Consider the following 72089-nt stretch of genomic DNA (forward strand, 5'->3'; position numbering starts at 1 on the left):
CCTTAAGAATTACTCTAATATCTTATTTCTCTTCTGATTTTTGGCCTATGATAGAATTTCATAGAAGTTCCCTCTGGCAAAGTGTGAACAAATACAACAGGATAATCAGGTACAAGTTAGTAAATTCAGAAGGCCGGAGTGAAGCCTGTGTCCAGTCGATTCCCACAGAAATTATGATATAGCTTTGACTATGATAGACTAAAATGAGTGTGGATTTTGGGAGTCAAACTAACTAATTTGCTTTTGTAGAATAAGATTAATTACACCTCCCTCATAGGTTGATGTGTTCATGTAAATACTTAATATACCTAATGTAGAGGCTTGAAAATAATATTAAATATAATACTAAAATGTGATTCACCTCTTACTATCTTCTAAGGTTTGTGTTCTTCCTCCTAGATCAAGTAACTTTTCATAACTTTTCTATTCCTCTTTCTCACCTGAGCACTGCTAAGTAAAGATGAACATTAAAAAAAAAAAAAAAAAAAATTATCCCGAAGCAAGATGGCCAAGTAGGAACAGCTCCAGTCTCCAGCTCCCAGCACGAGTGACACAGAAGACGGGTGATTTCTGCATTTTCAACTGAAGTACCAGATTCGTCTCACGGGGGAGTGCCAGACAATCAGTGCTGGTCAGCTGGTGCAGCCCGACCAGGGAGAGCTGAAGCAGGGCGAGGCATTGTCTCACCTGGGAAGCCCAAGGGGAAAGGGAATCCCTTTTCCTAGCCAGGGGAACTGAGACACACAACACCTGGAAAATCAGGTAACTCCCACCCTAATACTGCGCTTTACCAAGGGTCTTAGCAAACGGCACACCAGGAGATTATATCCCACACCTGGCCCAGAAGGTCCCATGCCCACGGAGCCTCCCTCATTGCTAGCACAGCAGTCTGCGATCTAAGGGCAAGGCAACAGCGAGGCTGGGGGAGGGGCGCCCGCCATTGCTGAGTCTTAAGCAGGTAAACAAAGCCGCTGGGAAGCTCGAACTGGGTGGAGCCCACAGCAGCTCAAAGAGACCTGCCTGTCTCTGTAGACTCCACCTCTGGGGACAGGGCATAGCTAAACAAAAAGCAGCAGAAACCTCTTCAGATGCAAATGACCCTGTCTGACCGCTTTGAATAGAGCAGTGGATCTCCCAACATGGAGGTTGAGATCTGAGAATGGACAGACTGCCTGCTCAAGTGGGTCCCTGACCCCTGAGTAGCCTAACTGGGAGACATCCCCCACTAGGTGCAGATCGACATCTCACACCTCACACGGTGGGGTACACCCATGAGACAAAGCTTTCAGAGCAAGACTCAGACAGGAACACTCGCTGTTCAGTAATATTCTATCTTCTGCAGCCTCTGCCGCTGATACCCAGGCAAACAGGGTCTGGAGTGGACCTCAAGCAATCTCCAACAGACCTACAGCTGAGGGTCCTGACTGTAAGAAGGAAAACTAACAAACAGAAAGGACACCCACACCAAAACCCCATCAGTACATCACCATCATCAAAGACCAAAGGCAGATAAAACCACAAAGATGGGGAAAAAGCAAGGCAGAAAAGCTGGAAATTCAAAAAATAAGAGCGCATCTCCCCCTCCAAAGGAACGCAGCTCATCGCCAGCAATGGATCAAAGTTGGACGGAGAATGACTTTGACGAGTTGAGAGAAGACAGCTTCAGTCCATCAAACTTCTCAGAGCTAAAGGAGGAATTACATACCCAGCGCACAGAAACTAAAAATCTTGAAAAAAGAATGGAAGAATGGATAACTAGAATAATCAATGCAGAGAAGGCCATAAATGAACTGACAGAGATAAAAACCATGACACGAGAAATACGTGACAAAGGCACAAGCTTCAGTAACCGACTCGATCAACTGGAAGAAAGAGTATCAGCGACTGAGGATCAAATGAATGAAATGAAGCGAGAAGAGAAGTCTAAAGAAAAAAGAGGAAAATGAAATGAACAAAGCCTTCAAGAAGTATGGGATTATGTGGAAAGACCAAATCTACGTCTGATTGGGGTGCCTGAAAGTGAGGGGGGAAAAGGAACCAAGTTGGAAAACACTCTTCAGGATATCATCCAGGAGAACTTCCACAACCTAGTAAGGCAGGCCAACATTCAAATTCAGGAAATATAGAGAACGCCACAAAGATACTCCTCAAGAAGAGCAACTCCAAGACACATAATTGTCAGATTCACCAAAGTTGAAATGAAGGAAAAAATGTTAAGGGCAGCCAGAGAGAAAGGTCAGGTTACCCACAAAGGGAAGCCCATCAGACTAACAGTAGATCTCTCAGCAGAAACTCTCCAAGCCAGAAGAGAGTGGGGGCCAATATTCAACATTCTTAAAGAAAAGAATTTTAAACCCAGAATTTCATATCCAGCCAAACTAAGTTTCATAAGTGAAGGAGAAATAAAATCCTTTACAGACAAGCAAATGCTGAGAGATTCTGTCACCACCAGGCCTGCCCTACAAGAGACCCTGAAGGAAGCACTAAACATGGAAAGGAACAACCGGTACCAGCCATTACAAAAACATGCCAAAATATAAAGAGCATCGATGCTAGGAATAAGCTGCATCAACTAACGAGCAAAATAACCAGCTAATATCACAATGACAGGATCAAGTTCACACATAACAATATTAACCTTAAATGTAAATGGACTAAATGCTTCAATTAAAAGACACAGACTGGCAAATTGGATAAAGAGTCAAGACCCATCAGTTTGGGTGAGTCTTCAGGAGACCCATCTCACATGCAGACACACATAGGCTCATAATAAAGGGATGGAGGAAGATTTACCAAGCAAAGGAGAACAAAAAAAGCAAGGGTTGCAATCCTAGTATCTGATAAAACAGACTTTAAATCATCAAAGATCAAGAGACAAAGAAGGCCATTACATAATGGCAAAGGGATCAATTCAGCAGGAAGAGCTAACTATCCTAAATATATATGCACCCAATACAGGAGCACCCAGATTCATAAAGCAAGTCCTTAGAGACTTACAAAGAGACTTAGACTCTCATACAATAATAATAGGAGACTTCAACACCCCACTGTCAACATTAGACAGATCAACGAGACAGAAAGTTAACAAGGATATCCAGGAATTGAACTCAACTCTGCACTATGCGGACCTAATAGACATCTACAGAACTCTCCACCCCAAATCAACAGAATATACATTCTTCTCAGCACCACATCACACTTATTCCAAAATTGACCACATAATTGGAAGTAAAGCACTCCTCAGCAAATGTACAAGAACAGAAATTATAACAAACTGTCTCTCAGACCACAGTGCAATCAAACTAGAACTCAGGATTAAGAAACTCAATCAAAACCGCTCAACTACATGGAAACTGAACAACCTGATCCTGAATGACTACTGGGTACATAACGAAATGAAGGCAGAAATAAAGATGTTCTTTGAAACCAATGAGAACAAAGATACAACATACCAGAATCTCTGGGACACATTTAAAGCAGTGTGTAGAGGGAAATTTATAGCACTAAATGCCCACAAGAAAAAGCAGGAAAGATCTAAAATTGACACTCTAACATCACAATTAAAAGAACTAGAGAAGCAAGAGCAAACACATTCAAAAGCTAGCAGAAGGCAAGAAATAACTAAGATCAGAGCAGAACTGAAGGAGATAGAGACACGAAAAACCCTCCAAAAAATCAATGAATCCAGGAGTTGGTTTTTTGAAAAGATCAACAAAATTGACAGACTGCTAGCAAGACTAATAAAGAAGAAAAGAGAGAAGAATCAAATAGATGCAATAAAAAATGATAAAGGGGATATCACCACCGACCCCACAGAAATACAAACTACCATCAGAGAATACTATAAACACCTCTATGCAAATAAACTAGAAAATCTAGAAGAAATGGATAATTTCCTGGACACTTACACTCTTCCAAGACTAAACCAGGAAGAAGTTGAATCCCTGAATAGACCAATAGCAGGCTCTGAAATTGAGGCAATAATTAATAGCCTACCAACCAAAAAAAGTCCAGGACCAGATGGATTCACAGCTGAATTCTACCAGATGTACAAGGAGGAGCTGGTACCATTCCTTCTGAAACTATTCCAATCAATAGAAAAAGAGGGAATCCTCCCTAACTCATTTTATGAGGCCAACATCATCCTGATACCAAAGCCTGGCAGAGACACAACAAAAAAAGAGAATTTTAGACCAATATCCCTGATGAACATTGTTGCAAATATCCTCAACAAAATACTGGCAAACCAAATCCAGCAGCACATCAAAAAGCTTATCCACCATGATCAAGTAGGCTTCATCCCTGGGATGCAAGGTTGGTTCAACATATGCAAATCAATAAACGTAATCCAGCATATAAACAGAACCAAAGACAAAAACCACATCTCAATAGATGCAGAAAAGGCCTTTGACAAAATTCAACAGCCCTTCATGTTAAAAACTCTCAATAAATTCGGTATTGATGGAACGTATCTCAAAATAATAAGAGCTATTTATGACAAACCCACAGCCAATATCATACTGAATGGGCAAAAACTGGAAGCATTCCCTTTGAAAACTGGCACAAGACAGGGATGCCTTCTCTCACCACTCCTATTCAACATAGTGTTGGAAGTTCTGGCTAGGGCAATCAGGCAAGAGAAAGAAATAAAGGGTATTCAGTTAGGAAAGAAGAAGTCAAATTGTCCCTTTTTGCAGATGACATGATTGTATATTTAGAAAATCCCATCATCTCAGCTCAAAATCTCCTTAAGCTGATAAGCAACTTCAGCAAAGTCTCAGGATACAAAATTAATGTGCAAAAATCACAAGCATTCTTATACACCAGTAACAGACAAACAGAGAGCCAAATCAGGAATGAAATTATATTCACAAATGCTTCAAAGAGAATAAAATACTTAGGAATCCAACTTACAAGGGATGTAAAGGACCTCTTCAAGGAGAACTACAAACCACTGCTCAGTGAAATAAAAGAGGACACAAACAAATGGAAGAACATACCATGCTCATGGATAGGAAGAATCAATATCATGAAAATGGCCATATGGCCCAAGGTAATTTATAGATTCAGTGCCATCCCCATCAAGCTACCAATGACTTTCTTCACAGAATTGGAAAAAACTGCTTTAAAGTTCATATGGAACCAAAAAAGAGCCCGCATCTCCAAGACAATCCTAAGTCAAAAGAACAAAGCTGGAGGCATCACGCTACCTGACTTCAAACTATACTACAAGGCTACAGTAACCAAAACAGCATGGTACTGGTACCAAAACAGAGATATAGACCAATAGAACAGAACAGAGTCCTCAGAAATAATATCACATATCTACAGCCATCTGATCTTTGACAAACATGAGAAAAACAAGAAATGGGGAAAGGATTCCCTATTTAAAAAATGATGCTGGGAAAATTGGCTAGCCATAATTAGAAAGCTGAAACTGGATCCTTTCCTTACTCCTTATACTAAAATTAATTCAAGATGCACTAGAGACTTAAATTAGTTAGAACTAATACCATAAAAACCCTGGAAGAAAACCTAGGTAATACCATTCAGGACATAGGCATGGGCAAGGACTTCATGTCTAAAACACCAAAAGCAATGGCAACAAAAGCCATAATTGACAAATGGGATCTAATTAAACTAAAGAGCTTCTGCACAGCAAAAGAAACTACCATCAGAGTGAACAGGCAACCTACAGAATGGGAGAAAATTTTTGCAATCTACTCATCTGACAAAGGGCTAATATCCAGAACCTACAAAGAACTCAAACAAATTTACAAGAAAAAAACAAACAACCCCATCAAAAAGTGGGCAAGGGATATGAACAGACATTTCTCAAAAGAAGACATGCATACAGCCAACAGACACATGAAAAAATGCTCATCATCACCCCCCATCAGAGAAATGCAAATCAAAACCACAATGAGATACCATCTCAGATCAGTTAGAATGGCAATCATTAAAAAGTCATGAAACAACAGGTGCTGGAGAGGATGTGGAGAAATAGGAACACTTTTACACTGTAGGTGGGATTGTAAACTGGTTCAACCATTGTGGAAAACAGTATGGCGATTCCTCAAGGATCTAGAACTAGAAATACCATATGACCCAGCCATCCCATTACTGGGTATATACCCAAAGGATTATAAATCATGCTGCTATAAAGACACATGCACACGTATGTTTATTGCAGCACTATTCACAATAGCAAAGACTTGGAATCAACCCAAATGTCCATCAGTGACAGATTGGATTAAGAAAATGTGGCACATATACACCATGGAATACTATGTAGCCATAAAAAAGGATGAGTTTGTGTCCTTTGTAGGGACATGGATGCAGCTGGAAAACATCATTCTCAGCAAACTATCGCAAGAACAGAAAACCAAACACCGCATGTTCTCACTCATAGGTGGGAATTGAACAATGAGATCACTTGGACTCTGGAAGGGGAACATCACACACCAGGGCCTATTATAGGGAGGGGGGAGACGGGAGGGATGGCATTGGGAGTTATACCTGATGTAAATGACAAGTTGATGGGTGCTGACGAGTTGAAGGTTGTAGCACACAAACATGGCACAGGTATACATATGTAACAAACCTGCACGTTGTACACATGTACCCTAGAACTTAAAGTATAATAATTTAAAAAAAAAAATTCTAAATCACGGCAGGCTCACTTAAATGGTCTTTGAGTTCTTAATTGTTTTTCAGGTAGATTTTACATTTATTCACCGAAGCTTTTAAAGTCCAGAGCAGAAAACATTTAATTAATGAATAAAAGATGTAGAATAATTTTCTTCCCATGTGCTTTGAACTCTTACCCCGATTACAATACTAGGCCAAAAATTAATATCATGAATTGAAAAGAAGAAAGAGATATATAGAAAAGAGCCAAACCTAAAAAAGAAGAAAGAGCAGAAGAAAGAAAGAAGAAAGAGGAAAAGAAAGAAAGAAAGAAAGAAAGAAAGAAAGAAAGAAAGAAAGAAAGAAAGAAAGAAAGAAAGAAAGAAAGAAAGAAAGAGAAAGAAAGAGAGAGAAAGGAAGGAAGGAAGGAAGGAGAAAAAAAGAAAGAAAAGAAAGAGAAAGAAAGAAAGAAAAAAGAAGGAGGAGGAGGAAGATGAAGACAAAGATGAAGACCAAGAAGAAGGAAGGAAGGAAAGAAGGAAGGAAGGAAGGAAGGAAGGAAGGAAGGAAGGAAGGAAGGAAGGAGAAACAGAGAGAGATCGAGAAAGAAAGAAAGAAAGAAAGAAAGAAAGAAAGAAAGAAAGAAAGAAAGAGAAAGAAAAGGAAAGGAAGAGAAGGAAAGGAAGAAAGAAGGAAAAGAAAGGGAAAGAAGGAAGGAAGGAAAGAAGGAAGGAAGGAAGGGGAGGAGGAGAAGGAGAGAAGGAAGGAAGAGAGGAAGGAAGAGAAGAAGGAGAGAGAGAAAAAAATAGAAAGGAAGGAAAAAGAGAGAGAAGTATTTTGGCACCTACTCTCAGTTCTGGGCTGAGGTTTTAACTGAGACTAGGTGCCATGTATTCACTTATTCATTAAATGTTCTTTGAACACCAAATCAACATGAAGCCAGAATTATGTTAGACTGAGGGTGGGGTGAGGTGTCTGATGGATATTTTACAGGACATCATTTCAGCCTTTGGGAGTTCATTTTACTGTAACATAAAACTGCTTGGTAAAAATGTAAGGATATATATTTTTTATTTAATGAATGTTATAAATATTAAATGCTATAATTATTCATAAAAAGAGAAGAGAGACTTAGAACAACTGCGGAAGGCAGGCATTGAACTAAGACAGGAGTGACTTGACTATTTCAATCTAGAGGATATAAACTCTGGTGCAACTTGAGAAAGCAAGTATTGAACAGATACCTAAAGTACTAGAAGATGTAAATCTCTGAAGTCGAGATTCTAAGCAGGTGGGCTAAAATCCTAGGGTTGAGGCTTGTTCATGGGGCATTAAAGAAACTAATCTCTACCAGATGGTGTTTTGGAGTCCTAAGGGATAAGATAGTTAAAAGACTTGAATGTCATGACTATGAGATGTAGCCCTTGGACATTTTCTAAGCTTCATAAGCACATTCAGGACATAAGGAAGAAATAATTAAAAGTAGAAACAAAATTCTTCAGAAGTTCCTTAAGAATGTAAAGAAAAACAAAATAAAGAACAACCAAAATGACGGCCCATATTTAAGTTTTCTTCTACTTTTTCATATATGGCCATTTTCCAATAATTTGCAAAAAATGCTTCAGAACTTCAAATAAACCTTGGACTACAGACATTAGCCTATGTCTCAGTTTGGTGCTCCCAACCTTGGTATATCGGTACCGCTCAGAATTCAACTGATACCCAAGACACGTCATGTGGACATATTTGTGTCATCTTTTCATTTCTCTATCATTTTTAAAGTGGGAGACCTGGCTGGGTGCAGTGGCTCATGCCAGCACTTTGGGAGGTCAAGGTCGGCAGATCACAAGGTCAGGAGTTCGAGACCAGCCTGACCAACATGGTGAAACTCCGTCTCTACTAAAAGTACAAAAATTAGCCAGGTGTGGTGGCGCGCACTTGTAATCCCAGCTACTCAGGAGGCTGAGGCAGGAGAATGTCTTGAACCTGAGAGGCGGAGGTTGCAATGAGCTAGATCACGTCATTGCACTCCAGCCTGGGTGATAGAGCGAGACTCCATCTCAAAATAAAAATAAAATGAGAGACCTAAAATTGTTTGCCAAAACACACAACATTTTTTTTTCTAATTTTACATTGTTCCTCTTGCCAACAAAAGCAACTGTTTTTTCACTATACTCTCCATAGTTCTTAGGGAATGACCATACTTTCTTGGTGACTCTTATTCCTGAATTCTCTATATTAACAACTCTCTAGGCCACAGCCGTGACTCAGGCCGCAGAATACGGTTTTTTGCCTAGAATACTTTTAAGGGCTCGTTTACACTTTAACAGTAAGACTTAACATGAATGATTCCTAGGTTTGCAGAGGCAAAGGGACAAAACATCATTTTTCTCTCAGCCTCAAGCTTCGTGTTGGCTGCCAAGGGACACTGGCCCTACTCAGTTTCCCTTGGAACTCCATGTAAACAACTTGAAGCCAGGGGGAATCAACTAATTCTAGCTAGTAAGATCAAGGGTTATGTCCTTGCTCTGGGAATGCTAGCCTGCTCTGGTTATAATCTTACATAGATGAGCTGATAGATCCAATATTATTATATGAGTGCCTGCTTCTTCCTTATGGGTGGGGAAAAAATCAGGGAGGAGGAACAAAAAAATAAAAATAAAATAAAAAGCAGGAGTGAATAAGCAGAAACAAAGTTAAATATGAAGAAAAAAGAACAAATGAGAAGACAGGTAAATACAAAATTATAACTAAATTTTAAAAGAAATAAAAAGAAAGGTTGAAATGGAAATAATGTCGCTCCTAGCAGTGTTAAGCACTATTACTTTCTTCTCCTACTTAAACCACCATTGGCACCTTTGCAAAAGTTGCTATCCTTTCCAAAGTTAAATGTAATTTATCTTAAAGGCACCTTACTGGTTAATACATCTTTACAATAAACACTCTGCAAAGTGTAAAAAAACTGAAGAAATAAATTGAAGTGGCTTTTAGTAGTGGCTGGGGGTACCAGATTGACAGCTTTGGAAACTGATGACTTCTTTTTCTCCCAAGAATAGATACAGCCTGATAAACAGAGGTGTAAGATTCCCCCAACGCTTCTCCAATAAGCCTTCACCCTGACAAAGTAATGGCTGCAAGGAAGAAAGAACAAGTCACCTTTTCCAGCCAGTTCTCTGCAGATACTGCTCAGGAACTGCCATTTAGCACCAAGGTGACAGAAGTATTTTCCTGACTACCAGCAAAACAGAGACAACTCACTTATTTCACTTGGAACAGTGAACAGTCAAATCAGATAGTGATAACTTTTAACTACCCTGAACTCTGCTGGATTCAAAGCACTGAACTTAAAGTGAAAGTTAACTTGAGTTTCCCATTTCAGTTTCCCACATCCATCTAGTTCCCTAACAGTCCCCAGCACTAAATCAGGTAATGCAGTATAGTGTAGCTATTTTATCTGGTTCTCCCAAAGTTATTTGAAATGAGTACCCTGCCATCCATGAAATCAAATGAATCTCAGGGACATTTCCATTTATGTGGTGTGAGGGGGATCTTTCAAAAGAGAAAGGAAAAGCATAAAAAAGGATGGAATGTTTCCAAGAGAACAAGTAACATGTATTTTCCTTTCCAAAAGAAAAGCAGAAACTATGTATGAAAAATTGAGGTGCATAAGTTAAAGTGGAGTCTTAACATTATTTATTTACGTGCCTAACTTAAGAACCACTAAAGTCATCTTCATCACATAACCCTAAAATGAGCAGAGACCAGTATAACATGACTATCAGATTATCTTCAGTAGATGTTAGAAAACATATGCTTTGTTTATCTTGTACTTTTCCTAAACAATCACGCATAGCTTTCTTTTTTTTTTTTTTTTTTTTTTTTTTTTTGAGACGGAGTCTCGCTGTGTCTCCCAGGCTGGAGTGCAGTGGCGTGATCTCGGCTCACTGCAAGCTCCGCCTCCCGGGTTCACGCCATTCTCCCACCTCAGCCTCCCAAGTAGCTGAGACTACAGGCGCCCGCCACCACGCCCGGCTAGTTTTTTGTATTTTTTTTTTTTAGTAGAGACGGGGTTTCACCATGTTAGCCAGGATAGTCTCGATCTCCTGACCTGTGATCCACCCGCCTCGGCCTCCCAAAGTGCTGGGATTACAGGCTTGAGCCACCGCGCCCGGCCAATCACGCATAGCTTTCTTTTGTTCCAGGAGTCATTCAAGCATATAAGAGCTCCATTAAGTTGAAACCTCTTGTATCTGGTTATTTTCCTGGAGTTGTAAACCTGCTGCCACCAAGTTGGTAATTTTCTTATGTTAACAGCAAGAATGGAAAAAAAAAATGCCAGCTAGAAAAGAGCTATTCGATCTTCAGTCTTTCTTCCATTAACTCTTATTAACAGTTTGCATTTTTTTTAAGGTCTCACTCTGTTCCCCAGGCTGGAGTGCAATGTTGCAATTACAACTCACTGAAGGCTGGAACTCCTGGGCTCAAGTGATTCTCCCACATCAGCCTCCCTAGTAGCTAAGATTGCAGGCACGCACCATCATGCCTGGCTAATTTTTTTTGGTTTTTTGTAGAGATGAGGGTCTCCCTATGTTGCCCAGGCTAGTCTCAAACTCCTGGCCTCAAGCAATCCTCCCACCTCAGCTTCCCAAAGCACTGGGTTTATAGGCTGGAGCCACTACATCTGACTGAATTTATTTTTAAAACAATTTTAAACACTTACAATGTTTTCAAGGTAGAAAGCACTCACCCATCAGTCTGCAGTTCTCACTTATTGTTCCCTCAACTATTTTAATTCCTCTTCCTGGCACTCTTCGCTCCTTGCATCTCAGAGCAAATCTCCAAATTTCTGTGCCGCATGGGCCTTCAACTGGTTTTCCTACACATTTCAAACCTTGTCTTGTCTTTGCTCATCTGTTAATTCATTCATTCCTTTATTCATTCATTTACTTAACAGACATTTACCTAACATTTCCTGAGTCTTCCCTTGTCCTACGTACATGTGGAATCAAATCCAAGAATAAATATTGTGCAGTGGAAAAGGCAGTATAACAAAAGTCCTGAACTCTAGTGTCATTGCTATCATTCATCAATTATGCGACCTTCAGCAGGTCACTTTTTTCCTCTATATACCTGTAACAATAGGAGTTTGGTTATGTCATATCTAAGATCCCTTATAGCTCTGAAATCCTACAATTTTATCACCACCCCAGTAGCTCAGTGCAAACAAATTCATGCATCTGTGTTAATAACTTTGAGGTACCCATTCCAAAATGTTTACATTTTCAATGGCTGAATTATAAGGGCTCTCCAAAGGGAAGTTAAAAAATCCTAACTGATATTTTTGGTATGTTAGCAGGCTAATGGAGGAGTTTTTGAGAAGAGCAAATTTCATTGAGGAGGTTAGTCTTACCTACTAGTGCATTTGCTGTCTACAATTCATCTCTTTTCATTCTCCCCTTTACCCACTTCAAGTAGGCTGTTACTTCCACACGTCCAATGAAACTACTGCCATCAAGGTCACCAAGTGACTTTGAGAGTTAAACCCAGTAGTCAATGGTTATTCCTCATTATATGTGCCCTGTCTTCAGCATTTGACATATTTGATCACCTCCTCCTTAATATACTTTCTTCATTTACCATCTGTGACTCACACACTTCTCTACCTACTGATCACTCCTCAGTTTGCTTTGCTAGTTCTTCCTCTTCACTACTTCCTCTTCACTTAGTGTTGGTGTGCCTCAAGTACTGAGTTTTGGGTCCTATTCTCTATCTGAACGTAATTCCTTATTAATCTTACCCAACTCTTTGGCTTTAAACTCCATCTATGTGCCAAATACTCTCACATTTATGTCTCTAGCCAAGACACTTTCCTGAACTCAAGACTTGCACATCCAGATGACTAGCAGACCCCTAAAAAAAGGACTCATGACATTATTGCCCAAACCTAATCCAACTAGTTCAGCTGATAGAAGCTCCATATTTTCAGATATTTTACCAAAAAAGAAATATTTGGGCACATCCTTGGCCCCTTTATTTCTCTCATATCCTACATCTAATCCATTAGGACATTGGCTCTAGGTTAAAAATATATCAGAATTTAATCACTTCTCAAGTTTAATGCCACCCTCCTGCTATGCACCATTACTGTCTCTCCCCTGGAGAGCTGTAATAGCTTTCTAAGAGGTCTCTCTGTTTCTTCTATCCTTGCTCCCTTAGAATTTGTAATCAACACGGAAGTCAGAGTGGTCTTTTAAAGACACTAACTCAAATCCTCTGATGGACCACCAGAGTCTTCACAATAGCCCATGAGGCCTTACATCATCTGGCCCTCCATACTCTTCTGATTTCATCTCTTACTCTCCACTTTGCTCCCTCCGCTACAGTCACACAGGCCTCCTTACCTCAAATATGAGAGGCATGGCTTTGGTGCTAGCTCTCTTTCTGCCTGCATATATTTGCATGACTAACTCCCTCACCTTCGTCAAGTTTTTGCTCAGTTCTCATCTTTCCAATGAATCCTATCCTGATCATCCTATTTAATCTGCAAACTGCCCCCCAAGCATTCCTCATCCCTGTGAGCCTGATTTACCCTTTTGTCCTATAGCGGTTATCACCTTCCAATGTTGTACATAACTTACCTGTTATATTTATTGCTTATTTTCTGTCTCCTCATGCTAGAATGTAAGCCACAGGAGGGCAGGAATCTTTTTTTCTTTGTTTGTTCATTGATGTCTTCCAAGTACCTGGGAACTATCCCAGGCACCTTGTAAGTGCTTAATATTTATTAAATGGATTAATAAATCAATCAGCAAATGGATGAATGGGGCATGGTCCTGTAGGTATCAGATTATCACCAACAACATGAGAAGCTACATATGAAATGTGTAAAGCCTCACTTTAATTATCTAATCAATGCCCAATCGTGCTGCTGCTTTTTGATTGTTCCCGATGGAGAGATGGTCTTTGGAGTTCATGTCTCTCCATTGTGGAAACCCTTGACCTTTCACCCATCAGAACCTCAAAACAAAACATACCTTGGGTTGGAAAGATATAAAGAGCTCTAGACCTATCCTGGGTGATTTACAATAAAGCCTATAAAATAATTACCTCACATTTCTGCTATAAGACATGTAAATGAGAAGAGTAGTATCTAACAGTTATTGAGCTCTATATGCCAGACATTATCCTGAGGTTTAACAAGTATAAATTCGTTTCTTCCTTGCAACAACACCTAACTCCTGACCTCACATCTCTAGCTGAATTATTGGGTGAGTTCCTTCTGGACAACACTCAGAAAGTAACAAAAAAGTGCAATGGGTCAGAAGGGATGACTTGAAACTAAGGAAGTAAACCATAGCCCTTAACATTTCTAAAGAAAAATGTTATCTCTGTCAAACACAGCTGCCATATCTCCATGAAGCCATGTTGAGGAAATATTTATGTTGACACACTGAAGGTCAAATATTCAAGGGTAATTAGATCTCTCCAAGGTGAATTATGGAGATGACCTAGTTAGAAATAAATATAGAATTTTTGCTGTCCAGTCATAAGTCGGTACTAGCCCGCCCAATGCACTTAAGCACGTTTATAAGTATTTTTGCTCATAGTTTAATTAATTATTTTATATATTTCCTATTACTAGTCTTTTACAAAAATGATTAGCATGACAAAAAATTTTACTAGCTTGACCATACTCATCTCAGTATCATTTCAAAGAGCTTTTTATTATCCTACTTTCCCATCTCCATAAACCCAAGAAAGAACTCTTATTTTAACTAACATTCTTGCAGTCACCCTCTACCTGCTAATCATGTTCATCTTCTGAAAGTTGAAGACCTTCATTTCCCCAGTTAGCTTCATCAGTTCACCCAGCATACATTTATTAAATGCCTATTGAATTGCAGGCATAGCTCCTAACCACAAAGAAGCATAACCCACCATCTCTCAATCAGAGAACTTAGTGTCTAATAGTAAAGGGGAAACCAATACAGTGAAAAAAGTTTCATATACAAACCTGAATGTCCATAAAAAGAGGACTAGATAAATAAGATATTTATGTTCATGAAATGGAATATTACACGGCACTTAAAATGAATTTAAATGAATAAATTAGATTTAAATGTATTAATATTACTCTTTTAAAAATTGAGTAAAAAACAAGTTTTCAAAATGCAAATGCAGTAATTACATGGTTCTCTTACAAAATGTCATTTTGTATCACAAATATGAGAATATATAACAAAAAATGAAAAACATAGACTTGAAGGTTAGGCACCAAATTCAAATTAGTTGTTGCCACAGGGGAGGCAGGAGGCAAGTGGAATTGAAAAGTGTATAAAGTAGACTTCAACTTGATCAGTAGGGAGCTAATTCTTTATATAAAGAAAAATACTTAAAGCCAGTATTTTTTAAATGGTAAATTGTGTCATTTGGGGGTAGTAGTTTACATAGTGCTTTCCTATAACTTTTTTTCCAAATGTCTTACAAATGTATAAATGAGAGAAAGAGAGAGAGCTCACACTCAAAATACTACTCACAGTAGAAGGAAGTCCCAAAGGCTACAGGGATTGGGTCAGTTAGGTTGGCAGGTGCCACATGAGCAGCCCAGTAAGAAGGGCTGAGAAGTTACACTGGGGAGAGACTAGAAGCTGGGAATGCTCCTGGAAGCCTCCCTAAGAATGCTAGACTTGAGCCAAGCATGAAGGATGACTAAAAGCTGCACAGGCTGAGATGAGCAAAGAAGGTATTCCAAGAAGGAGACAGAGCCAATACAGGAAAGAATATGGAGCATTTTGCAGAGATGGAGCCTCAAGACACAGTCGAGAGTCTGCATTTTAATTTTGCTATTTACTAGCTTGGTGACTGTGGGAGGGTCACCTGATCTCTCTGAAATTGTTTCTCCAACTTGAACGTGGGGTAATACTATATTCTTGGCTGCGTTGTTGCACAGGCTAGAGAAAATGTAAACAAAGATGCTGAACAAAGAGTAACACAGTAATTGCTCAGAAATTAAGATAATGATTAAGGATTATTAGCTGGGACTAAGACTCAGGTCTCCTGATTTCCTGAGTTAATGATCTTTTCATAACACCACACTGCTGATTTTGTAATTAGCATTATTCTAATTTCATGTGGCCAAAAGTTTCACAATAATATACAAAGGGACCTCAGTGGAGTACTGGGCAATTCACTGAATCTGATATGAAAAATACCTCTCTTTTCTCACCTGCTCAACAGCTCCAGACTCTGTCATTTACTCAAGACTGTTAGTTGTTCCCTGAGGCCTAATATATCTGATTATTTGATATGTCCTATCTATGACCTTGAAACAATCAAAGCTGAAACTTTTGGTAAATTGGCTTTCCAGTTATTGAGCCAGCTGCTGGCTGAAATTTGGAATACCAAATTTGTCTCACCCAGGAAGTTAAAATAGGAGTGTTACATGTTGAATTAACTGGCTTTCATTTGCTTAACAGAAAACATAAGTATGCACAACTTTAGTCACATTGCTGTTATTGATCAAGCATTCGCAGAGCTCCTCAACAGACTCTAACATACTTTTCATGTTATTCAATTTGTTATGAAAATAAGTTTAAATAGCTTTAAAACAAAAAGGGGGAAAAGAAACTTCTGAGACTGAAAATGCCATGTTGTGTGAATAGTACATACTATTCTGAAAGTCCTTACGACTCTTTGGTGAGATCCAATTATCAGTAAAGGAAGGCTACATCCACATGATTCTCAAACATGACACTTCCTCCAAAGCAGACTGATGGTCCCTTGCCACTCTACTGAGCCAGCTGCAGCATGTTCTAAGCCCAATTTGGGCAATTAAGTTATTTTTCTCAATGAGGTTTTAGCAACCATTATCACTATCCCAGAAAGTGGTCCTTTCTTAGAGATAAATTGCAATGGAAAACTATGCTTCTCTCTCAGCACGTATTTCCAAATTTCACTGCTCTGCATGGAGGAAAAGAAGCATATGTTGCTTCTCAACATCACTCACTTTAAATAACTGAGAAAGATGGGGTTGTTTCAGCCACAGGAGCAATTGACATGTACCATCCAGAAATCTTTGGTCTGACAGCCTCAGCTAAATACGCCACAAATTTGCATTGATAACACTTTGTTTTTGTGCTCCATACCTCTGCCACTACTACCACCCCCACCGCCACCAACCCTTCCAGATGATTTCAGGGCTCTTTCATCTTCCATCCCTCTTCCATACCTTTTCCTTCTCCCAAAGAACAAAGAAACAACTCGGTGATTTTTATCAAGGTTAATTAATAATAGGTACTAAAGGTACAAATTTTATCACATTGTTTTTGGTTTGCAGTAGGGTTGTCAAAGAAGGAATTTGAGATGAACTAAGACAACATGTCAGCTCTTCAGGAAAAACATGCACAAAACCGCAGCCAGTGTTGGTTCTAGTAGTTGGGATTTGGATCTACAGTCTAGGCAAGGGATCCAGACAGAAGATAGGCCAGGATTCAGCAATTCTCTTAACACGATGTCCTTCCAAAGCACACTAGAGGACAAAGAGGGGTGGTAAATTGCCTTCCTCTAACTGTTCTAAAGAGAGATATAACCCATCCCTGAGATTATTGGTCTAGTGTCTTCTCTGGTTATACAACCTCCCAACAATTACAGGTAAGAAATAAATGAAGATAGGAAAAGCCTCAATTTTCTTTTCATTTTCTACTTTTGAAAAATTCTAAAATTAAAGGAATCTTTTTTCTTTAAGAGAAGTAGAGACTGATAGGCACAGTACATCTAATGATGCTTTGAAGGTAACATTTTGGTGTTCATCCCCAAAGACAGGCTGGTGTAGAAATCTATGGGACTTCGATTAGCCATCACAGTTTTTCATTTTATTTTTTGATTAACTTTTTCATGCATAGCTGAAAAACACTAAACAGAATGAAAGGCAAGTGACTGTAATTAGACTAGATTGCCCAAGGCCAGAGAAAAAGAGAGGCAAATCCTGTAATTCAGCTCCTAAGTAACATCCTCCACATGATAGAGTTGCATCATACATTTTTAAATCAGGCTTTTAAAGTTTTGCATGCATACATTGAAATGGAAAAGTGTTTCTGTTGGGAAAATATAATTTGCATCAAGGTTTTCATTGTCTCTTAAATACACCTTTCCTCCAAATTTTAAAACGTATAGTACATAGAGGTATGTTGAGGCAGGAAGAAAGGAAAAATAAGAAAATTTGAAAAAGGATAATAAAAGTTACATCTGTGAATGTAGTTTTTCAAAAACACTATTCATTAGTATACAGATTAAAATATAAAATAGACTAAGTCCTATTCTCTGGGTTGGCAAATAAAAAACTAAATGTTATATGTTTATTATGTGGAAGACTAAGTGTTATATGTACATTATGTGGGTTACATACCCATATTAAAAACACCTGATTTAAACAAAATATGCTTTAATTTTGCAAAGGTTTTCGTGTTATCTTTATGGTCAAGACATAAAAATGTAGACTAAATGGTAGAATAACCAAACGAATGTTCACTATCACTATGCCAAGGCAGTGATAGCAGATCAGTGTCATCCTGGAGTAAGGTTTCTCATGGGTGACATAGCTCTCGACATTTATACTATCCGCATATGTAAAATAATAAGCTTAGATAATTAGTAACAAGTGCACAAAGGGAGAGGAATATCTGAGATGGCAAAATGACTGTATTAAGATTGCTGAAGGACACAAGAGGCTAGAAGTATAGGACAAAACTAACAAAATATAATTTAGTGAGGATAAAAGTATAAATCTACATTGGGATCAAATGCACAGGCACAAAATTAGAAAATGATAGATAACCAGAGCCAGGGTCCTTATGAAAAAAAGGCCCAAACATAAAATTAGAGAATACCTATGCTTTGAATCAGCTTAATTCCCTTGTCTCCCTCTGTTTTCCCATCTGAAAACTGGCCATAACACTATCTGCCTCTCAGGGTTGCCAGGCAGTTTAAATGAAATAACCTATGAGTTAGTCTTACAGCAGTCCATGTGCACAGAGGTATTCTGAGCCCACACACTGTGTCACATCCAGTCAAGCATTATAATGCCTCCACTTGCTCCGTGCTGATCAAGTCAATGGAATAAAACTAAAATCAGATCTAGGGGCCTCATTTTTAGAATAACGGAGAAAAGTCAGAAAACATCTATTGAGCATCCACTTACTTGTCTAACATCAGGCTCTGGGGATACTCAGGTGAAGCCATGGTCTCTGCTCTCAAAGAGTTCTCAATGCAGAATCAAATGATGGGATACTTCATCTAGAAAAAGGTGGCCAGTGTGTTGATGGCTCAGTAAGCAAAGTCCATGAGAAATAGTTGTCTGAATATTCGTACATCACCCATTGCATCTAACCTAATATTTGCTCTTTGAAGCTACTCAGTAAACACTTTTTGAATGAATGATTTCAGTTTCACCTGAAAATGAGAAAAGTTAGAAAAAAAATGGGAAAGTTTTCTTTAATTTTTTGAAATTCTAACTTAAAAGAGAATATATGTGTATTTGCAGCTCTGGAAAGCAGAACTGAAGCAAAGGGTTCAGAGGACAGGGAGGCAAATGGATCCTGCTCTTTTATGTTTGTTACTATGTTAAGGAAACTGATTATATTAGAAAACTAATGTTTATTTATGGTTCTTAATGGCCATATCATTGTTGCTTTGCCTCCGGGCCTATTGACTAGAATCAAGGTAAAAAGAACACTCCTGAGTTTTCAATCCAGGTTGCATATAGAAGCAAAACCAAAGACTTAACACAAAAGGGAAGTAAAACTGTGAAAAGTCCATTTCCAAAATTAACAAATAGAGAAAGCCTGAAAACCACACACCCCAGGGCTCCATTACATCTTCAAGTAAAACCAGGATCTAACTTTTGGCTCAGAAGTTTCCATCCCAGGCCACTTCAGCCGCACAATATTTCAATTCTATTATTTAAGGAATGGTTTGAAATATCCCCCAATTCAGCTTAACACCTCCCATAGCACATTTCTGCAGAACATAAGCGCACTGCCAAATAGCCAGCCCTGCCGCAAACACAGGTAGAGTAGCTGGGCCAACAGGAGAGGTTACATTTGTTTGGCAACTTCCTCCAGGCTATTAGAACTGAGACTGCAAGAAGCTAAAATGAGAAGTGCCTCGCCACTTTTACAGTAAACGAAACAGAATAATAGCAAAGAGCATGACTCAGGTCCCAGTCAAAAGCAAAGCAGGAGCAGTGATGTGCCCACCCCCTGGATGTTCCAGCCCCTCAGCAGGTCACACGCTGAAATGCTTTCTGAGGTCCATGGCTATAACTTGAACCTGTGACCCTCTGAATGAACGCCAGTACCCAGACCAGCATGTCACAAATAGCTACTTCAATCCACCTCCCCAGCCTACATTTAATTAAGTGAACATGATGAAAAATAAATGAGGTTGTACTTAAGTCTTCAAAGGCCTCCTAACCTTACCTTTCCAGGGGATTTTTGGCTAGTTGGCTCTACTCTCCTGCTACCTCCATTTGCCACAAGTTGTTATATTACATTTAGGCTCAAATCTGCTCAGGCTATAATCCACAATCCATCTTTCATTTAACTTCTAAATGTTAAGAGAAATGGAAACCTCATCAGCAAACATTGTGACAGTTATCTTTTTAACTGTCATTTATATAAACTTAGGCACATCCCATTCTAAATCACACTCAGATGAATCAGTTGTTCAAATATAAACATATTTAGCAGAATTCTGTCATTTCCTCATATGTATATTCATTTGCGAATGACTCACTTCATACATCTTCATAAACCTGCGAAACTATCTTTTGAGTTATTCACAGATTCAGGTGATGATGCTGGCAGAGTCAAAAGCTGACAATGTATGCAGGGCCAGCACTGGGAAAAAAGTAGCCAAAAGTCATAGCTCTGGGATCACTTTAATCTGTCTTTGGGTACAAGAAATGTCACAGAGGTTCACCTGAAATGAAATTATCCCTTTCTCTTAGTTTGTTTCGTACCACCTAATCCTCTAACTCTTTATTAAACATTATCTTTCCCATCTGCTCTAGTGAATGTTCAACACCTTGTGGACCAACTCCGGCCTGATTGGTTTTTATGGGCAGCATGAGCTCAGTTTTATGCACATACTTAGGATTATCTCAAGGACAAAGAGGATGAACAATCCATTAACTGTAATAAGCAACTGCACATCTCAAGGTAGCTACAGCATATATTTGATTTCAAAAGAAAAGACTGAATTAAAATATGTCTGTCCAGAAATGTCTAACCTCCAACACACAGAAACAGCATTTTCTGTTCTCCATGCTCTGGTAAGCGGTGCCACTAGAAATCACATCTCAGTCCCCTTCAATCAGACTTTCCAGCTCTTAAATCTTATTTTAAGATCTGACACTAGAGCAAGAAAAAGATCCTTTTGAAACTACTCTTCCTGATTATCTCTGGGCAAAGCGTGTAGAGCATGTGTGGACACACAACACTTTTTTTTTTAAAGGAAAATGCATTGTTATTGCTTTGTGTAGAAAACTTAAATTCTTCACTTTAGAATTACATGTGTACCCATTGCTTAAATTTGTGAAATATAAATCATGGAAATTTAGCCAAATACACAGTGTTATCTGAGAAAGCCAATCTATATTGCTAGCCTGTGTTAATTACAGACATTAGAACCACATTACTATTATTTATTTCAATATTTAATTCACTCTAAAGAAATCCACTAAGACCTCATTTCCCTACTTCCTAATTTAAATGTGAACATTATTGAAAAAGTCTTTGCTTACTTCTTTTCATTAGAATTCCTTATAAATGCTCATCTTCTTGCATCTGTTTTATTGATGAGCTCAGTTTGATTTTTTGGCTAAACTTTCAAACAAAGGTACCTTGCTTTTGCTGTTACTATAAAGTTTTATGATCCTGTAATAACAACAATTATGATGACATCTGATCACACTATATACCTTAATGACCAGACATATCTGACCACGTATCTTCACAGTTTACTGATCTCATTGATGAGCAATGTCAGGCTTCCTTCTTGCAACTTGTATCTGAAGATAATTAAAAGCTAGCTTATTTTTTTAGCAGTTTGAAGTTTGTTTTTCAGTGAATTGGTAATATCGCATACTGCACAAAGAGAGAATGTACCAGTCACCTGCTCAGCTTTACGGCACAGAAAGTGTGAAAAACGGGTACAGGAGTTAACGTACTCAGAGTGACAGCTCTCGAGATCTTGCATGTGCTTCTTTATTCATTACTTTTTCTAAGGAAACAATGCTAAAATGCAGAGCTGAGTGTCATCTTCCAATTTCAGTTCAGACCCTTACTTAATAGGTCAAAGTCAAAGTAAAACCAAAGTGAAGAACTAGACAGGGCATTGAACTGGGCACAAGCTATCTTGAAGAATGCACAAGCCAGGGGTGGTGGCCTCTGGGGATAGAAGAGGAGGAGTAGAAGTGAGAAGGAGAACTACTTTTCACTGGGTTCTCTTTTGTTACAGTTGAACATTTTACTTGATACCCACATTACTTTAATAACAAGAACAACAATGATAACAACTTAGAGATAACTAAATCATGTTTTCCCCCTCCCAGTGCTGTAACAACCCACACCCATCCCAAAGGTCTGCCCTGGTGAAATGGTGCAGTAGCAAAGGTTGTGTTCCAGAGTCCCAGACCCTCACTCTTTGCTCCTGCTGCCTCATGGGGATCCCTCTTCACCCCTGTCCTCTCAACCTCAGCCAGTGTCCTCAGGTTTCATCCGGTCGGAGCAAGTTTCCAAGAAACTATCTGATCTACTGAACATAAATAAATAACAATGGTTTTGCTTTTATACATACACATCAAAAAACAGTGTCAGATTGAAACAGTCCCTTCAAAACCTCATTGTGAGAACACTGAAAACAAATTCGCCTATATTAAATAATCAGTTGGAGAAGATGATTATGCATGTTTTCTGTTCAGGGGAAGAGGAGTATCTAGGCAGGGAAGTGAAGGACAGCTGAGATCACGGACACAAGGGTTAGCAAGTTTATGGGATCCTGTGCTAGACACCAGCCCACTAGGTACCAGGTTGGGAGTGTCCCAACACATCTCTGGATGGAAGGCTGAGAGAACAATATCCTGGCCCCCAGCCCCTCCTGACATTGCTGGTGTCTGCTTGAACCCTAAGCACAATGATATACATAAAACACTGACACTAGATATCTTCAAGGAAATGGTACAGCCATTTTATCAAGCAGGACCCTGGACTAGTGAAAATGTGCTCTGCAAGGTTTTTTGAATGCTTTCCATGAGGTTGCTCTAAGCTTAGACTGATGTTACTACTTCTCTGCGTTCTCAATGCCCCATTTTTGATACTGCTGTGAACACAAATTTTCTTCTTCTATTCATATATACATGCATTAGAACACAGTAAGACAAAAGATTGCCTACTTTGAGAATTAAATTTTTCACCTTTAGGTGGTTAGTAAGGCCAAACTCATTAATCTTCTCCTATTTGCTGTATTCTGCAGTATAATTACATGGCAACAACCAGTGAAATTTCTGGTGAAAGGCCTGTGTTATCACTCCAGGGCTATTCTGCGTGTCCATGTCATTCTGTAAAAAGGTGGCATCAGAATACTGGCTCCCATTACTAAACAATTTTAGTAAGCATCTACTTTAAGATATCTGGTTTTGTGTCCATCTGGGAAATTATTATATTAACATTAAGCATCATGCTGTTTTGCAAAATGTGAACATACTTAATACCACTGAACTGTATACTTAAAAATAGTTAAGATCATAAATTTCATATTATGTATTTTTACCACAATAATATTTTTTTAAAGATTAAGCATCACTGATTTTCCCCCAAGTTAGAAACATGTTTATTGCTTTTGCTACATTTAGAGTAATGAATATCTGCTTTATGAAATCTAACACCAGAAAACAGTACAAAGCTATAAATGAAAGAACTTTTCATAATCTTCCCTGACTAGGATATTCACTCTTAGCTGTTTTGTATATACTTTTGGAGATACCTGTTTTCTACAACCTTAATGAGAGCTTATAGCGTGCAGCATCAGACTGTTTTTGTTTCAAGTGACAAAATCCAACTCAAACTAGCTTGAAAATGAAATATCTCACATAACTAACTCCAGGTACACATCTAGCTAACTTCAGGCATAGGTTGATCCAGACTCAGATAATATCACCAGGATTTGGTTTCTATCCATCTCTCACCTGGGCCATTCTCAGACTCCACGTGGTAACCTCCAGCAGCTCCAGGCTCACAGCCCTTTGAATTACATTCCAGCAACAAAAGGCAGAGAATCTCTTCCTGCTAATTCTTAAACAAGTCTTATGATTTGTATAGTCCAAACATGGTTCAGACCAATCAACATGACCAGGAAAATGAAATATTCTGATTGGCCAGGTTTGAGTCTCACGGCACCCGTAGAGCCAGCTGTCAAGTCAACTCCTTCCTAAAAAACTGACTCATAGGGGATGCCCCCAGAAAATCAGGGACTATTAACAGAAGGGTCAATGAATGCTGATAAGCAAAAACAACAAATGTCCCCAATGTGTTTTCTTCTTTCATCTTTGGCATCAGGGCCAGCTACATAATTTGTGGGGCCCAGTGCAAAAGGAAAATATGGGCCTTCTTGTTCAAAAGTCAGTAAAAGAAAAAAAAAAGGTGCTAAGTCTACTAATTCCATCTTTCTGCAGCCTCTTCTTCAACTTATCATGGTTTTTTTTTTTTTTGCGCTATATAACGTAAAGAAAAAATCTAAATTTGACTTATTAGCATGAACTTTACCATTCATCATTATGTTGTTTTTAAATCCAAATATGAAGTTTTTAATTCACATGTGAAATCAATTACAATTCATATTTTATAGTTCATGAATGCACATGTATTTCATTCTTAGCAGAACTCAACTGTTTTCATTTCACTTTCTGATGTGTGCATCTTCTACAACACTTCCTACCTTCAGCTTACTGATGAGTAAAGTACGACTTAAAGAAAAAGTAATTACATGTTGCCTTTCTTTCCCTTTACTTCTTTGTCATCATTTTTGGCATAAGTACTTGTCAAATACACAGAAGTACAAGTATGAAAGGATATGATAGGGTTTCTTGAACATTCTTGTTTCTTAGAATGTCGTTGTCTTCTTTCTTATTCAAAGCAAGTTCTGGTTTGAGTGAACAAAGTGGCCTCTTGGGGCTGTCAGGGACCCCATTTGCTGAATAATAGATGGAGCTCCCTTACCTTTTATTCACTTTGACCTCCCACGCATCGTGGGTCCATGGGAATTCTGTGCCCACGGACATCGAAAATGCTATGTGCAAATGGGGTGGCAAAGAATGGCAGACATGCATATTGCATGTGTCTTCTCTGCTCATGCGCATGCTCCATTGTCCCATCAGACTACTCTAACAAAACATGACTTCAAAGATAGAATTCTTAAGAATTTCAAGACAGTGACAATTGATCATTAAACCAAGCATGGGGCCCTTCTGAGCACAGGGCTCTTTGCGACTCTGCACAGTTCACACACCCATGAAGCTGACCCTGGGTCTCAATAAACTAAATCAAACTATTCAAATAACCAAAAGTGACTGAAAAGTTCTGCAAAAAGACTGAGATATGGTTAAGGAAACCCCCTTCTCAGAAAGAAAGGGCATTCTACAGAGAGCAGTGACAGTTATTAAGGTTAAAAAAAAAAAAAAACAGGAATCATTTCAAGTGTCTGCCCTACAATTTATGACTACTCAATTCAACCTATCACACACGTAAAACTCATTCATTTTTAATGGTTTTATAGTATTCCATTGTCTGATTGCACTACAGTTTAACAGTCCCATATTAACATTTAAGCTCTTTCCCATTTTTAGTAGGACTTTCATGACTATTCTTGAACATTTACTTGATTATTTTCTTAAGATAAATTTATAAGAGTAGAATTGCCGAGTCAAACAAGATGCATGTTTTAAATTTTTATACTCATTGCCAAACTGCCTTTTAAAATGGCATACTAGTTCACTAGTGCTATAGCAGTGTATGAGAAAGCCTATTTCTTCATACTCAGCACTGGATATTACCATTCTTTTTCATCTTTGCCAATCTGAATGATGAAAAATGATATTTCTGCACATTTATTGAACTATGGATGAGGATGAGCATTCTTTTTATGGTTATTGTTCAACTTCATTTTTAACGTTTCTGAACATTCAAACTCTACTGAAGGCCCCTATCCCATTCTCTATGACAGATGAAAGAAAAAAAAATGAATTGAAGCAATGTTATTATTTCCTACCAAAATGAGTGCTAATAATAACAGCAAATATTTATTAAGTGCTTACTATATACCAAGCACTTTACATACATTTTTCTTTAAATTCTCACAATCTCACTGAATTGAAAAAATCTTGAGGATGATTATTATCCCCATCTTATAGAGGAAAAAAACAGCTATTTGGAAAGCTTAACTAATGTATGTGGCAGAGTAAGGACTCCGTGGGAACATAGATCTACCTGAAACCAAAGTCTGCTATATGACTATGCTTTTAAATTCAATCTGATGTTTTTAATTTTCATATTAATATGGCAAGCAGTCCTGCATCTGGTTGAATTAGAGCATAAAATAATCCTTAGCCACAGAATGACATTGTCTAATACCTAGCAAACCCTGAGGATATTAACCAAAAGGAAGAATGTTACCCAAACTCTATCTGTCTGGCCAGGAGCTGAAAGCAACTAGGAAAGCTGAGTGTGCATCACTCATCTTGAAGCCTCATAAAAGAAGGGAAATTGTATTTGCAAGTCCAATTTCTGAATGTTTGAGGAAGCCTCGCAGGAACACTGCAGTGAGGAGTTAAAATGAAGGCCCTGAGAAGGAATGTGGATAATATAGTGTGTGGGGCTCTCTACTGCAGGGTATGTAAATACTTTATGCACTAATTCAATTACATTTTCAGATTATGCAGAAAGACTGATTTAAGCAACAGTTCACACCGCTGCCCCATCACCCATGCATGCATGCAGGAGAACAGAGTTAAGAGACCTGGGTCGACCTTAACTCTGTATTTCTTGACTTTTATGGGCATAAGTTGGAACTTTAATGTTTTATTAATGTCGAGTTTTTGGAGTTGGTATTCAAAATGTTTCAAGCAAAGATATGACAGATCTCAAATACCTGGAACCTGTTCACATTGGCAGGTAGTAAAAAAAAGTCCACTATCTTAGACAAATTATCGACCGAAGAACTCAGTGGGATTATTTTGCTTAAATTATTGTATAAAGGATTAAGACCCCACAAAAAGTGAAAATATTTTACTTGCAATTATTTCTATATTGGCATGGATAATGCATATACTTATGAACTTTCGAAAGTCCCTGTTCCAATGTATAACTAAATACATTCTTAAATTGATCATCTTCAGCGAATGGGCAATAAGGAACTATAAATATGATTTACTCAAAGCACAAAGGAAATGAGCTAATCCTTGCAAATGCCTCAAAAAGTCAAAAAATTATTGTGTCTTCCTTTTTATTCGTACCCTATATTGATTTATGCAAGAAGTCCCTTCCAAAACCTTAAGGCGCTGATTGTATTTATTATTTTCTAGGAGAAAATTCAAAGATGAGCCAAGGTTGCAATTTTCAGTAATAAAAACTTTTTTGTCAGACTGGTTCTCTTCTATTTCAAAAGGTTTATCCTCTGGAAAACAGTGAGATTTATGTAATAATTTTCTGAGGGAAGAGGGTAGAGTTACATTGAGAGTTTATTTCAGCTTTTTTGCATCTGAATAAATAAATGTATTTGGTGACATGTATTTTCCTTGAAAATATTATTTAATGACAGATTCCCTTTTGAAAGGCCAAGGATCGATGTGCTATAAAAATTTTAATCAGATTGTTACCATTAACGAGTGTTAACACATTTTCTCAGTGTTACTTGTGTTTTTGCCAACGTTTATATGGCTTGCTTTACCTCTTTCCCAGTTCATTTGCAATTTTCACAGGTTTTATTAGGGAGATTTTTATTTTTCCAGAAACCGAAGATTTTAGGTTACGCGTTTCCATATTCATAAATGTCTTAACTATGAAGAATAAAGTGAAAAAAGATTTAAACAGGGCAAAAACACTGCTTATAAAACAGTCATTCAGGAATAATCATATCAACTAAAGCAACTGCTTGTGCAAAGACAAAGGGGGCCAAATCCTGTCCTTGGATGTGCACACACAGCTCCTATTAGCCGTTGAAAACAGCTACGTGAGTGTAGCCAAGGACAGTGTTTAGCCCAATTTGGTCTAATTTATCCAGACCACTGCAGTCATGAAAGGTAAAGACAGATTATAAGACATTTTGCATGTCAGTACAGTAGTATGCTTTGTGTTTTTCCAATCCCCAGGGTTTCCTTGATCAGGCCAAATGTCAGTGACTGCATCTGAGAAGTTTGAAAAGTATATAGAGCAAATTTATATGCTTTGCAATGCTGCTTGCCATAGTTGGCAGCCCTATCTCAGAGGATGCCTTTCTTTCAGTGTTAGGGGCCAAACTGTAGCAAATTAAATTTACCAAAAAGAAACAGACTCAGTCATATGCAAACAAAGTAAATGCTAAAACAGAAATAGAAGAACATTTGTTTTAAACAATTTTTTAAGATACCAATCAAGAGATATTGAACTAATGTGTTTTACTCAAGAATGGGGCCATAAGTCGTAGGACTGGCTTTGTATAAGCCAGTGCTTAGAAGATTGGTGAAAGAGTCATCAATTCCCTGCCAAATTGGTGCCTCTGTGCACTATATGTATCTTGAATATCAAATAACCTATCTTTCTTATACAATATTATAGAAGTTATCTGATAATGGGACCACCATCCCCCTATTTTTTCTTTCACTGACATTTCACAGAGAAAAAGAAAAAAATGATTTGGCAAACTCCTTTGCAAATCCATGTCAAACAGCACACTGCCAAATATGTTCCTTTTATTGAATTTAATGGATACCCAGGGATATTTGCTCTTGTGGTGGACACTTTTTTGACACTTCTTATTCACTGGCAACTTTTGAATGCTTCTTGTCTGCTTCATGTGTCTGGTAACCCAATCCAGGGCTTTTTAGATGAGTAAAATTCCTATTGATGTCAACAAAATACTTGACATGAGTATAAGATGTATCACTAAGGCCATCTCAAAACTTTTGGGGACATGTCAAGAACAGATTAAGGGAGAAAGAGAGATTTATGAGTAATTTGTCAAATTTCACAAAATGTAAGCTGATATTTTATGTAAATGTTATACCATTCTCTAAAGAAAGAAACATTTCAAATTCCATAAATCTGACATGCTGATGGAATGTGTGTATGTGCGTGTGTGTGTGTGTGTGTGTAGGGAAGGGGGGAATACACACATGTGTGCATCACACAATTATACTATGTGCTCAGACCTGTCAGGTTTAATCTATAGCAGTAGTTCTGCAAATGGCTTAACAAACTAAAAAAAAAATAAAGAAAGAACAAAAATGTTTAAACTTTTGGCCAAAATAAAGCAACTGAATGTGGTTTTAAATTGCCCACACTATGCTGTGTTCTTCTCTGGAAATGACAATGAATTCAACATGCCCATAAAATTCCAGAGGAGGTGTGGATTAATAATGATGTTGGAAGCATGGTGGGTAAGAGGTTTGGGGAGACTGCAGTAAAAATATCAAGCTATATCCTTCCTTTCTTACATAGTTCTTTTCTCTTTTTTTGCCCTTGAATTTGCAAAAGTTGATTGCAAAAGTCTGCTCCTGGTTTTAAGGCTGAAGTTGGTCATCCAGACCATGGATAACTGCAAGACAAAGGTCTGTGATGCAGAGTTTATGAAACAGGAACCAAAATCAACGCAGATGATACACTGGGAATTTCATACTCCAAAGGCACAGGGAATTAGACACAGTTTCAGGCAGTAAAGGGTTAACAATTCAAAGTTAAACCAAAGAAGGCTGAGAGTTCAAGAAATTGGGTTGTCTGAGGAAGGGTGCTTGCCTCCTCTGAGACATCAGCCATTAGCATCATCCCAAATAATTGTTCATTCACTGTTTCTGCTTTTTGCTGGACTTGTGTAGCCCTGGAACTACAGGCAGAAAAGGAATGAAAGGATTCTTCTGCTTGGTACAAGGATAATTGTGTTAACATTATCAGGTCATTTTGATGGTGCCACTCTAACAAACTGAACAATTCAGCACTCTGAGGCAGTCCCCTAAAGGTCTCATCACGTAGAAGATCTAATTACAGTGGCAAATTACATGACAAGGAATATGGACACCTGGAATTTTCTTTCTCCACTCTGTGGCTTGCAAATTTTTTGCCAATTTCTCAATCTGTGCATTGAAGTTAACAATAATTAATGTACTAAAGCATCTTGAGCTTCAGGGGGAAAGTTTGAGAATTATGTAGATAGAAGTGCTATTGTTTATAAAAACAACAATAATAGCAATACTAGCTTCCACAGATTAAACACAAACCATATGCTCAATAGCGTACTAGATAGTTCACACATCATCTCATATTCATAAAAATTCTAGGAAGTGGGTTTATTATCCAAGTCATACAGATTTTTTAAAATTACAGGTTCAGAGAGAGTAAAAAATTTTCCCCACTTCATACAAGTAATTCAAGGTATAAGCAGAGTTGTTACATTTGCATAAAAACTGGACTCCAGGTTTGTGCTTATCAACTCCTGGGTTAATACGGAACCAGGGTCAAATCCTTACCAAGAAAAAGATTGATTTTTATTTGTATGTCCACCCTTTCCAAAAGTCATCAGAAAGATTCCTGGTTCCACAAATACAAATTTGTCTGTTACCTTTTCTCAGTACCCTTGTGATTACAAGTGCTTTCTTCTCCTTATAACATTAGGTGTCATGGATATCTTCGTTTCTGTTTTTGTTTCTCTAAAAAATAAGAAGAAATGGATAAATACTCACAATATGTTTGTATCCACAAATGAAGCTGAATTGAAATTGGTAATAAATGGTCTCTCAAATATTGTTTTCATTTGCTAGTGCTATACCTAATGACTGACAAATTCCTCATCTTTATTCTCAAACAAGCTCAATGGCACTGGTGTTCTGAGCATTGTATGAAAGAAAGACAAGTCTGAATTTTTTTTTATTTGACTGGTAAACTGATTTTACAAGATTGGCAATTTGTATTCACATCCTGATATTCTTTGGGAACTCATCAGGGCCTCAGTACACCAAACAAGGTGATAATACAAAAGCAAAGAACATTAACTATTTCTTGTGTCACCAAATGTTCCCAATAATCTACACATCAAACTAGGACTTTGACAGTTGAATTTTTAAAGTCATCCTTGAAACATTTTCTTTAGGCATTTTTGTCCTTATGCTAAACTTTTTGAAAAAAGAAAACTCACTAATGTTTAATCAGAATATTTTTCCAACTCTCTCTGTCTCTACGACCTACATCCCTGCTAGGTCATATTGGTCAAGGCCATCTCTCCTGTGGAGTCTCTCCTTCAGCCCTCCAAGGCTGCTGTGTTAGGCCATTCTTGCATGGCTATAAAGAAATACCTGAAGCTGAGCAATTTGTAAAGACGTTTAATTGGCTCATGGTTCTTTAGGGTGTACAGGTGTGGTATGAGCATCTGCTCAGCTTCTGGCCTCAGGAAGCTTACAATCATGGCAGAAGGTGAAAGGGGAGCAGACATATCATATGGCAAGAGAAAGAGCAAGAGAGAGAGAGAGAGAGAGGAGGGGGTCAGGCTCTTTTAAACAAATGGCTTTTGCATGAACTCACTCATTACCAAAGGGATGGCCTTCAGCCATTCATTAAGGATCCACCCCATGATTCAAACCTCTGCCCCATGATCTGCTCCACCTCCAACCTTAGGGATCACATTCCAACATGAGATATGGAGGGGCAAACATCCAAACTATATCAGCTGCCTCTCAGGAAAAGAGAAAAATTGGTATCTGAAGCTCTCTGAGCATATGAGAAGAGCATTTGGTTCATATGAGAAGAGATCACCACCCCCATCTCTCCTCTTTTTGCCATTTTACTCCTTTGTCTGCCAAAGTACACAGCAACAAGAAGTTCCAAGAAGACAGGAACCTGGCATGCCTTATCCAACATCATATTCCTAGTGCACAGAATAGTGTCTGAGAACCTGACAGATGCTCATTAAATATGTATTAAATAAATAAAAAGTCATATCTGAATATGGGGGCTATCAAGGAATTTTAATTATCCAAAATGAAAAGTTTTGATTCTCCATTCCTCAGGATCAGAAATTACAAGGGCTTGGTATGATTACAACAGGTTCACACTGCCTCCTCTCTCCTTCCTCAGAGCTAAAAATCTGTCTCTATAATTGTTTCTGGTCACAAAATTATATTCGTATATTTTGCATCATTGGGACATTATTATCTGGGCATCTTGGCTAGTGAAAACTGATCCTTTACCCATTCAACATAGTAGGTTCGGGTAGAAGGGTGGAAAGGTTAAAAAACAAATCTAAAAACTCAGTATGTAACAAATGATAGATATGATAAGATTATAGGACACTTTCTGGAAAAAGTCATGGCCAACACTACTGATTAATTTACAATATGACATTATAGGGGTGTCTAATTTATTATATAACTTTTCCCAATTTAAAATAGGAATGTATTAAATAGAGTTTCTAAAATGTTCCATTCTAGTCCCCAGACTGTGAATATGGCAAAATATCATGCCCATAAATATATTACATCACATGGCAAAAGGAGCTTTGCAGATGTAATTTAGGTTGCTAATCAGTTGACTCTAAAATTTGGAGATCACCCTGGATTATACCAGTGGTCCCAATGTAATCATATGAGTCCTAAAAATCCGAGAGCAAGGTCAAAGGGTGAAATCTGAGAGAATCAAAACAAGACTTGCCATGGCTGGTTTGAAGAGGGAGGAGGCCAGGTGAAGAGAAATTTGAGTGGTCTTTAGCAGCTAACAGCAGCCCCCAATTGACAGCCAGCAAGGACAGAGGGACTTCCATCCTACAACTGCAAGGAACTAAATTTTGCCAACAGCCAAACAACCTTAGAATGGAACCTTCCCAGAGCTTCCATATAAGAGCCTAGCTCAGCCAATATCTTGATTTCAGGTTTGTGATACACTGAACATAGAACGCAGTCAAGCTATCCTGGACTTTTAACCTGTAGAAACTGTGAAATAATAAATTGTGTTGCATTAAGCCTCTAAGTTTGTGGTAATTTTTACAGCAGCAATAGAAAGCTAATAAAGGGATGACAGAGTATCTGGCTTCACATTATTAAAAATAAATATTTATAAAGAGCTTAAACATAAGAATAAATTTTTACTTGCACTTTTTTTTTTTAAGGTTCAAACTGGGAAACATTCTTTATGGTTCTATAATGAATGGAAGGGTGAGAGGGGTGGAAGATAATTTGACAGAGGTATATACTACAAATTAATATCAAACATTACCCAGGGAAGTTGAGTCACTCAGTCAACCAGCCTTGATTGTTTATCTGTTATCCACAAAGCATCAAGCTGAGCAATAGAGATAGAGATTAATCAAATAGAGTCCTAGTTATATACCCTATACTATAACAGAAAAATAACATAAAATGCGAGAAATGCTATCATTTTTATGGGTAAGTGTGACACAGTGGGATAGAAAGGAACTGAAGATAATTGAAAGGGATAGCTCAATCCATTACCACGTCTTTTCCATTATTGTTCTTTGATATCACTAAAACCCACCATTTATTTTTACCTCCATATATCCATATTACCACTCTACGGGATCAGACCAAGGCCATCTTGCCTAGATTTCTGCCACAACGTTTTAACCCAACTTCCTGCCACCACTCTTACCATCACCAAATTCATTAGCGCAGCAACCAGAGTGATATTTCCAGAATGTGATTGTGATGATGTTACTCCTCTGTATAATATTAACATTTTTCAGTAGTTTCTCATTGCCTTTATACAATTTCCAAACTCTTTAAAAATGGCTCATGTGGCCTCCCATGACCTGGTCCCTGCCTCCTGTCCAGGCTCATTTCTTACAATACACACCCTAACCACCGTGCTCCAATCACACTGAACTCCTTGGAGTTATCTGAACATTCCTGTCCTCTCTCCTTTGAATTTTGGCAGAATTTCTCCTTCTTCCTGGAACTCTCACCCTTGGTCCCACATGACCTAGATAGTTCCTAATCATCTCTCAAGCTTCTGTCTAAAAATAAGTCCTCTTTGACCCCCACAAGCATAGGAGTGAGTGTTTTCCGTGTGTAGACTTTACATCATGAATTGTATTTGCCTATTTACTTGTCTTTCTTCTACCCTACATTGTAATATCTGTGGGGGCAGAGACCATGTTCCATTCCCCTTTGTATCTCAAGACTTGGAGTAGTAGATAATCAGTAAAATTATGCATACTGATAGATGTGCTGGAAGCCAACAGTTGGAAAATATCAAAAAGTCAGAAGTAGTTGATAGTGTTAAAAGATGAGACAATATTGAAAATTGGAAAAGGGCCACTTGGCCTAGTGTTGGCCAGTGGGCTGTTGGATCTAGCATTAGGAAGTCATCTTGCTTGTGGGGGTCAAAGAGGACTTATTAGTCATCTTAGCAAGACCAGCTTCAATTGGATAAGAAGTGAGTGGGAGCTGAGGAAACGAGGACAGTGCTTTTGTAGAGAACAGAAAGAGTACTCCAAAGCACAACTTTAAAAGGCTTCATAGTTCAGAAAAATGTCTAAAATCCCATTTCCTGGCAGAAAGGGCCAAACTTTGGCCCAAAAACTAAGGTTGAGACATAGTTTAAATGAGGAGTATATGAAAGTTACAATCGAGGAAACCATAAAACCAAAAATTGAGTATCCAGAAACAGCTCTCTGAAGACAGGGTGTAAAACCAAGCAATAGAGAACAAAGATTATGAGCTAGGAGAGAAAAGAAAAGGACAGGACATGAGCTCCTAGGTGATTACCGGGAATAGGTGTGGCCTTCTTTAACTAACTCCCAATGTATGGTGAGTGGGGAGGAGGATGGTAAGCAAAAGAAGGCTGGCTGCACACAAAAGGCCAAGGTAGATAAGATGAGAGTTGGGAGGAGGTTGAAGCAATAGGAGATGGGGAAGACTAGATTTGATCATGTCTGCAGGCTGAAGAGAGGGATTCAGAGACAAGAGAAAGAAAAAAAATGTACATCTAGGGAGGAGGTCACAGGAGATAGAATCCAATGAACCCAAAAAGTTAATAGTGGGATGAAAGAAAAACCTTCTTACTTTAAGACTGAAGAAGAAATATTAAAAGATGTGTGCTTCTTGGCCAGGCGTGGTGGCTCACACCTATCATCCCAGCACTTCGGGAGGCCGAGGCTGGCAGATCACTTGAGGTCAGGTGTTCAAGACAAGCCTGGCCAACATGGTGAAACCCCATCTCTACTAAAAATACAAAAATTAGCTGGGCGTGGTGGCGCATGCCTATAATCCCAGCTACTCCGGAGGCTGAGGCAGGAGAATCGCTGGAACCAGGGAGGTGGAGCTGAGATCGCGCCATTGTACTCCAGCCTGGGCAACAAGAGCAAAACTCCATCTCAAAGAAAAAAAAAAAAAGATGTGTGCTTCTGTAGGCGAGTCTGTGGGTGGAAGAGAAGGGAGTCCAAAGAGATAGCTTGGAGCTGCTATAGTCTTTGTAAATTATGAAGTAAGGGTAAAGGCTGAGAGTGAGGGGCATGAGAAGAATGGCATGAGTTTAAAGGTTTCAAACAGCTGCCTCAAGAGGAACTCGAGAGGAAGTCCTTTGGGGACAAGTGAGAGGATTGCCAAGCTGCATTGAGAGCCCAGCCAAAGTTACATAATTAAAGAATAATGATTATATTTCCTGAATCTTAATTTCCATACACATCTAGAAAACGTTGCCCTGCTTGCATATATCGCTGCTTTCACAAAAGAAGCTAACTTTGAGAGAAAGAAAATCCAATCTAATTTTTAAAATAATTTCTTTTGTAAAATGGTTTTGCAAGTGTCCGTGGTTAATTTCCAAATACTGGAAAGTCAACAATTTTTGTAAATCACAACCACGTGTGTTTTATGCTTATATGTGTTTCTACCTTTTCACATTTGGTTTAAAAAAAAAAAATTACAGGTGGGGGTAAAAACATCAGCCAACAGGGTTTTGTGGATCACACAGCCCCATGCAATTAAGGCGCCATTGTTAATTTTCAAATTGTCATAATCCATTTGAGAATTTAAGACAATTCAAAAAACAATTATGAGTGAATGAAAAGTGAATTGGGCAATCAACTGAGATGAAATTCAGCCCAGAGAAACAAAACGTTGAGGAAAAAAAATCCTAGATTATGGGAAGAATGAAAGGCATATGGAAGTGACTGATTGTGTGGGGATGGTCTTTAAAGGCCAAGGTTACTTGACAAGAAGGTGGTAGGGGTTTGTTTTACACTGAATGGGATTTAGCTGTTTCGTTAAGTGCAGCAGATTTGGCTTTTTCATTTTTAAGTTGCATAATAAAAATGTTTAAGCCTACCCAGATGCACATAGATATAGCTGTATGTTGTTTACCTAAGACTATCATATAGCAGCAAATAAACAAAACCAGTCCCCACAGACATTACGGAGCAGCTTGCCACAAAACAGAATTTCAATTGCTTGTTCCGATTCTATGAAGGAAGATTAATTTGTGATGCATCTAAATGAATTATTTTACCCTAAATCTACAAGTTGAAATTACCATGCCCTATAATTTTTAATTTTTGAACTTGAAATAATGTAGGTAAGAGGATCATCTTCATCTTCAAACAACCTAAAAACACTCTGGCATACTCTGTGGAAGGGCACACTAATGTGTTCCAAATTAATGTTTTAAAATTCCTGTTCCCTGAAATTTTACATTCCACACAAGCAAATAGGCCCATGGAGAGGAGTCAAATATTATTACATGATGGCTCCTGTCCTTTTAAATTCTTCTTGCTAAACCTCCATTTTCCTCTAAGCCATTTCCTCCTCGTCCAATCATCATTCTACGCCTTTTTTAAGGCATCAGCCAAGATTCGACAGATGCTTTCCTTCATAAGTCACAAACCATCATGATTTTTCTCATGGTTTAAATTCCCTCCGAACTCATTCATTCATTCACCTACTCATTCATGCATCGTTGTGCACCTACCATATGGGACCTCCATAGCATCAAGTTCAGTGTTCTCCATGCAAAGTGCATTTATTCTATGACTCCTTAGGGTCCTGGACCTATGCTAGGCACCATAAAACTTATAGGAAGAAGTAAGTATATGCAATGATTTGTTTCTTTCAAAAAGACTTAAAGCAACCAGCTGTCAAAAACAAACTATAGTACAGTAACATGACATACAAAATAAAAGAAAAAAAGTCAAGCAATAAAAGAGAAGAAGAAATTTATATCAAAACTCCCTGCTGAATTTCTGGCAGTTACAAAGGGGAAATCAAATGGATCACGAAGCCCTCATTCTCTAGTAAAAAAAAAAAAAAAAAAATACTATTTCTTTTAAAAAGATGGTAAGTTGAGCAGGAATAACAAAAACATGGCAATGCTGGTACTGCTAATGCCACAGCCTCAGAATCATTCTTTACAGAGCATACCAGTGAGCAACTACTAATTCATCAGAGATGCCACTCAAAAAACAAATTCTTCTCATTATCCCTTGTATAAATGAAGTTTTTCCCTCAAGAATTTTGTCATTTGAAAATGATAATAAAGCATGCATACCTGTAAAAATTGGAGAACATTTTAGAGCTAAACTGTGTGATGCTAGTTAATTATTTCTGATACTTCTTTGTACCCCCGCTAGCAATGAATGTATTCCTTGCCCATGGTGGCCACATAAAAATCATTGCCTGGTTAACTTATAATGCAACATTATTTCAGAGACAGAGGACTCTGGTAGTGAGAAATCTTCCTTGCAGAGGAAGAATGGAAACCGAGCCTAAAAAGATGAGCGTTTGTTGAATGAGCGAACTAAGATCTTGAATCAGTTAACTTTTTAGAAGAGATTGTTTTTAAAATCATAATAACTAAACTTTGAATCTGTACTCTTGCATAGCGACTTCTCCATCTAAGGTGCATTTTCCCAATAATTATTTGTTCATTTTATACTGAACCCTGCTTTCTTCTGCTTTCAGACTGTAATACGTTAAAAATCCACAGCTACCAACTCAATGTGTTGGCCTTTATAGCCACACAAGAAAGTAGGGGACAGCTTGTTGATGCCCTCCGCATTGTCTTCTTGAGATCCACAAGAGTTTTGTGTCGTCTAAGGTTAAGAGTTCAAGGAGTAAAAGACCATTTTAATTGCATCAATAATCCACTCAACAGCACCTACTGGATTTGTCTACTAAATTAGCCTTGGTTTTCATCCCAAAAAAGAAAAAAAAATTTCGTTCTCATTTCCTTCCTGTTGCTGGTAGAGGTTACAATATGCAAAAGCATATATGCTGTAGACCCCCCAAATCAGTAAGTACTCAAAATTGTGTGCAAAATATGAATAAAATATTGATTTCATTAAAAATGTTAAGGACTACTTAATTCAAAAACATTTTATATGTTTGCATATTTATTTCTAAATTTGCATATTTGTTTGCATATAACTTGTAAAGATGAATGTTAATTATACTTTAAAATCATTTATAAATTGTAACTAAGAATGTTGTATGAATTTTTTAAACTGCCAAATTCTCAAGTACCACTAATTATAAAGTGTCATGTAAAGTACACTGGAGCAGACTTCATATTGAAAAAATATTGAGATCTTGACAAATAGAAAAGCAAAATTATTAACTGCGCTTGCTGATTAAATGATACCTCAGGCAAGTGAAACTTAAGTGACACTTTATGCTTTTCCAAAGCATCCATTTACCGCCACTGAATTATGACAAGAAACTCATGCTCCTAACCAGACAAATATTTTACCTGATGCCTCCACATTATCCCATGTTTAAATGTGAGCTTCTGAGAATTATTCCATATTTTTGTTGTAAATATTCTGAAAATGACAAAGAATAAGTAAACAGGAATCATAATAAGCAGTAAAGCTACTTCAGCAGCACCCTGTGTCAAATGAGGTGAGCTGAGGCGATTTGACTGTGCACTAATTGGATTTGTAAAATGATTCAGAGTAATTTAAAAAGCATTTACACAAGGTCAGATCTGAACTGGTTTCTAAAAAGAACCATAGAGAAGAATGAAATGTCCAAGTAATTACACTGGACATGTAGATCTAACACTGTATCTATTAAATTGGGCATGAAATTGGACTTTTTTTAAAGTACAGTAGGTCTTACACTATAAATCTCTAGACATTTTTCTATATTTTTGATAAAATGTTTAATTATACTAAGTACAGATATGTCATAGAAAGGAACTATTGCTCATGTACTATTTTTCCTAAATTAGCAACTACTGTAAGCTAATTTCTTTCTTAAATGTTGTACAGTTGTGGCATATTGAAAATCAGCTGACTTGGTTTCAGCTTATTCCAGTATCTACAGTCTTGCCAATAGAAAGAGACACTGCTATCACTTTCTCCTCCACCACCACCATGCCCCTTGTCTCTCTTAGTTTAGGGTTGATTTGTAAATGTCTTACTATATAAAATAATTAATGCTAAATTATTCCATGTTGTTATGTTATCAGTGTCCTATCTGAATCCATACTAATATAATTAGAGATAAAGTCGACACTGAAATAACAAGTAGCTCTTAAAGTTCCATGCATGTTAAGTGGCATTTACTGTGCTGGCAGAACAGAATTTAGATCTCGAAAATAATTTGATATTAAAAGACAAAAGTAAACAAATTAGACTGTAAGTTTGTTTTTTCCCCCTGGGTATTAATCAGCCCCGGTAAACCTTGTATTGTACTCTTCAAATCTGCATTAATCAGAATTTAGGTTTTGAAAGTCAAAAGGAAAAAAATTGTCTCCCTCTGGTGGGGAATATAACAAGTTTTTCTTTCCTTTTTTTCTTGCAGTCAATTTCAGCTAAGTTTCATGATGCTTTAGAAGAGTACACTTGGATAATCAGTTTATCATCTTTTGAACAGATTTTGCTCTCTTTTGACATGATCAACACTCAGAAAATCCAGATTCAAAAGTCATTTTTACTGCTTTTACTTTTTTTCCTGAATAAAAGGATAAAAGAAGGAAAATAGAAAGCCAATGTCAAGAAGTAGGAAAGTTCTGTTTTACATGAAATACTCAGCTCTAAATGGACTGGGGATAAAAATTTTATTTTAGAATCTGTCAGTTTTGAACTTACACCCCTGAATAAGCTGTTTCAGAAAAGGAAAGTCCTGGAAGACCACCCCACACTCCCTTCACCCAGATCGTCTGTCAAGAGTTCCCTGGCTTCTCTCCTTTCTCTGTAAGGCTAAAACACTGTCCCGTGACCTCCACTGTATCACCTATTGCTTACGTTGCGATTCTTGTTTGTTGTCAATATCTTCAGTAAGACTATGAGCCTCTCAAAGAGAGAGATCCTGCCTCATACATCTCCAAGTCACTAGTATTTAGCTTGGTCTTCAGCACAAAGAAGAACTTACCTCTGTGCCGGGCAGTGTGCAAAGCTTTCAGCATACAACCATGGAGAAGATACGTCTGTTTCCTGCCTTCATGAAACTATAATCTAATGGGAAAAAATGGGTTGATCTGGAGTACATTTTACCATAGAAACAATATATTAAATAGCAATTACTAACCCATAAAAGCCTATACAGTTTTTATTTGACGTTGAAATGAGTTAAAATTTCCCTTTAGGCAGATTCATCCCTTAAAAGTTCTACAGAGTCATTCTCATTGTGATGTGTAGAAAGAATTTTGAACTAGAAGTTTTTATGTCTGGAACCATTCAGTGAACAAACATGTACTGAGTATCTACCATGTGTCAGGCACTGTGCTAAGCCATGGAAACACATTCTGGTCAGGAAAGCCGGGTAATAAATAAGTAAACACATTTATTAAAGCTGAGCATAGCTTGTAATTTGTGCTGAAGGAAAAAAATAAGGTGACAGAGGATGGAGTGTATCAATTGGTGTTCGAGCAGGAAACAGATTTTATACTCAATGAGGTAATTGATGAGAGTTTAATAAAGGGACTTTGTAAAATGTGTGGACAGTATTAAGGTAAACCAGTAAGGGAAAGCAAAACACCTTAGAACTAGTAAAAATGGAAAGTCACTACTACCCGTAGGCCTCAGTAGAGAGGGAAAGGAGCAGTTACTAGAACACAAAGAAAAAACTATAGCTAAAGGAAAGGATCTTCCAACAAGAACTCTGGTTTTCAGCATCAAACACAGCCACCAGTGACTTGCAGTCCAGGCCTGGAGGGTCATAAATCCATTGATCTCTCTCTCCTCTGAGAGTACCCTGCCAAGTCTCCCGCTGGTCAAACTCAACCAGAAGCCAGAAGGCAATGGAGCTTTCTGTTGCTTTCCTTAAAGGTCAGCTTCCTGTCACAGGTAGAAAAAGGCTCTAAAGAGTGGCAAATGGAGAACAGTGGCACAGAGAGTTATTAAGTCATCCAGTGCTGGAAGACGTGATATCAGAGTCAAAATCCACATAAAATTTTGTTAATGGGGACCAGAGCAAGTAGAGATTTTGAAACAGGAAACGTCTTGGTGGTCCAACTCTACAACTAACTAGAAACGTAATGTTGTACGAGTCACTTCACATTTTGGGCTGTATCAGTAAAATGAACAGATTGTACTATGACGAACTCTAAGCTCCCTTTCATCTTGAACGATGTGGAATTCCCTTTGAATTTCATGACTCTACTTCCTCTTAATATCCCCTCCCATGATTGCTTCAATAATATGAGGATACATTGAATGTTTACAAATTAGGGCCTCACTAGATTTTCTGAGAGTTGACAGTCCCACAAGTAAAGAAGAAGGGAAATGAAAAAACCTGCCTAGACTTATCCTACTCACAGAGTTTGCAGCAAATCTTTGCCTATGTGTGAAAGCATATGAAGAGACCTGGCTCATGACATACCCAAAGCTGACACATCTTCATAGAAAATGGTTTAATTGAAATTATCCCGAGAACATGATTTACTCCTTTTGAAAATTTCACCAGAGTTCTTCCATTGTCAATTAAAACTTTTTACAAACCACATTTTAAAGCTGGTGAAAGAAAGGTCAAATGACATGCATTATCTTTCTCTTGCAACTAATATACATACATCAGGGTTTATTGTGACAGTCACAAGTGAAGTACACTAAATTAAATTATTATTCCCATCTTAACTGACTCACTGGGTAGAAATAAGTTCACATGCCAATATAGGGGCTGATCTTGGTCCATATGACTGTACTATTGGGATATAAATTATCACAATATTTGTGTACTAACTGGATGAAAAGTGTAAACTTTTTCTTTTTCTTTCTTTTTTTTTTTTAAACTTTTTTCTTGCTTTCATGGGGACTGGCCTATACATGGAATTCTATGTAATGGGTCAGAATGCAATAGTAGAAGGGGTAGACATTTCTCAACCCAAAAACTGTTAATTCATTCTCTTATTCATTCATTCCAAATTGACTTACTAAATGCCAGTCACCAATGTTTGTGTAATAGATGGTAAAGAAGAGCTAGTACTCATGGAGCTGATCAGTAGGAGCTGCCACCACCAGATGTCCCTAACTCCACCCCTCACCAATAATCCTCTCTGAGTATGGAAACACCTTTTTAACCTTAAAAGGTTTCATATTCACCACATTTGTACAAAAATAGGTATGTTTTAGTGTCTGTTAACTGAAAAAATACTTAATGACACATATGACAGTAAATTCAGTAATCCTTTCAATAAACATATTTATCCATCATAAGAATCTCTACGTATATTTGAAAGGAAGTAGTGCATTCATTCAGGAAACACTGTTTTGCCCATTGACAACATATCATGTGCTTATGGAACTGCAGACCTTTTGCCATGGAGCCTAACCCCTCCCCAGAAGTCTACAGACGTCAGGTACAGATACTGTGCTGAAGTCTGTGATGACCTAAAACCAGGCTGTGACCTCCACAGGCCCAATGCACTTGCCGTATTATGCCATAAGAATGATGCCATGTTCATACAATGTTAACTCTGTCAGTTTCTAGCAATGCTATTTTCTTGCCCCCAAAATCTCATAGTTTATATGAAAATAGTTTTCAGATGTTTTAGTCATATCCTGTTTCACACCGCACCACCTTTTGCCCCAGACACAACTGCATGTTGGCAGAAGGAAAGCTGAACTCTTCAAAGAAACTCCACCTTCTTACCATAAGGATGATGGTTTTTAGACAAAAGTTGTGTTTCGGATTCTCTTGTTACCTAATATCATCCCTGCCCTCAAAAGACACTTCTCGATCACTCAGCTAGATTGACTTCTATCAGGTCCACCTCACTAAACGTCCAAATGTGCCAGTAAATGTCCAAATCCCAAAAGAAAACATAACTTGACCTGATGCTTAGCATGACTCCACCATGCTAAACAATAGGTAACAAGTATCAAATAGTTGTATAGCCAGTGTGCTGAGAGACAAGAGAGAAATTGTCGCTAATTCTGCCGGGGGAAGAGTTCTCAGAAAGTGCATTTGACTTGGGCCTTAAAGAGTAAGTATACTTTTTTCTTTTTCTTTTTCTTTTATTATTATACTTTAAGGTCCAGGGTACATGTATACTTTTAACACATTGTGGAGATAGAAGAGTCATCCGGGGGAAACACTTCTAGGGAAAAATGAGAATAGAGGAACACAACAAGCTGTCTAGGGACTCGGTTTTTTATTTTAGGCAATAATTACTGGCTTAGGCAGTTTAAGAAGTCAGTGTTGACCATTGCTTGGTAGACGGAGAAGAGCACACCAGTGAAGGAAAACAACATCCCCAAAGAGCAGATGAAAAAAAAAAGATAAATGCCACAGTGAAGACAGAACCCAGAAATAATCTTTTCCTCCTTCAAACCCTTTGGTACTTTTCATTCCACTCACATGGCACTTATCACAGATTACTTTGCCATCCAGTCCTTTATGTTCTTTTATTTTTTCCTCTAGTGGATTGTAATTGAATTCACACAAGGGGCAGCAATGTGATAGAGTGTAAATAGCAGAGGATTTGTAACCGGACAGTCATGTTCAAATCCTAGCTTCAACACTCCATGTGTATCACCTCAGACAGGTCTCTCAACCTCTCTTGGTTTTCATTCTTTATAAAATATGGATGATAATGCATATTTATGACAAAATGACAAAACAACTCTTGGGGTTGTTTTTAAGAGTAAGTGAATGAAATAAGGCATATGAAGTCTAGCATACAGGAGACACGCAACAAATATATTTCTTCCCCAATCTTATCTCCATGTGAGAAAATGATTATCTTCACATCTTTCTCATAGTTGGTGCTCATTATGGGCTAACAGCAAAGTAGTTGTGTTATAGTATTGCATTCCACATCACCCAGATTATACTGCCTTAAATAATTTGGATTGGTTTGTAGTCTACATGAAGTTTACTCCAAAAATCATTTATGAATCACCTTCAATAACTGGCACTGCTAGTGCCTAGGGCCATAAAATATGTTCAACAGGGGTCTTGCACTCTGAGTGAGTTATTTCTTTGGTGACTTATCCCTATAGAAAGACTTTTAAGGAAATTAACCAATCATATGGTGAATGGGGTCACTAAACCGGAGTAATACAATAATATATTCTTAGAGTCAGGTAACTCCTTCATGAGAATGCTTGATAATGCTATGAGGGCTTTAGACAAAAACTAATACTACAGCTAAAATCAAGACTCTTACCAGAAGAAAATATCTGGGGAGAAAATGTTGCATTCTACACTCACAAAACTGTGTTTGATCTTATTAGTGGATTGGTCCTTTGAGTATGATTGATGGATAGATTTAAAACTGGTTCAGTGGTGTAATAAAATTCCTGTTTACACACTTTTGTGTAACCTCAGGAGCTGGGAAATCACCACCCCAGGTTGTGATCCAAGATGAGATTATTTAAGGTAGCACCATGCATGATAGAAGCCTAAAGGAAAGAGGCTCAGTGAGGAACAGGTCAGACAGTGGCCACAAGGCATCTCCCAAGGACAGAATGTCCCACTATCATAGATAGAGCAGTACTAAATGTGGCAGTACTTGTGGACAAACACAATAATCCAAAGATGCAGAAGAACAGGAAGAGATAAGAAAACTCAAGCATACCTTAGATAATCAAGACTAAGAGGCTGCTTAATTAGAATTTAATTGGAGTGGCTCAAAAATAAACTGTAAATAGGTCCAGTTTAGGGAGAAACCTTATCCCTAATCACATTGCCATTGTGACTATGCTCTGTTCTCTCTCCTTTACTCCACTCTCTAGCATCTTGACCCAATCCCTTATCCCTTTCTATATTTGTAAGGAGAGAATATTTATCAAGCCCCTCATATTGGCTGGACACTGTGCAAGGCATTCACACGTGGTATCTATTTCATATTACAATTACCCTAAGAATTCAGTGGTAGTATTAACCCCATTTCGCGGATGAGGAACTCAAGACTTAGAAAAGTAAGGACCTGTCCATATTTATACATAGCTAAGTAGAAGAGCTGAAATATGAACTCAGGTCTGTCTGATGGCAAAGTCTGTGCTTCTTAGACTGTTCAAGTTTAATATGTTACTCCTCTAACCAGTACTTATATTTTATACATTGATAAGTACTTGTTAAATTTTAATTTATTATATACTCTCAAAAAATTTTTTTAAATCATTTTAGACTCAAAGAAATACATTTCTAATGGTAAGATTTCAGCTGAGGTCCAGCGATAACTGGAAGCCAGGGAGATAAAATAAGCAGTAGAAAATCATCCTAGTTGAACTCAAATTATATCCCATGGGTGGCTAATGCAGCCAAGTCATAGGGCTAGATGTGAGTCAGAAAGAAAATGTTTTTGAACTTGCAACAGAGCTTCAAAGTGGTATGGTTGAAGGAGAGTGATAAGGTCGAACAAAAACTGCCTCCAACTTAACCTCAAGAAATGGGAAAAAAATGGGAATACACTTCAGAATGGGGATAAGAGCTGGATATACTAGTACTAAGCTTCCCTCCTTCCTAAAATACATTCTATGACTTTACTATTCATGAGTATAAATGTTGTCTAGGCTATTCCCAGTTTAAAAAAAAAAAAAAAAAGCAAATGGCCATATCCTTTTCAGCATTTTAATGTTGAGCTATTATAATCTCACATTCCAGTGGCCTTCTAACTGCATGGTTATAGTCTCCTTACACTTACTCTGAAATTGTTTTTCCATTGTTATCTTACATTATAGTCGCATCGTAATGTCATGTTTAAAGGTTCCCCATACACTTGTAATGAAATCGTTTTGCAGTTCAGAATGGCATCATATTGGCACTTTAAGCAGGGTATCCATCACCCTGTATTGATAGTTTTCACAACAAAACACCCTATTTTAGTGACTGTGAAAGTAAATAGCTGTTGCCAGTGATCTGTTCTTCCATTTCAAACTTAAATGGTCTCATCTGTTTTATTTTACCTTGCAATTTTCACACCCACTGTGGTATAGGCCAAATTTATACTAGTTGCTTTCAAATGAGGACTGTCATTCATTGGCTCATAAATGTTTATATGACAAGCCACTTATCTGTTTTGGTTTGGCCTTTTTGCAACAGATAACTCCTTACAGTCTGATAATCAATACACTTTGGCCACTTTATTAGTAAAGTTAATGTAGATAAGTCTTCTGCTAATCAAAATTTAGAGGCAAATTATTTGCTAAAGTTTTCAAATCAAACAAACTGAATATCTAAAAGCAATGTGTGCAACTACGAAAATTTTATAACACACTAACACCAAAGAAAGAATTCTACTTCCAAATGGTCACACATGAAAAATTTGAGTGGTAATTTGAGGCAAAATTTAATGAAAGACAAGAAATTTAAGAAGAATAAGTGTTATATTATAATTATTATATTAAAACAGACACTTTTTATTTAATTTTTTTAAAACATCATCATCACCTCTTGTTGGTTAAACTTTGAGAGATTAACAATTTGGTTCGAGTCTCCACTTCAGAAATTAAATGTTACCTTACTCACACTTGGAAGTAGGCCAGGATGGGTGCAAGTCTCCTGACAACAGGCTTTGTTTTCGAGATCTTTCTATTCTCTGATACTAAAGGGGCCATTATTGCCTCCAACACAATTCCTCTACAGCTGTTTTGACAGTTCTTCACAGGTCCAGCTAGAAGTTGGAGGAGCAAAAGAGAAAACAAAAGTGATAAATTCTTGTAAGAAAAGATTTCTGCTAGCATTTTCAAACTCAAATTTGATATTCAGTTGGAGCTGGGGGCAAAGTTTCAGATAAGCCTTTATTGTATATAAAACTACTTCTCTGTCTTTGGGAGTTAACACTGATAATGAGGATGATGCAGCTAGCAAATCAGTTACATCCAAGTGTTAAAGACCATATATCACTTGTTTTGGGTGTTTTTGCTTGAGCTAATGCTCAAATATGTTTTCTGTCAGGAAACAAGTGGCAGTAGCTGCAGCAATGATATTGGTTCTTGGATAACCCAAGGTGCCCCAAGAAATGATAATAATTTCTTTAAAATCTCCTCCCCAAATTTGAATGCACTTTATTTAAAAGCTAAATATATGCTCTCCACAAGAGACTATGGCATGAGGTGAAAAGCCTAACTAAATACAAAATAGGATTAAGAATCACTCCACAGTGCCCAGTCCAAATGCTACCATCTCAGTGTGAAGGTCCCCTGACTTTCATTTCAAAATTGCATTTAAAATAAACCAAAGACAAAAATTCTTATTTGAATGACCACACATGAAAAACTTGAGTGCAGTTTTAAAATATAAGCCTAATTATAGGCAGCTGAGTACTGCCTGAGGAAAAAAAAAATCATATAACCTTGTAGAAGGGCCTAACTATACATTCATAGTGTCTGAATTTCTCTTCCCTCTGGCTCTAAGAGCATTTTAACTGCTTATAATCAGCATCCTCCTCTACTCCTGAAAGTAACTGGTAGTTCCAGACTTTCTTCAGTCTCCACAGAGGCTCAGCCCTGCCCCTCTCATTCATAGCAGTTAATACTGCTTCCCTCTTCATCAGGAAAATTGAATTCATTGGTGTGATCCCAACATCCAGCTTTCTATCTCATTGTACCCACTACAACCTACAAGTGTATCTATGGCCACACACATTGACACTTTTCTTCCAGTCTCAGAGAAAAAGGTGAGTTTTCCTTTGTTTAAGACCCATCTTCTTCCTCTGGGGTGAGGAATCATTTAATCAGGTGAACCTCTCTTACATACATCTCAAGCCAGTCTGTCTCTCTCTCTCTCCTACTGTCTCCTTTTCAGCATATAAACATCTTCAAGCTGCTCCCATCAGTGGAAAAAGATTATCCCTCAATTCTCTATCTCCCTTAGCCCCATATCTGCCCCAAATTATGGTCTAGCTTCTCTCCCCACTCCACCATATCTCCAGCTAAACTTTTCAAAACATCAGCATCCATCATTTTCATTCCAGCTCCATTGCAATGTCCTCTATAGCTTCCTTTCTACTGAAATGTTCCTTATTTCAGTAGTCATCTTTCGGTATTTCACTAGTTACACTGAATTCTGTTAATAATTATCTCCTCCTTAATGAAACTCTATTCTACCTCGACTTCAATTCAACCATCCTTTCCTGATTTTCTCCAATCCACTCACTATTTCTTCTCTCCTTTTGACATCGGCTCATCTTCCTCTACCTACCCCTTCAGTGGTGTTTCTTCACCTTCTAAATACTGTTCCTCCTTTACCCTCATAAAACTTCTTTCATCCTTGTGACTCTAAATACCACATAAAAGTGGATGTGTCCTTTACCTCCAACACTGATTTCTCTCCTGATTTTTCTATTCATATATATAACTGCCCACTAAACAACTCTACCCGAATGTCCTGTAGACATCATAAACTTAGCATATCCAAAGTGGCATTTATCATCTTCTCCCAAACTCATCTCTTCTTGCTATATCCTCTTTCTAAATTAATATCACCTCTATCCCCTGAGACATCCAAACCAGAAACTTAGGAATCATCCTTGACTGGCTACTTCATTCTCTACATTAACCAAGCATTTCTGACTTAGTCAATTAAAATGTTATTGAATATCATACTCTCCTCTCCATCCCTACTGCTTCTCCCTTAGTGAAAGCCCTGGTGATCAGAAGCTAGTCTCTTCAACAGTCTCTGTATCTGTCTGCCTTTATTTGGTCTTGCTGCCTTCAAACAATCTTCTGCAAAACCACCAGACTGATATACCTAAAGGCCTAACCATATCATTCCCCTTCTTAGAAACCCTTTAGTTACTTCTCTCCACAGTTTTCCAAGCTCCTTCACATTGCATACTTTACCTTAAAGAGCTCTCTGCCCCTACTGATCTCTCCAGCTTCATCTCTCACTTCTTCCTGACTCATGTTGTATGATCTAGAAACACTTCAAAATTTCTCACAAATACCACTCTTCTTCACACATCCATGACTTCACATGGACTCAAGGGAAGATATGTGGGGTCCTTCTCTAGTTTGACTTTGATCTATCAGTCAAACTGTGGGTATTTCTCGGCCTTTTTTGGATTACATACTCAAATTCCCTCAGTTAAAGCAGCTTTATGGTAACATAACTGGGGAAATAAGAGATAGGAAATCACACAAAAGCAACACAGAGCCAGACCTAAGGGAGCACTGAAATATCATTCTAAATACAACATTAACTCTAGTAGGGCAGGAGCAGTGGGGAGCACTCCATGGCCACTCACAGTTTCCCCTCCAGAAGTATCTATTCATGGCTCAATTGTTCTACCATTAAGGTGGTCCAGCTGTTCATAGTGGTTCTGCTTTACTGGTTTGGGCACAATTGATTTATTTACCATCACCACACTGTGGCTTTTCTCTATTCTCTTTTCTAGTTCATGGATGTTTATTGTCTTCTCTCTGCATGTCTTTCTGTTTTACCTCATACCTGCCTTATCATTTTATGTATGACCAGAATTTAAATTTTCCCTAAGAGAGGATCAGATTAGTTGGTCAGATACCATGTGTATAGATATTGTAGGTACCTCTTTGAGAAGCATTATCCCTCGAAGTGTCCTTGTCCTGAGTGTGAGTTTCATATAGAGAAATTATGAAGATTTTTGAAAAATCTGCTACCAAGAAAACTTTGATATAAGTGCACTCTGAGATCCCTCAAGAGAAGGTAATATAACTGGCAGAAACTTTTTATGACTTGTAAGTTCCCTTTTTAGACAAGATTGGGCACATTTAGGGTGATGTGGTCTTAGATGTAAGTTCACTGTTTAAATTCTTACAGTTACACCATCATAACACTCACCTTTTACTGAGCAATGGTTAGGTGACAAACACTTCAAATACATTATTTTAATTCTTATGAAAACACTGGAAGTCAGTCACTATTCACACCTTACTGAAAATCAACAAGGAAAATTAGTATGTTCAAGGTTGCCCAAGTGACCTAATAAGTGATAAAAGAATTCTAATCCAAAACTTCCTGGTTCCAAGGACTTCCTGGTTCCAAGGAATTCCTGGTTCCAATTAGACTTCCTTGCTAATCCTATTCCTTCTGTACCTTTGCTACATCTAGACTATATTTCTTCATGCTCTTGTCTGTAATTTACTACAGAACGCTCTATAATACTAACTACTTTATAGCTTTTCTTATTCTTCAGCCTTGTCTTTGTTCAATACAAGAACAAAGTTGCAGCTTTTGACACATGATGTCCTAGTCTCATTGTGTCGAATATATGTGAGAACTTTTTCTCCAAATTTCTGTCTGTATCATTCTCAGTCAAAAATTGATCAAAGTTTAAAAATTGACAGTATGATGTCCTCATTAGTCCAGCTCTTCTCTCATTGAGAAGATGGCTTCAATACAGATGTAGCCCAGCAGCATTTTTTTCTTTAGTATGTGGCTGCACATTAAATATACAAATATGCTGACATCTAAGTAATTTTAAAGGGAGAGAAACGAATGTGGTGTTTTAACTTTTGTTGACTCAGTAAAGAAGCTGGGAGTGTTCATATTTTAAATAAATGTATATAAAATAAAAATGTACATTTCAATGAAGTAACAAAAATGTGTGCTACAGTGGAAATACAAATATCCTTTTCTTTCTGAGTGGAGTTTTCAAAACTGAAGAGCTTAAGACCATGAACAACTACACACACCCCAGCTTATCTTAGTTCAAATACCACTCAGCGGTGCTGAGTTGAGAGAAATCCTTTGTGACATCAGGATGTTACACAACTAAACATGACTTCCAACATTTTATTTCTATCGTTCTTTTCAAATTGCATTCACGGCCACAACTGCTCTCTTCTAATAAAGGTGAGAGCAATAGCATTTCTTCTTTTAGAATAGCAATGATATTACCAAAGAAAAATAATCAAAGTTGGCAAATTTATTTTGGAATTCTCAATGGAAACCAACGTTCATTTAACTTGTCTCATAGCTCGCATCCCCCAAATCATCACCCGGGAATAGTAGCTTACAAATTTTAACATTAAATAAACGTAAAGCATTAGAACTGATGCAAAGTACTATTATTTTGACATACTGTAATTTGAAAAGGGTAAATCAATTTAAACCATTTTTGTTTAAAATCAGCTCCTAAGGCTATAAACTCATAGTGGTTGCCAAGTTTCAACCCAAAGTGAATGTTAAGGTCTATGTTATTAACCCTTGAAAAATGAGCTCCATCATGGAAACAATGACAGACCTGGGCACTACCAGGTGCAGCTGCTGAAACTGACAGTCAGTCAAGTAAGAGTAATGCATGGTTTCTTCATATGCAAATCATATAATATGTGCTTACCTTTAAAGAGCAATGTCAGATTATTGTAAAAGTGTTTAGATATAAATACCTTTTCTTAAGAAACCAAATTCATTTATACTGAACTCTCTATGGCTGACATAGCATGATAAATCACCTCATTACACAGGAAGCCATAAATATGGCTATTGAGGATGAGTGTGATTGTAAATGAGACTGCTGGAATTCTACTGTGTTTTGCAATGACCCTCAATAAAAAGATACCTGTAGATCATGGTAAGTTTCCCTTGGAAATAGTGCCCCACACTTACAATGTTATCCAAATAAGTTTTCTGATCCTTGGGGTTTGTTTCTTAAAATAACACTCTTAGGGTATATTTTTCATGGCAATGTCCATGAGTTAAACAACCATAAACCTTCTAAACATGTTGCAACACATTAGTAAATACAAATTGATGAGTTTATATCCTGGGAAAAGTCACAAAGTAGCCTTCTGGGGTGCTAAGGATATTCTAAATCTTAATCTGATGGTCATTCCAAGGAGTATGTCTGTTAGTTCATTTTCATACTGCTATAAAGAACTACCCAAGACTAGGTAATTTATAAAGGAAAGAGGTTTAACTGACTGACAGTTCAGCATGGCTGAGGAGGCCTCAGGAGACTTACAATCTTGGCAGAAGGTGAAGGAGAAGTAAGCTAGCTTCTTCACAAGGTGGCAGGAAGGAAAACTGCTGAGCAAAGAGGGAAAAGCCCCTTATAAAACCATCAGATCTTGTGAGAACTCACTCATTATCATGAGAACAGCACAGGGGAGATGGCCCCCCAAGATTCAATTACCTCCACTTGGTCTCTTCCTTGACACCTGGGGATTAAGGAGATTATGGGAATTACAATTCAAGATGAGATTTGGGTGGGAACGCAAAGCCTAACCATATCAATGTGTGTGTATATATGTGTGTGTATAATAACAGAGCTGTACACTTAAGATTTGTGCACTTTATGCAGATTATTTTGCAATTTTTTACAAAAAGTTAAAAAGCAAAACAAAGCAAAAACATTCTGACATCCGTAAGTCATTTTTTAAATAACAACTTAGAACAAGAACTGCTAATGTGAACTTTAAGTATCACCTCCCAAATTGGAAGCCCATGTCCTATTCTCCAGTCCTTGCCTCCCAAATCCTTTTATATTCTTCATGTAAAAAAAATGTCAAGGTAGAACTCTTCCTGGGGTGAATTTACTATTCAAGTCTGGAAACATTCAGGCTAAAGTGAGATTTCCAAAAAAGATTGTAATGCCTTTATAGAGAAGAAGTAAGATGAGAAGTCGTCCAGACAGCTGGCAGAAAAAAAGGACAGAGAGAAGGAAGATGTAAAGTGTTCTGAAATATATACAGAGCTGAAGATCAAAGATCCCTAGTATGTCCATCCAAGGGAGTCCCCACAGGTTTCTTGATCCTCAGTTCATCATTCCCACCATTATTCATATTCTTATAAACCTCTCACATCCAGCTCACTTCCCTCTCACCTGCTCAATCACCAGGTAAAGGACAAAAGGAACTACAAAGTCCCCAGCTGTGCTGTCTGCCAAAGACAATAGGTGCTGTAACAATAGCTCAGGCTCATGTTTAAAAATCAGAACGTCCATTTGATTTTCAATTTATCTTTACATTAGAAACTTTTCTGGCTCTTGGTACAGAAAACCCAAAGCATATCCGGTATCTGTGCTTATGCAGTACACAGACACCTGAGTATATGGTAAAGGTAGTTTTTGTAGCACATGTTGCTCCTTATTTAATTCATTTAGCCTGACAGAGTTCATAAAAATGAATGCAACAATAGTAATATTTCATTTAGGTCCACTGGCATTTCTCATGATGTACATTAAAAAGATGTAATACATATTATAAATGTGAGAGCAGATGTATACACAGACATGCTTTTCACTCCAAGGTACATTAATAGAATGATAAATTCCATGCATTAAATCTATAAGAACCAAAATACTCCGAGTTAAGACATCTGTACAGAATTAGGTGCCAAATGAAATGTCACAATCAAATAAAACATTTCTTTATGAGAATCATAGGGTTTTTTTTTTTTTAGAGCTAGAAAGAACCTTTGAAATCATTCAGTACAACTTGCTCATTGACAGACATCTAACCTGAGTTTTTAAAAAATTAAATGACTTAAACAAGCCTACACAGCAAGTTAGTGAAAAGGCCATAACTAGAATCTTCCTTCTCCAGGTGCAGTGCTCCTTCTACCACATCATTAGCAGTAACGGCTTATGAAGAAAAAAATGCACAAGATGTGCTCATTTTAGTGTGTCAACGGATGCTTTTTGTGATGCATGCTCATAATTTCTCACACTTCTGCTAACTTGATCAATCTTCCCTCTTCTTGAAGACTGGAACAGGAATCAAACTGGATTCTTTAGACCCTAGAGCACATAGGGCAAATTGAATGGACCCTGTGGGCACTCAGTTGGTTGGTGATGGAGTCAAACATTGGTCATTTATATTCTACATGGGTATTCACAAAGTGTCTACTTATCCAAACAAACAAGATCAAAATTGTATTTAATATAAAACCTGCATCCTAACTAGACCAACCTAATCTGAGAACTGAAATTTTAAAAAAGTATTACAATTTAAAATGTCTCAACATAGAGCTCAGAACCAAAGCAGACAGAAGCCATGGCAGCAGGGAATGAAAAGGAATAACAATTTAAGTCCCAGAGCACACTGGGTCCACCAAAAAGGTTTCAAAATCACAAATTTAAAAGATTGTTAAGACATAGTCTAATTTCTGAAAAGTATATGAAAATTTCAACTGCAATACTTCACCTGATATCTGACACGCGATTACCAAAGACCTAAACTGAAGGCCAGAGAAAACACTAAAACAAACACCCAGCATTGCTGTTGCCCAATTTGGCTTTGAGAAATTATATTTGAGTAACACAAACTTCAGTTTACCCTTCTATGCAGCAGCATAAGTCAGAAACTGTGCCTGTGTCTCAGCTGAAATGTGACATGAAGCTAAGTACGAAGCAGCCAAATCCAGTTTAGACGATGCAGTCTTAGAACAACTCTGACCACAAGGACAGTGAAATATTGCAATAGTAGCAGGTTGCTAACTAATACAAATGATTGGAAGACTCCGTGTAAATGTTTGAATTCAGAAAATTATCAAGGAAGCAAAAAAGACCAAGAAATTAAGGTTAACACAAGCTGTCTTTTGTTCTTTTATAGAAATGTGTGGATGGAAACCATTAACAGCACTGCCTTGGACACTAGTAAAATTCCTGCAGAGTGTTTTATAAAGGCAATGAACTTGTATGTGCCTCACTGAACAGACCTGCTATTAAATCTTCCCTAAGAAATGGGATGAGATTGCTGGGGTGTTTTGTGAGCAGTGTGAGCTTTGCCCGTACATAGCCAGGAATTTTAATCACTGATCCCCAAATTATGATTTCTTTTTTTTTTTTTTTTTTTTTTTTTTTTTTTTTTTTTTTTTTTTTTTTTTTTTTTTTGTTGTTTTTTTTTTTTTTTCCTAAGTGAAATAAAATAGAAACCAATCCAGTACACACTCTACATCATCAATTTTTAATCTACCTCGTTTTAAAGATTTCTCTTGTTAGAAGTAGATTTGGGGGAAAGGAGTAAAGTAGAAATCTCAAATGACAAATATCCAGCCTTGACAACCCAATCACAAACAAATTAAATGTCCATCTCTGTCACAGCTGGCAACCCCAGCCTGGCCTGAGGGAAATCCTCCATGTTGTTTAGAGCAAATGTATTGGAGGTTAATCAAAATCTAATGAATCCCTTAGGCAAATAGCTCCTTAGTCCACATCTGTAAGAACTGTCCTAGTTTGGAGGAGGTATATACCAGTTGTTTTCTGGGATAACAATTGTTGTATAAATAAGAGAACTGGACACCCCCAGGAAAACATTTCAGCTATGTCTGTTATCCAAATCTACGTCTTCACCCACCAAAGTGTCAAGGTAATTCATCTGTTGATCTGTCTAACAATACATTTTATTACTGACATGTAGGGAGAGAAAAGACCAGAAGGAGGAAAGTTGTCAGGGCAAGGGAAGAGGCAATTTTTGACTTCTAAACAAAGCTTGTCTGTAATTATTTGGTCTGATCAACCCCTCCAGTTTATTTTGAATTTTCTAAAAGTACAAAAAAAAAAAAAAATGCTTATAAGGGTGAATTTGGAACATTAATTTAATCAGAGGAAAACAAGGGACATGAAAAGGGCAAGGAAATAAGAAAAAGGTACCAAGAAAGTTATCATCAGCAGTAATCATATTTGTCCTGAACCCTGGTTCTTTTCAGAACTGCTTACAGTGCTGAAAAACGAGCCCTTTCAATAAAAAAAAAAAAAAAAAACCTGTAATAACTACATCAGACATTTTTCTTGGGCTTCCAAGATTCCAGTGCACATTATCTCTAAATCTCATTATTGCCTGGCAAGGAAGGGGTCATTATCCCCATTTTGTAGATGATGAAACTGAATTTCGGAGAGATTTGAACCTTGCCAAGCACAGAGCCGATAAGATAAATTCCTACCCACGGCTTGAGCTGTTTTTACCTCACCAAGATCAAATTCTCTCCTTTCTGCCCCTCTCTCTTTCTGGTCTTCTCAATGGTTTTCTCTCTCAGGGAAGTCCTATTGTTTATAGTTCCAAATCTAAAGCAAATTAAAAGCTGCCTCATACCAAAAGGCTACTCCAAAGCATGTAATCAGCAAGACAGGTAAAATCACTTGGTTCTATTATGTTGCAGATTATATAATTAGACAAAGCAAAATGGGGCAAAGAAATGTGGGAGCAAACAAGTTTAGGGCTACACTTCCCTTATGTATATTCAACCTTTGCACAAAGACTTATTGTTCCCGCCTTTCTTAGCAGACTCGAAAGTGCTGGGTTCCAATGCCATTTTAAGGTTTACAATCCCTGGAAGGGCACACATGAAAATAAGGCAGCAACCATATGGTTCCAGTTTCCTCCTCTGCCCCCACAAAGAAGCCTACTACACACCTCTAATTAAAGGATAAACATTCACACTAGAAACTCTAATTAAAGGATTTATGCACATCTAGGATCCTCTTGACAACACACTCATTCATATTAGTATGTAAAAGTTTTATTTACTCCCATGCGAACTTACAATTGTAATGCGGTTTTATGGTCCATCCCAAAGGCATAACTTGAAGGGGCTGGAGACGCCTTTGAAAAAAGAAAAGAAAAGAAAAAAAAAAAACTAGAAATCTAACTTTTGATTGAAATGATGACTTTTTTGCTGGGTGTGGTGGCTCACGCCTATAATCCCAGCACTTTGGGAGGCCAAGGTAGTCGGATCACCTGAGGTCAGCAGTTCAAGACCAGCCTAGTCAACATGGTGAAACCCTGTCTCTACTAAAAATACAAAAAAAAAAAAAAATTGGCCAGGCATAGTGGCACATGTCTGTAAACCCAGTTACTCAGGAGGCTGAGGCAGGAGAATCGCTTGAACCCAGGAGGCGGAGGTTGCAGTGAGTGGAGATGGCACCACTGCACTCCAGTGGGCAAAAGGGTGAGACTCCCTCTCAAAAAAAAAAAAAAAAAAAAAAGAAAAAAAAAAACAAAAAGAAATGATGACTTTTTAAAACTTTTTGAAATCTCTCTGAGAACTGTATTTAGTAATCTTGCTAGGAGCCATTTTGGTGTCCACATACTAGCCCCCTTAGGGACAACATGTCATTTAGTGTCAAAATATTATGGGAGCAAGAGCCTAGAAGTTGGAGTCAGAAATGCAATAGCTTTGAATTCTGGCTTTGATTCTTTCTAGGTGCTGACTTGTGGTATATTTAAATTCCTTGAGTCTCAATTTCCTCATAGAGCAAGATCAATATATGTTTCACAGGGTAGTTGTGGGGATTGAATGAGGTAAAGTACATAAAGCCCAACAGAATACTTTGGCACATATCAGGGTGAAAAGCTGCTCTGTTCTATATTTCTTTCTCTAAATTCTAGTAACAGATTCATTCAGCCAGTGTTTCAACAAGTGCTTTTTGTGCTTTTCGAGGTAAAAAGCACAAATCTAAGATTTTAGGCACTAAAAGGGGTAAGTTATTATCTTTTCTTATTCTTAAAGAACTTATAGATTAGTGGAGGACTTACTTATACATTACGTACAGGTATATAAGAAATTTTATCTTAGGCACAATGTGATAAGTAAAACTAATAATTAATATTTATTTAACTCTTTCATTATGCCAAATACTGTGATTTATACCATTTAGTTTAATGCCTATAACCTTAGTGCTATAGGCGGTATTAGTAAAGTTCTGTGAAAGCCCAGAGAAAGAAATTATTAATACCAAGAAAGGAAACTCTGAAGGCTCTTCTAGAGTATTTGTGATATTTAAATCAGGTTTTAAAAGATGAGCAGGATTTTAACAGCCTGAGATATTTAATTGTCTAGGAGGAAAAGGCCAGGCACAGTGCCTCACACCTATAATCACAACACTTTGGGAGGCTGAGGCAGGAGAATTGCTTGAGGCCAGGAGTTTGAGCCAGGCTGAGCAACATAGTGAGATCCCTATCATCTCTACCAAAAAATAAAAAAGAATTTTTTTTAATTAGCCAGGCATGGTGTCACATGCCTGTAATCCTAGTTACTTGGAAGACTGATAGCTGGAGCTCAAGAGTTGAGGTTACAGGCAGCTATGATAATACCACTGCACTCCAGCCTGCATGACATAGTGAGACCCAGTTTCAAAAAAAAAAAAAAAAAAAAAAAAAAGAGAGAAGTGGAGGAAACAGAAACAGCAAATGTAAAGATCATGAAAGCATTCAGTTCAGTGTTTCTAGAAAACACAAGTATCCCATAGTAGCCACTGGACTAGAAGATGAAGCTGTAAAGTTAGGATGGAGATAAATGGTAGAGACCACAGAGACCATGCTAAGGACTGGATCATTTCCCTATGAATTACCCAATCAGATCTATGTTTTAAGAAGACCATAGGAGTGAATGCAACAGATTAGAAAGAGGAATAACTGGATATAGAGAGTCCAATTCTGGGCCTGGAAATAAAAGTCCAACAAGTACATATGTTCACTATTATCCCTGCCAACGAGTTAAGGTAAATGCAGTTCTTTCCAGCGGCATCAGTCTATGTAGGGGAGAATAAAGATTCAACCTGAATTTGTGGCTGTCACTGTCTTCCAGGAAGATTGGACTCCTGGCAGCCTGAACTGTGGATTGAAGGGGTCTTCACGTGGGAAATTCAACAGGCTAAGAAAAAGTTGTTTAATAAAATTTAGGAACCAGAGAGGAGATATAAGCCAAGTCTAGGCCTCAGGAAGATTCATACCGGAATTTTTTTTTTTACGTAACTGGGCCTTTTGTAGCTACACATCACACTCATAAAAATTCAATCACCAGTAATGCATCAACTCCAAAACAATGACTTGATAGCCTTTTTTCTTCTTTTTTGCAGTGGGTGGAAGGATAGTTTTTTGATTTTTGTTTTTGCGGGGTTTTTTTTTACATTTAATGTTCCTCAGCCTCTCAAGGAAAGGATTTTTATCCTCATCCTTGTTTCCTAAGCCCCTACACAGGACATGGAACATAGAGGATACTGCATAATTTAATAAATGTTTAATTATTTGATCAATTAATTCAAGTTAGAAGGCCATAATAGGCTAAACCAGATTTCAGCTGGTTCTAGTTATGTGGATCAATGTGAGAGCCACTTCTTTAGCATTTTAGACAAAGTGGCTCCATAAGGACCTTAGGTCCACTTCCAGGCCATCCTTGCATTTGTAAAAAGAAGGTTTCTAGGAGAAGGTTGTTTCCACTTCCCCCAAGCTCTGTAATATGTATAAGACCGCACAAAATGCAATCGAATTTTTTCCCTAAATTGATATTTATTCTACTCTTCAGAACCTTGTAAGCATGGAGTATTAGCATTTTTGTGAATTGGTCTCCCCTGAACAGATAAATGCCTGATATATGCTAATATATATGATTTATGTATCTTTTTAGATAGACAAGCCTATACAAGAAGTCTAGAAGTTACAAACCTTCATTTTCTTCCTTGAGTCTTCTACCAGTCTGTAACTGAGTCCTCCTTGTCTGGTCTCTGTCTGTCTTCACCTTTTATTTATCCCTGCTCTTTCTGCAGTGTCTCAGCTCTTTCTTGTTGGCCTTGGACATGGATTTTCAGCCAAATGGTTCCATCCAGTTTTCTCTCCAATGGAGCTGTGTATGACTTGTACAGCTACAGGGTAACTGAGAAAATAAAGGAAAATGATCATTCCTTGTCCGACTCAAAATTAAATATGTAAAAGACAAATATTTCTTTTGTCTGGTTGCATATTCAAGCAGACTCTATTGATATGCTTACGGAGTTGTTCTGATTTCTTTATTTTTCCAAAGAATCTTTTCTGTCATCCTTGATAGGTATGTGCCAGAACTCCAGAGAGTATGGTTAGAACCCTGACCCCCCCAAAAAAAGAGGTGGAGGAGACAATCCTGTCTTGATACAATGCCATAAAGATATAAAGTAGGAAAAATTTTAAAAATTAATTTTCATGACATTGAGATTTTTCATATTTAAAAATTATACATCTATTTAACAAATACTTCTTAATGACTCTACTATGAAGCTAACTTCAACCAGCTGGGACATAACATGAACAATGCTGACAGGCTGCAGTTGAAAACATGAGCCCCAACAAGCCTTAATTCCCATGAAAGAGTACAAATTATTACGAACATAATCCAGATGCAAAAAAGGGCTGGCAAACAGAGAACTTTGGATAAATTATGTTCCATTAAACATGCCATTACTTTTAATGCTGTACTTACTGGACACTTTGTAGACCTTTTTTTTTTTTTTTTTTTTTGACAGAGGATGATTACAGAATTATCTTCATTTTTGAAAGAACAAAACCAGAAAAAATGAAGTTAAACTTCAACTTAAAAGATTAGATCAAGCACAAAATTGTTTCATGGCCAAATTTGAGGGGTCTTGTTTAAGATTAAGATGAGGAGAGGGGCGACTCACAGAGAGAAAGGATTTCAGGTCTTGCCAACATTTAAATCTTGTATAACACAAGTTGGGGATTAGTCACAAGAAACAACAGAAGGAAAGCAGTTCATTGGATACACCAGTCTTTTGCACAGTTCATCCCCACTAATTAAAACACCTTTCCCACTTGGCAAACTACTGTTCAACTCTCAAAACCCAAATCAGTTGTCGCCTTCTCTAGGAGGCCTTCCCTACTCCCACCCCAGTTGAAGTTAATCCTGCCCTTCTCTGTATCATTCTCTAGTGTGTACATAATTCTATTATTGTGCTTAATTATATTTATTTGTTCATATATCAGCTTCTCTACTCAAAATATTAATTCCTTGAAAGCAGGCCAATATCTTATTGATCTTTGAAAAAGCAGAGTATCAGAAACAAAATAGGCACATTATTCACTTTATGCAACTAAAGAAGTAAGGACTAACTGTGCAAAATTGCTAAGCAGTTCTTGAAACGTATTTTGCACAGCCGAGAAGTCAAACAACATTCAGTCTTCAGCACCTTTGCCCTTCTTTGGCAATTTCTTTCACTCCCTTGATTTCAGCTGTTCTCATTATGATTACCAAATCTGCATTTTCATTCTTGAACTTTTGTCCAGATTCTAGATTCACTTTCGCTGCCTGCTGAACATTTCCACATGAAAAGCTCATGAATACCTCAACTTTCAATATACCCAAAAAGAATTTATTAGTCCTCTGTCACAAATTTACCCTTCTTGCTGTGTTCTCTGTATTGGTTCATTGCTTCACCATCATCCCTGTATGACAAGTTAAGCACTTAGAATCAGCTTTTCTCCTCACTTTTGCATCCCCCACCCTATTCTCCCATTGCCAAGTCCTTTCAGTCTGCCTATCTATAGTCTTTTGCTTACCTCTTCTCTTTTCCACTTGTACTGAATTAGTTCAAGCTCTCAATATATTTCTCCTGACCAATGTAATAAGCTGCTAAGAGGCTTCCTGCTTCAAGCCTTTTTAACACAACTCCCATTATGCTGCAAATTACTTCCCTAAAACAACATATTTATGTCAGTTTCCTGCTCAAAGACAACACTGATGGCTCTTCACTGGTGCAATTCCTCCTTCTGGCCTGCCAAGGCCTCTGAGAGAACCCCATGATCTCCCCTTTTCCTATGCATCCGTCATTTTTTCATACTGCCCCACACAGTGCACACTCCATTCACACAGCCTCTAGACATACCTCTTTACTCCTCAAACACTCCCTCTGCTGCCCCATCCCCAACAACGTTGTTCTACCATACTGGGAAGGTCCTCCCCTCTCACACTTCTCTATTTCCCTATCAATGTCCTATTCATCCTCTAGGCGAGTGGTTCTAAACCTGTACTCCATAGACCCCCAAGGGTCCAGAGGTAAAATTAAGAGATTTGTGATTTGGATGGGAGAAAAATTACATTTCCATTTCCAATAATTCCTAACTGAAATGTAGTATTTCTTTTTACTGTGAATCTAGGCAACAAACAATAAAAATATTAGAAGTACATAAGACTTTGTCACAAATAGAAATCACAGATATATCCATATCACATTATAGTCATTACAGATATCTTGAATTATTACTTATGCTCATTACTACTTTAAAATCACAATAGTTATTACACCTGCAAATGAAATTTTTTATTTAATGCCTTAATAAAGAAGTGTACTTATTATTATATCACAATTTTTTAATATTTCAATAGCTATTTTGATACAGTTGGTTTCAATTATAATCCTTTCTCTTTCATTTTATACATTCCAAACATTATTTTGAGAACAGGTCATTAGACACAATAATGGTTAAGGATGACCGTCTAGGTTTATCCTAAACTCTACCACAAGATGTTTTCCCACACCTCACCCCTACCCCACACAGTATAAATTAATATCTTCTTCTACCTGATTCCATCAACTAGTTGAAACTCCTCCTGAGGTTCTCAGGAGGCCTGCCTTCTGCCTGTCTTTTTTTGTAGTTATTTATTAGTCATTTACTAGGCTTTGAGATCCTGGGGATAGGAACATTTATTTCCTGTTTTTAAGTAGCCCGTGGTGATTGTGTTCATGGTGGGTGATGAACCTGAGTTGTGCTGAACACATTTCTTTTTCACGGAATGTTTTAGGTTAATGGAAATCAAATCAAGAAAATAAACATGTTGCTAACGTATTCTGGTGGGTGAAGCAAGTTTGTCAACTTATAACACAAACTGAACTGCTCTATTCTCCTACCTGATTTCTGTGTCTCAAAACAAGACAGGAAAAAAAAGGCAAGGATGAAAAAGGTGACTGTAGAATTCTACCTTTGATAATCCAGACACATGGCATTGAATAATTTATTTAAATATATATATATATCTCTTTAGGTATATATGACTATATATACATATACTGCCTATCAATGGTTTGGCATGGAGTGTATAGTGTATAGTGTATACACAATATATTAAATATATATTATTTTATTTATAGTTCCATCACACAAGTAACAGTTTAAACAAGTTGGAAAGAACATGTGGAATACTGACCAATCAAAAAACATCCATGCTTCAGGGTCAACAAAGGTATTTTCGAAACAATGATTTTTATTATTACTTGCTATTGCATAACATAAGGTCTTTGTATAAGGATATAAAACAGTTCCTTCAATGAAGGTATTTGATGTTCATTGATACCCAAATCCATAATCTTAATGGTATGGTTTAAAGAAATAATGTAACATAACACATGCATGGAGTACTCATCTCTGAACAATTAACAGAGATTGATAAAAATCAACACCAGATAAACACCCTTTTGACAATGAGCCTCATTATATGACGCATAGGAGAAACAGAAGTTGTGAATGATAAAGACGACATAAAAGAAAATGCTGCAAGAGATTCAATTTAATACAAAGATGAATATTACAAATACACGTTTAACTGAATAATCAAATATTTAGTCATTCTTTTATATTATTCCCACTAAAAAACTAAGACATAACAAATGGCCCCAAAACCATCTGCTAGGAACATCCATTTGCATGCTAATTTTTTATAATTCATAGTTTGAAGTTATTTGTGCAAGCTTCCTATTCTCCTTCTTTAAATTTTGGCCATTTCTGTGTTCCCTGACTCATTCCTACTTCTTACAACAGGCAAAGGAATTACCAATATTGGTAGTAGTAATAATAATAATAATGTTCTGTAGCTTTTAATGTTTTAGCTACTAATATTTCATGTTAATTCTCATAAGAACACTCTAAGGAAAACAGGACAGGTATTGCACTAAATATATAGATAAAGGGACTAAAGCTCATGGAAGTTAAGTAATTTGCTCAAGTTCCCACAGCCTGTGAATAATGAATAACTGAGTCAAAACATGTATCCAGGCCTAATAAGTCTGAATGCAGTTCTCTTTCTGTTTCCATTCTACCCAAGGAAGAGTTAAAGATCATATAACTCCATCTGGGTGATTTCCGAATCTAATTTCAGCTCTTTACCAATCATTGTGGTTAAAGGAATGATTTACCACAGATATACAGTAGGCACTTGGTTATTTGTTCATTTAATTATGCAACAAATACTTTTTTTAGCACCTCACATTTGCAAAGCCTATAAAATCGATTGGCAGATCCAGTTGCCCGTAAGCACTTAGAGTATTTACATTACAAGGAAACAACTTAGCCTGGCATATTTTTAACTTTTCAGGATAGTTTTCAAAGGGGAGTCAACATGGACAACAACTTATTAGTCATTCTTGTACCCATCCTAATTGTTAAGAGGAGGAAGGCAGAGAAGGACACTGTGTGGAAAATGAAAGGCTGTCATAGTGAACACTGTAGTACATCACCCAGATACCACCTCACCCAAGGTGATTCTCCCTCCCCAGGAGCAACCTACATCCAACGACTAATCTACGCATGGGTGCAAAGTCCAAGCCTCATTGCGGAGCCAACAGTGCCCCCCTCATGCGTAGACCATCCCAGCCCCTGAACTCAAACTGACTGTCCAATCCTGCTTCCTCACTCTGTCATAGACATTAATCTCACGGGACAAGAAAGAAAGTTCTTAAATGGGATTTTGAGCCAAATTGCCAACTGACCAGTTGTTGTTGATCTCCTCACTTATGGTAGATGGAGCATAAATGGCCCCTGACATGTGTCAGTGGTGCTATTGTTAAAATTTCCACCACTGGAGAACTGAAATGGTAATCCACTGAAAGAAAATGACTGGTAGGTGTAATGCCTCATGCACTTGAGAAATATGGGAGAAATGGCAAGTGTAAGGATAGTGAAGGCTATTTCTTGGGGCAATCAGTGATTTTGGAGAAAGATAATGAAAGGCTGAAGGTGATTAATCAGCAATTGAAGGCTAATTATCAAAGTCGGAGCACCTCAATCCTGCATATAAAGAGTCTCATCTCCTTCAGTCAAGGGACAAAAAGCTGAGGATCAGAACCTGAACTTTACAAGTAGCAGAGTTGAATTCTTGTTTCCTCCAAGTCACTATGCCAAGGCCAAGATTCTGATTTGGAAGAAATGAGACCCTGAGATAGGGAATAGCATATCTTTGAAAATCATGAATCACCAAGTTCTCCTGAACTCTCTGGACTTCCAGAAGTAACCCACTCCTCCCTATAAAAATCTAGCATTTCCCCTCTGCTTGAAGATGATATACAGGCTCCGTCCTTGCAAGACAGCATGGATCCCCTCAGAACATTCCCCCAACTTGTCTCCCTGGCTATTCAATGATTATCTAGTATTAAGTCACAACAAAACATAGTTGATGTTGAGCTGGGCCTGCTGAGCAGAAAGAGACGGTATCTGCAAAGAGCTGCAGAATCTAGACAACATGTACCAATAGGAGGCAAGAAAGTACATATAGGCTTGGATGCTGAAAGTGCTGGATCAAAGGAGGTAGAACATGCAGTTGGATAAATGAAAAGTTACTTATTTTGAAGCCCTCGTTAGGATTATACATCCTGGTAAAGACCCTGAAAATTCGTATTAGCACACTACTAGGATGATCCTTTGCACTTTAGAGAAAACAAAATCTAGTAAAGAATGCTCCAATTGCCATGGCAGATGGTAGAAGAGGGATCAAAGGACTTAGAAAAATGGGTATACTAGCATACATATACTAAGTAAGGCCAGAAAAACCACCAGCTGGCTTTGGCCTGCTGCAAGGCCCAGAGGACTCCGTTTACCAAAACAATAAGAAATGCACTAGCAACAGGGACACCAGCACCACTGAGAAGTTCAGTAGTGGCTGTGTTCTGTTGGCCAGGGCTGACAGAAATAAATTCCATTATAAAACTGAGCCCCTAGGCCGGGCGTGGTGGCTCAAGCCTGTAATCCCAGCACTTTGGGAGGCCGAGGCGGGCGGATCACAAGGTCAGGAGATCGAGACCATCCTGGCTAACACCGTGAAACCCCGTCTCTACTAAAAAAATACAAAAAACTAGCCAGGCGTGGTGGTGGGCGCCTGTAGTCCCAGCTACTTGGGAGGCTGAGGCAGGAGAATGGCGTGAACCCGGGGGGCGGAGCTTGCAGTGAGCCGAGATCGCGCCACTGCACTCCAGCCTGGGGCACAGAGCAAGACTCCGTCTCAAAAAAAAATAAATAAAAAAAATAAAACTGGGCCCCTTGATAGCAGACTGGATGATAAAATCCTAAAATAATGGAGACCAGGTAGTGGAACATAGCCATCAGAAGTAAGGTGAACACTCAAGATTGGAATGGCAGGCTGGAGGGTCTGACTAACAGAGCGCTATGGAGATCATTAATAGAATATAGCATTCCTAAGGGAAATATAAATGGGATGGCAACAAGGGTACTGCTCAATTCACATAATCAAAAGAAATCAGAGATGGATGATCGGGAGGCTGTGGGTACATAAGAAGGCCAATCCTTTGCCCAGTTTCTGTACCTGAGCCAGTTTTGAGGCCCAGAACTGACTGACTGAAGGAGATGCTGGGTCCCCAGGAGGAAGGCTCTGCAACACCATGCAAGTATACATGGTAATGATTCCCCAGTCCAAAAGGGACCTATAGCCATTTACTCAGGCAACCATATACTGGGGACAGGGTAATTTCAAATATTTTGAAGACTGTTGGATCCAGGGTCCATGCTGACATTTATACCTAAGAACTCAAAGCATCAGTCACTACCCTCTATTAGAGTGGAGACATGGTTTGAAAAAAAAAAAAGACTCCAGCTCACAGATGGTCCACTGAATCCATAGACTCTCCCAGTGGGTACTCCAATTGGAGAAGACTTTTTTGGTAGTTGCACAACCTTAGCATTAGTTTCTTGGCCAGCCAAGAAAGTAAATCAAAAACAATATTGCATCTTGAGGAAACTGAAAGATGTTTGTGCCACCCTTAAAGACCTAACGGACTTAGGGGTGGTGTCACCACCTAATTTCCATTCAATTTACCAGTCTAGCCCCTGAAAAATCAGGTAGATCCTGAAGGATAACTGTAAACTACCACAAACTCAATCAAGTACTAGCCCTCATTGCAGCTACTGTGCCAGGTGCTACAGCAGATTTACAGCCTCTAGTACATGATGTGCAGCCATTGATCTGGCTTATGCATTCTTTTCCATCTCTATCAGAAATAGTTCTCACAACAGTGTACATGCACAACCTTGCCCAAGAGCTAACTTAACTCCCTTACTCTATACAACAATGTGGTATAAAGAGACCTGGATCATGCTGCTGTGTTGTAGAGCATCACATTGGTCTGCTATATCAATGATATGCAAATTGGGCCAGAATATCAAGAAGTAACAAGCATGTTGGAAGCTTTAGTAAAATAAATAACACGTTGGCTTTCCATGCTGACTGTGCTCCAACAAACATGGCAAACATTCTTAAAACCCACCCGACATTCTGTAAGAAGTATGGCAAGCACCAACCCCACAAAGTGATACAGTACAAGAAGGGCAAGGATTCTCCTTATGCCCAGGAAAAGTGACATTATGACAGGCAGCAGAGTGGCTATGGTGGGCAGACTAAGCTGGTTTTCTAGAAAAAGGCTAAAAGTGCAAAGAAGATTGTGCTGAGGCTTCAGTGTGTTGAGACCAGCTGCAGATCTAAGAGAATGCTGGTTGTGAAGAGATGCAAGCATTTTGAACTGGGAGGAAATAAGAAAACAAAGGGCCAGGTGATATCCAGTTCTAAGAATCATCTTTTGTTTTATTACAAAGAAAATACAATTTTGATATTATGTTAAAAACAAATGTATCACTCTAATGGGCAAAGGGAAGCCCTACAAAGATTAAAAGGTCTGCAACATCAGTAAAATATTGGGGGGGGTCCAATGACCTGGGATCATTCTGGGACATCCTCTTAAAATGAAAGAAGAAATTGCATCTCCTGCCTCCCACCACAAAGAAAGAAGTAAAATGTCTGGCTGGCTTCTTGAGTTCTGGAGGAAGCATATTCTACACTTGAGAATATTACTCTAACCTATTTACCAGAAAGCACAAAAGGCTGACAATTTTAAAGGCAACCCAGTGCTGGAAAGTGTTCTGCAGCAAGTCCAGGTCATGATACAAACAGTCCTGCCACTTGGGCAATAGAACACAACAGACTCTATGGGCTTACAGGTATTTGTGATGGGAAGAAACACTGCGTGGAGCTAACAGCAAGCCATAATATGGGAATCACAATTAAGAATTCTAGCATTTGGCCGGGCCTGGTGTCTCACATCTGTAATCCCAGCACTTTGGGAGGCCAAGGCGGACGGACCACGAGGTCAGGTTCGAGACCGGCCTGACCAACATGGTGAAACCCTGTTTCTACTAAAAATTCAAAAACTAGCTGGGTGTGGTGGCAGGCACCTGTAATCCCAGCTACTCATGAGGCTAAGGCAGGAGAATTGCTTGAACCCAGGAGGCAGAGGTTGCAGTGAGCCAAGATCGTGCCACTGCACTCCAGTCTGGGCAACAGAGCGAGACTTCATCTCAAAAAAAGAGAAAAGAATCCTAGCATTCTACAAAGGCAGGCAAATCACAAAGTCAAGAGAGCAAGGCCACCCTGGCCAACATGGTGAAACCCCGTTTCTACTAAAAATACAAAAATTAGCTGAGTGTAGTGGCGGGTGCCTGTAGTCCCAGCTACTCGGGAGGCTGAAGCAGGGGAATGGCTTGAACCCGGGAGGCGGAGGTTGCAGTGAACCAAGATCGTGCCACTGCACTCTAGCCTGGGCGACAGAGGGAGACTCTGTCTCAAAAAAAAAAAAAAAAAAAAAAATTTCCCTAGCATTCTAGAGCAAAGGCATACCACCAGCAGTGGAAAATTAGGTACCTTCCAAAAAACACAGCTTTTGACATGCTACTGGGCCCTGGTGGAAATGAAAGCATGGTCCACAGAACAGTAAATAACCATGCTGTCAGAACTGTCCATCATGAGCTGGATTCTGTCCAGTCTCAAGACCAGCTGCAGCAGTGGGATACATCCCAGTAATCTTTCTTAAAAGTTTTCACCCAGAAAAGAAACCCACCAAAAACCTGAAGGAGTTGTTCCCAGAACTTTTACCGGCAAATGGATCTGAGCAGCACAAGCAGTAAACTTTAATAGACATTTAATGCACTGTCCAGATCACCCCTTCGCTTCAGGCCAGAAACACTCATTCCCCCAGCTACCATGAGTATTAGTGACGGACAGTTCACAGCTGTTCCTCAATATCGTTCCTCAAGATACTGCCCTCAGCTAATGACAGCCACCTCTTCCAATGTCATGCTCCCTTCCCAGGGCAACTGGTATCAAATGACTGATCAATACAGGGCTACAAAGGCTCACTGCCTTTGGCGCAGGGCCATTTTAGCTCCATAGTTCCTGAGAGTCAGCTGAGATATCTGTTGTGACTACAATACAGTTCAAATTTTCTCTCTCAATCATCCTGCCTTCTTTATTCCCTTATAGGTGTTGATCCAAGAACATTCCCTAGTAAACTTTCTGCATGCTAATCTCTGAACTTTCTTCCCAGAGAATCTGACCTGTAACAACTGTACCTAGAGTGGCCAATCTTTCCTTGATATACTCTTTTTACAACAAAGGCTTTTTTTAGATATGGGATCTCACTATGTTGCCCAGACTGAAGTGTAATGGCTATTCACAGGTGCAATCATAGCTCACTATAGCCTCAAATTCCTGGGCTCAACTGATTCTCCTGCCTCAGCCTCCCAAGTAGCTGGGACTACAGGCACGTGTCACCACACCTGGATGCAAAGGCTTTTTATAAACTGAGATTTTATAACTTTGAAAAACAAAACTCACATGGCTGCCCTAATGTTTAATCCACAATTTCAATTTCCAAGTTGTCTTTCAAAAACTTACGTTAAAACTAAAAAGTCATCTAGACCATATAAATACCTATACTCTGTATCTTTGTAGTTATTTACTTAAACAGCTGTTTTATTACTTTGTAAACATATTTTCCCATTCTATGAAATCAACATTATTGTTAAATTTTATATCTTTCTTCTTTCATAAAATGATAAAAATTCATTGCCTACTATTTCATTCAGTTTCTACTGAGAAATAATTACAAATTCTTAAAACTTCACATCATCAATATTATCAATCTACTGCCTTATAAACTTGGAAGAACTACTGAACCAGGAATCTAGACTTCTTAGTTTAGCTTTTTTATGTGACTTTGTATTACTTACTTTATTTATTCATTTAACAAATATGGTACAGTGCTTGGGAGTGTTTCAGAAATTGCACTCAATTCTGAGCAGAAAGAATAAGGAAGACAGGCAGCCCCAATCCTCATGAAGATTAGAACCTAATGGTGAAAGCAGACATTAAACAAGTCATGATATAAATAATTGTTTGACTAACAATTGTGATAGGTGTTCCAAGGAGTAAAGCCACAGTGTCATGAGTATGTAGAACAGAAGGCCCTAACCTAGCCTAGGATGCCTGAAATTCCTTGAGGAAATGGCATTTAAGTTGAGATATAAAGAACAGATGAAACTTAACAAGATGAAAAGGGGGAGAGAGATTTATAGACAGAAAGAACTTTATACTTGAAAATTCCAAAAAGGGAAGACACTTAGTATGTTCGTAGAACTAAAGGAAGGCTACATAGTAAGAGAAAAGTAGAGACACAGGGAGCAAGCCATATCACACGGGGCCTTGCACATCAGAAGGACAGTTTTGAACTTTATCCTAGGTGCAGCAAGAAGCCATTTCAGAGTTTTAGGCAGGAAAAAGACATAGATTTCCTTATATGCATAATATTAATAATACCATCTGTCTGCTTACCTTATCAGTTGCTAAGAAGATCAATAAGATATTGGATGTGAAAAAAAAAAAAATCACTGGAGGGCAGAGCAGGATGGCTGAATAGAAGCCTTCACCAATCATCCCCCACTCAGGAACACCAAATTTAACAACTATCTACACACAAAAAAGCACCTTCTTAAGAACAAAAAGGCACATGAGCAATCACAGCACCTGGTTTTAATTTCATGTGGCTGAAAGAGGCACTGAAGAGAGTAGGAAAGATAGTCTTGAATCACCAATGCCACCTCTCCCCATCCCCTGGCAGCAGCCATGTGGCACAGAGAATTCATGCATTTGGGGCAGGGAGATCGCCCAGTGATTGTGGGAATCTGCACTGGATTCAGTATTGGGGAAAACCCCACCCCCGATATTCAACGTGGCTTCTTTTCTATTTCCCTAAGCATCGGCTGATCTGAGAAACAAAGGGAAAGAGTACAAGAGAGAGAAATTTTAAAGCTGGGTGTCCAGGGGAGACATCACATGTCAGCAGGTCCCGTGATGCTCCCTGAGCCATAAAACCAGCAAGTTTTTATTAGCAATTTTCAAAAGCAGAGTGTACAAATAGGGTGTGGGTCACAGAGATCACATGCTTCACAAGGTAATAAAATATCACAAAGCAAATGGAGGCAGGGCAAGATCACAGGACCACAGGAAGGGGCGAAATTAAAATTGCTAATGAAGTTTTGGGCACGCATTGTCATTCATAACACCTTATCAGGAGATAGGGTTTGAGAGCAGACAACGGGTCTGACCAAAATTTATTACGCGGGAATTTCCTCATCCTAATAAGCCTGGGAGAGCTATAGGAGACCAGGGCTTATTTCATCCCTTTGTCTTCGACCATAAAAGACAGCAGCACCCAAAGGGGCCATTTCAGAGGCCTACCCTCAGGGACCATTCTCTTTCTCAGGGATGTTCCTTGCTGAGAAAAAGAATTCAGCAATATTTCTCCTATTTGCTTTGAAAGAAGAGAAATATGGCTCGGTTTCTCCCAGCTCACTGGCAGTCAGAGCTTAAGGTTATCTCCCTTGTTCCCTGAACATTGCTATTACCCTGTTGTTTTTTCAAGGCGTCCAGACTTCATATTGTTCAAGTACACATGCTCTACAAACAATTTGTGCAGTTAATGCAATCATCACAGGGTCCTGAGGCAACATACATCCTCCTCAGCTTACAAAGATGATGG

At 38.1% G+C, this 72089-nt stretch overlaps 1 long non-coding RNA gene and 1 pseudogene across 1 annotated transcript; one reads left to right on the top strand and one right to left on the bottom strand.

Moving 5' to 3' along the window:
* Positions 1-16874: 16874 nt before the first annotated feature.
* On the bottom strand, positions 16875-41052 carry LOC126963987 (uncharacterized). The gene is made up of 7 exons (XR_007729274.1): positions 40244-41052; positions 38616-38688; positions 33132-33197; positions 30490-30577; positions 20106-28775; positions 18827-19077; positions 16875-17158 (listed from the first exon to the last, which is right to left on the bottom strand). It is a non-coding gene; the product is annotated as an uncharacterized LOC126963987 (long non-coding RNA).
* A 26411-nt stretch (positions 41053-67463) lies between these two features.
* LOC126949344 (60S ribosomal protein L36a-like) lies at positions 67464-70527 on the top strand (annotated as a pseudogene).
* Positions 70528-72089: the final 1562 nt, after the last annotated feature.

This window comes from Macaca thibetana, chromosome 1 (assembly GCF_024542745.1).
Source record: "Macaca thibetana thibetana isolate TM-01 chromosome 1, ASM2454274v1, whole genome shotgun sequence".
NCBI classification, from domain to species: domain Eukaryota; kingdom Metazoa; phylum Chordata; class Mammalia; order Primates; family Cercopithecidae; genus Macaca; species Macaca thibetana.